At 47.9% G+C, this 67547-nt stretch overlaps 3 protein-coding genes across 9 annotated transcripts; 1 reads left to right on the forward strand and 2 right to left on the reverse strand.

Annotated features, from left to right (window-relative positions):
* Positions 1-3009: 3009 nt before the first annotated feature.
* Positions 3010-4044, reverse strand: LOC117045049 (zinc finger protein 501-like; the record flags this gene model as incomplete). Its single annotated transcript, XM_033145835.1, has 1 exon — positions 3010-4044. A coding segment is annotated over one exon (1035 nt), but the record flags the coding sequence as incomplete, so codon positions are not given.
* Positions 4045-4065: 21 nt separating this feature from the next.
* On the reverse strand, positions 4066-9229 carry LOC117045050 (putative KRAB domain-containing protein ZNF788; the record flags this gene model as incomplete). Its single annotated transcript, XM_033145836.1, has 3 exons — positions 9158-9229; positions 6998-7124; positions 4066-4172 (listed from the first exon to the last, which is right to left on the reverse strand). Coding segments are annotated over exons 1-3 (306 nt in total), but the record flags the coding sequence as incomplete, so codon positions are not given.
* Positions 9230-12502: 3273 nt separating this feature from the next.
* On the forward strand, positions 12503-56592 carry EMSY (EMSY transcriptional repressor, BRCA2 interacting). Of its 7 annotated transcripts, none has more exons than XR_004426409.1 (23): positions 12503-12629; positions 20151-20259; positions 20940-21039; positions 22851-22925; positions 27085-27266; positions 28339-28491; positions 29581-29840; positions 30743-31037; positions 32236-32547; positions 33104-33253; positions 34157-34330; positions 35726-35761; positions 36341-36477; positions 37091-37264; positions 38008-38206; positions 40422-40586; positions 41365-41520; positions 43036-43095; positions 45081-45227; positions 45956-46110; positions 47543-48130; positions 50128-50226; positions 50725-50857. XR_004426409.1 is itself a non-coding variant. In XM_033145986.1 (23 exons), the coding sequence occupies exons 2-23, from the start codon at positions 20190-20192 to the stop codon at positions 55088-55090; spliced, it is 4287 nt and encodes a 1428-aa protein (XP_033001877.1). In that variant the 5' UTR covers positions 12503-12629; positions 20151-20189; the 3' UTR covers positions 55091-56592. The 7 variants fall into 7 exon arrangements, 6 of the variants coding, with proteins under 6 accessions (XP_033001877.1, XP_033001878.1, XP_033001880.1 ...); XM_033145986.1 differs by lacking the exon at positions 50128-50226 and adding an exon at positions 54899-56592 and having other exon boundaries at positions 50725-51231; XM_033145987.1 differs by lacking the exon at positions 50128-50226 and adding an exon at positions 54899-56592 and having other exon boundaries at positions 27085-27260; positions 50725-51231.
* Positions 56593-67547: the final 10955 nt, after the last annotated feature.

A 67547-nucleotide genomic window follows, 5' to 3' on the forward strand; every position in this document is an offset into this window, starting at 1 on the left:
AAAAGCTGATATTGCAACACTGGTGGTATTTCTGGTCCTGAATGATCTACATTGGCTCCCATTACATTTCCGAGCACAATTCAAAGTGTTGGTGTTGACCTTTAAAGCCCTAAACGGCCTTGGTCCTGTATACCTGAAGGAGCGTCTCCACCCCCATCATTCTGTCCGGACACTGAGGTCCAGCTCCAAGGGCCTTCTGGTGGTTCCCTCCCTGCGAGAAGTGCAGCTACAGGCAACCAGGCAGAGGGCCTTCTCGGTGGTGGCGCCTGCCCTGTGGAACGCCCTCCCTTCAGTTGTCAAAGAGATAAACAGGCAGCCCTGTTTAGGGAAGTTTTTTAATGTTTGACGTTTTAATGTATTTTTAATCTTTGTTGGAAGCCGCCCAGAGTGGCAGGGGAAACCCAGCCAGATGGGCGGTGTACAAATAATAAATTATTATTATTATTATTATTATTATTATTATTATTATTATTATTACCATTAAGAGGCTAAATGAGGGCTGAATTTAAACCAGGGAAGAGGAACAGCATTCTCTCCTTGTGCTGTAGCTAAGTTAGAAGTTTTCTTTTCTTCCCTGTTCACGCAATCCAATTGGAAAATTGCAGATAATTTCAACATGCTGTTGGGAGCAATGCATACAGAGAAAAAACGGGGTGACTGGGGGGGTGAACGGATCCTTCACTGTTTTTCTAAGAAAGGAAAACAGGTTTGCCTGACGGCTTGATGACAGTCGTGAACCAAAGACTCGCCCCGTGGCAGGAATGAGAAGTCGCTGAGCTCCAGGATTCTGACAGGCGCTTCCTTATTGTATTGCTTTTTGCTCCAGGCTCCATTAGTGCCGAGGTCCCTGCAGCATTTGCAGGGAACCCCGATCTGGAAATTTCCGTGGGGAAAAAATTGGCCTGAGTCAAGCCCAACAACGAGAAGCTGTCAGTGATATGGGCTTTCCCCCTATTGCTTTAAATGAGTATTGTGCACTGCTCTCTAATCTGTGGCTTCCATGGCTAATGTCTGGTCAGTTGTGCCTGATGTCAGTACTTTGGACTGGGAGAGGGAGAAAGGAGCACATCTGGAACATAATCATGGGGGGGGGGAGCCTAGCATTATCAGGAAGAAGCCCCTGGCTGCACCCAGTGTGGACAGCAAATCTGATAAAATAGCTTTCCCCATTCTGTTGCCCAGCAGATGCCTTAGGTGCCTTTAAAAAAAAACTTTGCTGAAGCTGGGCAGTGGAAATACTGTTGTTGTTGTTGTTGTTGTTTAGTCGTGTCCAACTCAGTGGATTTGTAACGGGCTGACTGACCGAACCCAAAGGGTGCTCATGAATGGCTCCTCTTCATCCTGGAGAGAAGTGACTAGTGGGGTGCCACAGGATTCTGTTTTGGGCCCAGTCTTATTCAACATCTTCATCAATGACTTGGATGATGGGCTCGAGGGCATCCTGATCAAGTTTGCAGATGACACCAAATTGGGAGGGGTGGCTAATACCCCAGAGGACAGGATCACACTTCAAAATGACCTTAACAGACTAGAGAACTGGGCCAAAGTAAACAAGATGAATTTTAACAGGGAGAAATGTAAAGTACTACACTTGGGTAAAAATAAAAATTGAAAGGCACAAATAAAGGATGGGTGACACCTGGCTTGAGAGCAGTACATGTGAAAAGGATCTAGGAGTCTTGGTAGACCCCAAACTTGACATGAGCCAACAGTGTGATGCAGCAGTTTAAAAAGCCAATGCAATTCTGGCCTGCATCAATAGGAGTATAGCATCTAGATCAGGGAAGTAATAGTACCACTGTCTTCTGCTCTGGTCAGACCTCACCTGGAATACTGTGTCCAGTTCTGGGCACCACAGTTCAAGAAGGATACTGACAAGCTGGAACGTGTCCAGAAGAGGGCAACCAAAATGGTCCAAGGCCTGGAAACAATGCCTTATGAGGAACAGCTTAGGGAGCTGGGTATGTTTAGCCTGGAGAAGAGAAGGTTAAGGGCCATGTTCAAATATATAAAAGGATGTCATATAGAGGAGGGTGAAAGGTTGTTTTCTGCTGCTCCAGAGAAGCAGACACAGAGCAATGGATTCAAACTACAAGATAGAAGATACCAGCTAAACATTAGGAGGAACTTCCTGACACTTATCCACACTTCCTGACACTTTCCACACTTATCAGCCTATCACCCATTCCCACCACCCTTCTGAGTAATACCCCTCCCCACTCCCCCACTATATTTAAGGATCTGGTGACTTCTGTTTCAGTGTATCTGAAGAAGTGTGCATGCACACGAAAGCTCATACCAGCAACTAACTCAGTTGGTCTCTAAGGTGCTACTAGAAAGAATTTTCGATTTTGTTTTTCCTGACAAATGACAGTTCTCAATCTTCGCAGGCAATGTAGAAGTTCAGTTTAAAGTCCAAAGTGGGTGGCAAACAAGCCTTTTGCGAAGAGGTACTATGTTGCCTGCCAAAGTCTCCTTACAGTTACAAAGTCAGGCTTTGCAGGGCTTCAAAGAAGCCATGTCGGAAGCGAAAGTAACAAGTATTTAGTCTATTGTGATGCCACAATGTCTGCCCGCTGTCTGAACCGGTCTCCGTATCCTGAGGGAGTGCGGGGCTTTTTAACACTCCTAACCAGTTATAATCCACAGGGTATTTGTCCAAAAATTCCCCCCCTTCGTCTCTGACCTTCTGGGGGGGGGTCTTTGTTTCAAACTTGAAAATTTAGCAAGTTAAAAGCAATCTTTTTCAGCTGCAGTGTAACTTCCTTTACCTTGGCTCTGCCACATTCGGGGGGGGGGGTGGACCTCCTGTTTAAATCCCCTCCGTGTTCTAATTCTTCTAAATTTTGAATTAAAAGTACTCACGAAGTCAAATTGACAGTCCAAATTGCAAGAAGAAATGAAGCGCTCTTTATTGCCAGCAGTCGCAGCTTCGCACAGCCAGGCTAGAGCTCGATCCACAGCGCCCGCGCATTCAACTCCGCTCGCTCCAGCAGCCCTTACTAGGGCTTACTGGAGAGTAGAGGAGGCGCAATGGGCACCCACCGGATCCCCACGTCTCCCGGTCACTCTACCTGGAGTTTTGCTGGGGGATCGTAGTGCGGTTACGGCTCCCCCTGCCTTGACAGCGCCGGAGAATCTCGGACAGAGAATTCTCCCGACTGGGCAGAATGGCGCTCTACCGAAAGTCCCCTCCCCTGTATGAATTCTTTGATGGGAAGTGAGATTGGAACTCTGACTGAAGCTCTTCCCACATTCCACACACTGATATGGTTTCTCCCCTCTATGAATTCTTTGATGGGAAGTGAGATTGGTGCTCTGACTGAAGCTCTTTCCGCATTCGAAGCACTGATAGGGTTTCTTCCCTGTATGGATTCTTTTATGGGAAGTGAGATTGGCACTCTGACTGAAGCTCTTTCCACATTCCACGCACTGAAAGGGTTTCTCCCCTGTATGAATTCTTTGATGGGAAGTGAGATGGGCATTCTGACTGAAGCTCTTTCCACATTCGAAGCATTGGTAGGGTTTCTCCCCTGTATGAATTCTTTGATGGGAAGTGAGTTTGGAGCTATCAGTGAAACTCTTTCCACATTCCACACACTGAAAGGGTTTCTCCCCTGTATGAATTCTTTGATGGGAAGTGAGAGAGTAGCTCTGACAGAAGCTCTTTCCACATTCCACACATTGATAGGGTTTCTCCCCTGTGTGAATTCTTTGATGGGAAGTAAGATTGTTCTTCTTCCTAAAGCTCTTTCCACATTCCACACACTGATAGGGTTTCTCCCCTGTATGAATTCTTTGATGGGAAGTGAGACTATCCTTCCTACTGAAGCTCTTTCCACATTCCACACACTGATATGGTTTCTCCCCTCTATGAAATCTTTGATGGGAAGTAAGATGGGAGCTCTGACTGAAGCTCTTTCCACATTCGAAGCACTGATAGGGTTTCTCCCCTGTATGAATTTTTTGATGGGAAGTGAAACTGTTCTTACTGAAGCTCTTTCCACATTCCATGCACTGATAGAGTTTCTTTCCAATGAGATTTTGTTGATGGGAAGTGGAATGGGAGCTCTGACTGTAGCTTCCTCCACACTCCAAATTTTTACACGGCTTCTCCTCTCTGGGAATTTTAATGTTGTCACCCTTGTTCTCAATTTCCAATTCATCACAATCTGCAAGGGAAACAAAAAGGGATTAGAGCTTCAGGAACAAATGGAGAAGAACTAAAGGGAGATGGGTGTGTGTTCATTACCTGTGTTGTTTGTCATTAACCAACATATTTATTACATTCTGATGAGTTGTTGAATGTTGCTTTGTTTGATATATAGTAGTTGTGTCAGGAAACTGTCCCCGACTCAGCGCAGAGTGGTGCAGGATGTTACAGAGAGTCCCAGTCCCACCTTGCCAGCAGTACCTCCTCTAGCAGCGGGAGGAGTGGTGAGGCATCCAGCGAGGAGGGGGAGGTCTCTCAGGGGGAAAGGAGTCGAGGCTCTGGGGATGCACGAGATCCAACGCTCACAGTTCTGCGGGCGATACAGGGGGTGCTCAACTTCAATTGCCTCAAAGGCATGGTGGGGTGAAACAAAAGGATGGGAGGCGGGGTTTTCGTATCCCTAAGCTCTTTTGTTGGGGTCAGAACCGGAAGGGACCATTCCCGGATTCTGACACCATTTGATACAGACATGAACTTTTCTGCTCTGCACTGGAAATAGTTTGCACAATAAAAGCTTTAAAAGAAACAGTGGAATCCTGACGGTTTACTCATGAGCAACTAATCAAGGACCTTACAGCAATCCGGGAATCACTGCAGTTGCTCGTGAGGAGGCTCCCAACGTCCAGGGAAATGCCACTATGAGCAAACCAGGTTCGGAGCAGGAAGCCTCCGGCGGGGAGCCAGTGGGTGGCAATAAGCGGCAGGGAGCATCGCAGGAGCTGGCTGCTCTAGCCAGAAGGGCTGAGGACCTTGAGGCATACGCTGCGAGGCTCGCGAGGTTGGAAGAGCGCAGGATGATAGACCAAGAGGCTAGAACGGTGCGCATCGGGAGGCTGCCAACGCGGGTGAGCAAATTTGGCAGGAACCCTCAAGAATACCTGGGGTTCAAAACTGAGATAAAATACACTTTGGACTTGCAAAAAAAAAACAAGTTTGCCAATGACCAGGAGAGTCTTTGTTGTATCCCATCTGGAGGTGGGAGCCAGGGAATGGGTTCGTCTGTTAATTGCAGCGGGAAACGATGCACTCAAGGACCTAGTGAAGTTTTTTGAAGCGATGGATGCGATGTTTACGAATGAAGTGCAGGGGGATGTGAAGCAGCTGGAGCTGCTGAACCTCAAACAGGTCTCTCTGACCATCCGCTCGTATTGGTCCCGATTCGCGATGTTTATTCACAAGCTAGGTTGGGATCTGCTGTCTGAACCCGTGCAGGCTCTGTTTAAGAACGGTTTGAATTCAGAAATGAAAGATGAACTCTTGCATGGTCCGAGGCAGAGGCTGATGGACGAATTGACGAAATCTGCACTAGCGATAGGCGTTTGTCAGGAGGCGCGCATTTTGGAAAGGAGAGAGTTCAGAGGGGAGCATTTCCAAGGCAACCGCATTCCAGTGAAGTCTTCTGGCATGACGCCTGGACTTCCTCCCCCCGAACCAATGGAAATTGATGGAGTGTGCGCAGGGGACGTTTCAAATGTCGCGGCTCCCAAGAAAGTGGAGGGGAAGGTCTGGAAGACAGCCAGGAAATGTTTCCTATGCAATCAGGCGGGCCATTTTGCCAAGGTTTGTCCCCAACGCAGAGGTTGGCAGGGAATGACAGGCACAGCAGTGCAAGAGGTGGCTGAAGAAAGCAAAATGCAGGGAAACGAAGGAACCTGGCTGCAGAAAAAGGGGGCAAGCAGTCAGGCGGAGCAGAAGTAGAGGTGCCCCAACCAGAGGCTCCCAAAGCTGGGATAGTCATTAGGGTTGTGCTGGAGCTTCCCAATGGATATCCAGTGGAGGTGCAGGCGCTATTGGACTCAGGCGCCAGCGCAAACCTTTTCAGTAGGGACTTTGCTTTAGAGCATCAATTGCATTTGCTTCCTTTGGACTTTCCTCTGCAGGTTACCACCATCGATGGTTGCAAGCTGCTGGGAGGGGAGATCACGCATCAAACTCCCCCCATGCGCATGACTGTGTTGGGACATTCTGAGACGATAGCTTTTGATGTGACTACGCTGGCTGGACCCCCATCATCTTGGGAATTAGTTGGTTGATCCAGTGGTCGCCTGGCATCAACGGTTGCTCACCTTCAGCTCTGCTCACTGCATGGAGCACTGTTTGAGCGTAGGAAGAGACAAGTGACGGAGTGCAACTGCTGCGGTGGCCAACTTGTGGGAAGGGGGCAGCATACTGGCAGAGTACGCTGATTTCGCGGAAGTTTTCAGCGAAAGGGAGGCCGATCACTTGCCTCTGCACAGGCCTTACGACTGTCAGATCAATTTGGTGCCGGAGGCCAAGTTGCTGGCAGGGAAGTTGTACTCCATGTCAAATCAAGAGATGCAAGATTTGAAGGAGTTCATTGTCAAGAATCTGCAGAGAGGGTTCATACGAGAGTCTTAAGGCTGTGGGGGGCAGCCCGGTGTTCTTTGTTGACAAAAAGAACACGAAACAGCACCCCGCTTGGTGGTGGACTTCAGAATTGTCAATTCCTTGCCCTGCATCGACGATCTGTTAGCAAGGGTGCGCAAGGGGAATTTTTTTTACGAAACTGGACTTGAGAGGGGTGTACAACCTAATTAGGGTCCGGGAGGGGGACAAATGGAAGACGACCATGTTCACACCCCTGGGGGCCTTCGAGTATCTTGTTCAAAGAAAAAACTGTAATTTACTGTTTATTGTGGGGGTGTTAGGTTCCCAGGTGTTATAGGGGGCGCTGTTGAGCTCTGTGAAAATATATGAGGTTGGTCATATAGAGGTTTTTTTTTAATTTCCAGGCAGATATGACAACCCCACAGGGAGCCTTACCAAGAGAGGCCACGATCCCACAATTCTCCTCCATGACGTCCTTATGCAGAGCTCTCTGGTCAGGATCCAGCAAGGCCCACTCCTTGTCCGTGAAACGAACAGCGACATCTTCAAAGCACACTGGACCCTAAAAGAAAAAGGCAAATGTCCTCCTCTGAGATAGCATCAATATGATCTGCTACACAATGCTCTCTTGTTTCCTTCCTATAAATTGCGTTATTGTTTCAATAGGATTGAGTTTCCTGCTTGGCAGGGGGTTGGACTGGATGGCCCTTGTGGTCTCTTCCAACTCTATGATTCTATGATTTTAATTCTGGATGCTTATTTTATTCTGCCTTTTAATTATGGGTATTCATCTCTGTGCAAATAGGTGGTACTCCATCTTGTGTTTTTCAAGTCATTCTGCCTATGCAAGCATTCCAGTTTGCCTGATGGAAGGATCCACTTTCTCCTCTCCTCGTGAGCTGCTCTGGGAAGGTTCCCCCCAATGCCCTAGAGCCAAATTCAAGGCGTTCATGGAGGCATGGAGAGGGGAAGGAATGGGGGGCAGGCCGCATTTTGCAGCAGACGGGGCTGGTTAGGTGAATCCAGGCCACTATTATTCTCATTTGTGCACTGCTTAGAAACCAATTTTAGAATTCACTGATGAATCTAGAAATAAAATACAGTGGTGCCCCGCTAGACGAATGCCTTGCTAGACGAAAAACTCGCTAGACGAATGGCATTCGCTAGCAGAAGGCTGCCCTGCAAGACGAAAAAGTCACTGGGGCTGCCTCGCAAGACGAATTTTTTTTTTTAGCGAAAACTAGCGTTTTGCATTGGTGCTTCGCAAGACGAAAAAAATCGCTCTACGAAGACACTCGCAGAACAAATTATTTTCGTCTAGCGAGGTACCACTGTAAGCCTATTTTGGATGGCCATCTGTCTTGGATGATCTAGCAGAGATTCCTGCAATGCAGGGGTGTCTCCTGGCTCTGAGAGACAAGCAGGGAGGGTGGTTTCTGGCAAAAGGAGAGGGAGCTACCGGAGGCTCCTCCTTATCCTTTTTTTATTTTTTTAAATAATCTTTATTTTTTTTAAAAAAAATAAAATACATTCATCATCTTAACAAAATAGCATGAAACAAAAAAGATTACAAAAATGTATTACAAAAGAAAAAAGGAAAAGGAAAAAACATCACATATATTAAACTTTTTCCAAAGCTTGAAACACAATCAATATTAAAAATGACTTCCAATTAATCTCACTGTATTTTACACATTAAACGTATTATGTCGCAGTTATACTTTTCTTAGTTATTTTCTTTTTATCTCTTTCGTTTTTTAAAAAAATCATCTTGTACCCAGTTCAGTCCAGTTCTGCCATGAGAAATCTCCCTACACCCTTGTTCACCAAGTATTCCTTAAAACATCTCCATTCTTTATGGACTGTTTGTTTTGTTTGTCCTCTTACCCTTCCAGTAGTCTTCGCTAGTTGTAAATACTCCACCATTAAGGTCTGCCAATCTGCTATATTAGGTAACATTTTGTTTTTCTAATTTCTGGCTATCAATACCCTGGCTGCTGTTATCCCATACATGAGTAATACCCTTTTTGATTTTCTTATCTCTGCTGGCACGATGCTTAATAAGAATATTTCTGGGTTTTTTTTTTAATGTACATTTCTTAAGTTCTTCGTACAGTGGTTCCCCGGGTTACGTACTTAATCCGTTCCGGGTTACAGTACATAACCCGAAAAGGACGTAACCCGAACAATTCGTTCTGCACATGTGCAGACCCAAAACCCCACAAAAAACACTCTGCACATGCGCAAATCGCGCGCACATCAGGCTGTGCTTCCGGGTTAGCGGAGTTCGTAACCCGAAAAGTGCGCAACCCGGAGCGTACGTAACCCGAGGTACGACTGTATATGTTATTCCAAAATACAAAATTTCTGGACAAGCCCTGTTAGCCCTTCAGCTTCTGACACTTCCTCTTCCCAGGCTTCTCACTCTTCCCGCTCTGACCACCCATCCTTCTTCTACCTCCACTCCTTCGGCTCTGAGTCATCTTTCCTTCTTGTTTCCCTGGATGTATCCTCCCACCATTCCTCTGTGCCCAACCAGTCCATGACATTGCTCCAGCCCTTGGCCTCTGTCCTCACAAGGCAGCTTCCCCTGACCTGATCTGGTTCCACAGCCACTGCTTCCCTTCTGCCCCAATGAAAAAACGGATCAGGAGGTCTTGCTGGCATCATTCTGTCACCTGCAAGAGAAAAAAGGTAAACAGGACACCAGGAGTGCCTGCTTCTCTCACAGGTGAAACAGGGCATCTCTAACTACAGATGGGCCTTTGAGAAAGCCTTACCTGCTGAGAGCATTTGGACGTTTGTGCCCAATTCATATGTTTGTTGTAGAGAAATACATCTCCCCTCCTCTGGACCCTTGTTCCCAACTGTCTCCCCCCAAAACAAGATGAAAAGAACCCTCAGATGAGTTGGAAAACCAACAGAATGAGACCAAATGGAGAAAACCCACCTTTCTCCTTACCCAGTGGCCTCTCTCTGGTGTCCAACAGAGGCCTTTCTGCCTCATAGGAATCCAGGTCCATTTCTGCAAAATGATCCTTTCCCTGAAAAAGAAACAAGGATTTGAAACAGAGAATGGGGAGAAATATTAGAAAGAGAATGACAGACTTGAAGGGTGTGAGAACTCATTCCATGGATGCTTTCCCAGAAAATGGATGGGCCATTATGGGATGTTCTCTGTCCTGTTTGGAGCCCCTTGGCAGTATCCAGAGGAAAGTCTCTCTCACCTGCTTTCTTTGTTCCTGCTTTCTCTCCTCTGCCTGACTCAGAAGGAAACCTTCGGCCAGGGCCACCGCCTGGGAACTGGTCTCCGCTCCACATTCCCTCACCCAGCTCTCCATCTCCGGGGGAAGGACAGCCAGGAACTGCTCCAAGATCACCAGGTCCAGCATCTCAGCTTTCGTGTGCCTTTCCGGCATCAGCCACTGGTGGCAAAAGTGGTAGAGTCGACTGCAAATCTCTCGGGGTCCTTTGGCCTCCTGGCAGCAGAACTGCCTCAACTGCTGGCTCTGCACCTCTGAGCGGAGGGTGTCCTCCTCACCCAGGATCATCTGCACTGGGTTTTCCCAGAATCCCCCACTGCTGCCAGTTTGGTTGGCATGGCCTCTTCCTGCTCCAGGGCCAGCTGAGTCTCCCTCATCCATCTGTGCTCTCAGGAAGCCTCTAAGAGATCGGAAGGAACCCTTTAGTCTTCTGCTGAGTTCTGTCTGTCAGAATGAGAAGCTCCAGGAAATCCTACAAAGCAAACACATTGTTCTGCTACAAAATTTGTAAGACAGGGTGGCAAAATGGTTCCCTGAGCAAGCATGGATGAGTCTTGCTGGGAACCAGGGCTGGACTGCACCGCATGTCAGACCATGAGCTATCTTTTTGAAAAGGAGGAGGAGGAAGAGGAGAAGAAATAAGTCTCTAGACTTCTAGCAATGCAAAATGTGGAGGCAACTGAAGGGATTTCTGTGAGATTAGTCAACCTGGTTTCTGCTGCCTTCCAGTCAATGCATGAAGTCATAACCGAGTGACAAGGGAATCATTTGTATCTTGTGAAAAAATGGATGCTTGGCTCTAGTGGGGGTCCTCACCCGGGGGTCCTCAGGAGTTGCTCCCCACCCCCACCCCCTTTTCTTGCACTTGGACTCTCTGCCGCCCTCAAGACAGACTCCTGGGTTAGGATCCCTTTTTCTTTGCTCTGAGGGCCAGGTCAACCCCCTAAGGGCCATGTGGGCGGGGCCAAAGACATCTCCCTTGAAATTTAGGTGAAAAAATTATAATAATTATTATTCTATTCGATAGCTTAACACACACACAGCCATTGATGCCAAGATTCCTGGAGGCTCAGTGAGTAGCAGCACCCATTTCCAGCTGGTTTTCCAGCAACAATCCCTTTGGGACAGAGAGGATGTGGTCCTGGGATGCCCTGCTCTGGGTGCGAGGGGATTGCTGCAGTGGCCTCCGTGTGGAGCAGCCCTTGGAGACGACTGGGAAACTGGTCTGCAATGCAGCAGCCAGAATATGGGCTGGGATCCCTCTCTTTATTCCTGGCCTTTCTCTCCCCCCCCTTTCCTTCCTTCCTCCACGTGGTTTTATTTGGGGGGGGTGGCTAATCCACCTCCTCGTCCAGCTTTGGAAAAACTTTTGCACATGTTCCCTCTGTTGTGCAATGGCGCTGAGTTCAAGTCCTAGGGACTCCTTTGTTTAAAGAAGGGAGATTTCGTGGGAGTCATTTTTTTCCTCAAAGGCAAAATGAGTTTGGGATCCTCTGATCTCCAGGAAGGAGAGCGTTGCAGACCTCGCCCCTCCCTGGCATGACCCTCTCCTCCCCCTGCATGAGCAGATCAGGCCCCCCAGGCTGGCATCCTCCCCTGCTGCAGCCCTGGGACCCCCCCCCCCCGCCTCCCCACTGCACCCTCTGGGGGGAGAGAGAGAGAGAGGAGACTCACCAGATCCCAGGAGGGGGACAGCCATGCAGCCCTTGCAGGAGAGGACTGGGGAGGGAGGGGCCTTGGCTCTGGAGGACCTGGCCCCCTCTTGCTTCCTGGCCTCTCTAGGAAGGCAGCTCAGTTCCCTTTAACCCTTGCAAAGCCGAGTCCGAGTACAGGGGAGTCCCATATGCCCAAAGATTTTGTCCCTGTGCCTTGGGAGTGGTTGAGTCAACTGAACATATTCTTCTGAGCTGCCCATTTTATGTAGACCTTAGACAAAAATTTATAGCTCCACTGCTATCCCAACCTAGTCCTGTAGACAGAGAAAAACAGGTTTTGTTTTTGCTGAATAACTTTACTGGACCAACAGCATCCTTGGTGGCCAAATTCCTTTTTTTGGCCCTTAAGTGCCATAAGGTTAAAATTGACAGCATTGACATGGGTCTAAATGTATAACCTACTTTTATTGTTGGCTTAAGTGTCATGTTCCTTTAGATGCTTAGTCGTTTTAAACTTTGTATGGATAAATCCTTGTTTTCTGACTGACGGTCGAACAAAATTTTGATGATGATGATTTATTAAATTGATCAGGTGAGTGTTCTCCTTTCTAAAGAGGCAGGTGCAATCTCCACGGTTGCTAACAGCATAACGTTGAAAGGCTAGTGAAATATGGGGAGACCTAGAGCATCTGCTTGGCATGCAGAATGTCCCGGGGCCAAGAGTTTAGCAATGGCCGAGACCCCCATTGGCAGAGGGGCTGGACTAGATGCCCCTCGGGGGTCCCCTTCCACCTCCACGAATCTAGGGTTGCCGGACCCCTCCTCCTCGGCCGCCCCTCAGCCAGAGAGCTGCGCTCGGGAGCCGGAAGCGCTTTGTTGATTTCCAATCCGCCGGCGTTCGAAGAAGCGAAGGCTGGAGAGCGAGCGAAAAACTACACCCCCCAGAATGCCTCGGGCGCCGGCCTCCTTTCTCCCCCCTCCCTTCTGCGCGTGCTTCCCGCGCCTGCGCGCGGCGCCCTTTTCTGCCCGCCATCTTGGCTCCCTTCAGCTGGCGCCGACGCCAAACAAACCCGCCGCCTCAGAAGCCGAAGGTGCCCGCCGAGCCCGGGCGGCGCGGGATCCATGGTCTCCCCGGGGGAGGATCGGCAGGTGGGTCTCCCGGGGAGGAGGAGTTGGGAAGTGAGAGGGTGGGGAGGAGAGCGAGGAAGAAGAGGAGGAGGAAGAGCAAGACCCTCCTCCTCCTCCTCCTTTGAAAGGGGGGGGAAGGGCAGGCCTGTCGCAGGGAGTTCCTCAGTTCTCTCCTTTCGTGCTTGCCTCTCCTCACGTTTGTGGATTTTATCGGCATAAACTCAGGAGATAAGCTATTTTTCGCTTACAACATCTTCTCGCCTTCCCCCCCCCCTTTTTTTCTTTTTTGGAGGGGTGGTGGGAGACAAAAATAGTAATAATTCGTCGCCCTTTCCGTTTCCTCCAACCCCAGTGGGATAGGCAGCTCCCTGAATCTCACAGAGATTTGATTTCCCTCCTCCTGTCTTTTGTGTGAAATAAATGGTCGCCTTCCTCCTCCTATTCTAGTCCATCCCCAGCTTGAATGGGAGCTGATTTGCCTCAGTTCCAGGACTGGCTGTGGCAGCTCCTCTGCAAGCCTCTCTTCATCCTCCTTCGTCTCTTTTTTGTGTGTGAGGGGTATAGAAATAATGGCTTCCTTCCTTCCTTCCTTCCTTCCTTCCTTCCACCCTTCCACCTCTTTGCATCTACATCTCCCGCTGTTTCCAGGTGGATGGGCCAGCTTCCTACACCGAAGGAGTTCATTACCCTCAATTATAGGATCGCTCCTTTTCCGCCTGCCCCTCTTCAACCCCCCCCCAACACCATCAAATATTTGGGAAGAAGAGAAAATAGAGATACAAACACCATCGCCCCTCTTTCCATCTCTTCTATCTACTACCCCCATCCCCATTGATTGGCTGCTTTCTAATTTTATTTTATTTCCTTTCCCCTCCCCCTTGAATTTTTTAGAGTGTGGGTGTGCTAATGGGGCTCAGAAGAGAATATATGTGGGTATCTGTAATTTCCTCATTCCTGCCTCCCACCCTCTGCTTTCGGAGGAGAGTCAAAAAAGACAGAGAACTGTAATTTTCCCTATCTGCCCCCCCTGTCTTTCAGCTGTTCGATTTGACTGATAATTCTCCACCTCTCAAGTCTCACCCCACCCCATCGCCTTCCTTTCCATATCATGTAATATTTGTGTATATTGTAGTTTGGCGTAGCCTCTTATCTGCTTCCACTGCTGATTGGTTGGTGCCTGGTTCTCCTTTATGTGCATTTGGGCTCTTACTACCTTTGCTCTCTCTTCCTCCCAGCTTCCTTTTCCTCTTCCTTGATTTTGGTTTACTGTATTTCTCCTCCTTCCCCATGTGTCTCCCTTCTCCACCAAAAAAAAAGGGGGGAGTAATTTGGGTCTGTGACTGTTTCATTTCTCCCTGACTTTCTCCTCTTCACCCCCCCCCCCCGTCTGATAATTTTTTCATGCATTTCTTTCTCCCCAGCCCTTTCCCTTCCCGTATATATCTATATTCACACACACCTTTGTGTGGGGTGCAATAAGGAAATAACTGCCCACCCCCTCTGTTTAGCGCTCCTTGGTTGGTGCTACTTTGCATGCATGCCTCCCTCTTCCCCAATTCATCTCTGTGGTTTTTATCTTGTTGTTTTTAAGGGCAGGAAAGAAAGAGCGTTTTTGTGTCCCATCTCCCTCCTCCTTGCGCGCCATTTGATTGATTAGCTTAGCTGCTTTTTCTGTTTCTGCCTCTGATTCTCTTCCCTTTCCTCCACGGGGTTCTTGCCAAGTGGACCCATTTCTTTCTTTCCCACTGGGGATTCCTCTGTGGCACCCCCTCCTCCCTGCCTCCCTTTTCCGGCCTTCTCTGGGGTCTGCTTTTCTCCTCCCCTTAATCCTCATCATCCACCATTGCAAACAGTAGTGGATAGTTAGTCTGTTGTTGCCTGCGGGGAGGGCAGGCGAGAATGAAATATGCCCCTTCAGCCTTGTCTTTCCCACTTTGACAGCTTCCTTCTCAGTGTGGCAGCCCATTTTGAACCCTTTTCCTCACCAAGCCTGCAGCCTTGAGTTTGCCTACTTGTGAGGAAGTTGTGTTGCTCTTGGTTGATTTGACTCTTAAGTGAAATAGGATCTGGTTCTGCAAGAATCAGCAGCGTGCACACACAAAATCAGTGCTTCATTTTCCATCTTGGGCGTCAGTTTTTATGTCCATCAAGTTTTTAAGGCCCCAGCGGCCAGTTCCTACATAGCATGATGGACCCATCAGGCCAGGGATGGAAAACTTGTGGTCCTCCTCCAGATGTTATTTGCCTGCAGCTTCCATCTTTCCTGACCCTTGACCTTCCATGCCGGGCCTGATGGAAGTTGTAGTTCAGCAACATCAGTCTGATGGCACATTTCCTGTCTGCCCTAAGGCTGCATGTACAGTTTGTGTGTTCCTCTTCCTCTTCTCATCAAAGTTTTTTTGTTTTGTCAGAACATGTATAAATTTGGGGTGGGGAAGAGTGGCAAACTCTTCTGAGATCCTTCAATTAAAAGCATTAATTAGGCTGCAATCCTGACCACACTTACCAGAGAGTAAGTCCAGTTGAACTCAGATGGGCTTAATGTTTAATATGCACAGAATTGCACTGTTAGTTAACTAATTGGTATACAAAATAGGAAATTCTTTCCAGTAGCACCTTAGAGACCAACTGAGTTTGTTCTTGGTATGAGCTTTCGTGTGCATGCACACTTCTTCAGTATCTGAAGAAGTGTCCATGCACACGAAAGCTCATACCAAGAACAAACTCAGTTGGTCTCTAAGGTGCTACTGGAAAGAATTTCCTATTTTGTTTCGACTATGGCAGACCAACACGGCTACCCACCTGTAACTGGAATTGGTATACAGAGAGGGTAAACTTGAATCTGTGAGGCTTGGAATTAAGGACACACAATTACCATCCTTTTCCATGTATAAGACCAGATTTTTTTACTTATAAATTATGTGAAAAACTGTAGGTCGTCTTATACACGGGGCCGTCTCCCCACTATTTTCTTAAATTGGAGTCCCTCCAATTGTTCATGGTGTCTTATACATGGAAAAATACGGTAATTTTTGACTCTCGCTTTGGCTCTGGTTTATTACTTTTTAAAAAATGGAAAGAAGAAACTGCAAATACGAAAGCTGACCTTTTCTCTGCACAAGTAGCGTCTTGTTCATTAAGTCATCTCTTCCTTCCACGTGTCATAAAGAAGGCTTTGATAACAGGCAAATGTATTCAAGTTTAATTGCTCAACTAGTTAAGATGTAGCTGATCTGTTTTAAAATCAAAATCCTTAGGTCTGTTGACAAACCAGTTTAGCGTCACATGCTTTCCTGGCTGTAACTGTTTTTGGGCTGCCAAATCCAGAACATTTATCCGTGACCTGAGGGCCTTGCTGCCAGTGTGTGGGTGTGGGTGTGGATATGCTGTTTAGATAGCTCCAGGGGGGCTATTAAGGCTGAACTAACCATTAATTCATTGCTCTGTGGTGGAGGGCCCCAGCCAGGTTTGCAGTGGCTTAATGAGGACTGTGATTGTATAATGTTAGTATCAAAAGGTAGGGTGTATGGGGTTTTAGGGGAGGGGGAGTAGCTCTGGTGGGGGACGTGTTGTGCTTCTCAGGGGTACCTTGTCCACCTTTGGTCCCCACCCTGCACTCAGCCTCCACCTGTGGCTCTTAGAAGCTGTTAGCATGTGACATCGGCCACATCATGGGAAATAGATTTGACCGACCAGCTAAACCAGGTGAGGGTAGCTGATAGGTGTCAAACCCTCGGTACGTTGGGGACTTCCCCTGCATGTGAAGACAAGCTCTGGCGGATTGAGCAATAGTGGGTCCAGTTGTCAAGAAGGCAGTTTCTACATGTGCTGTAGAGCAGGGGTAGTCAACCTATGTATACCTACTGCCCACTAATGCATCTTTCTTGATGGTAAAATTCCCTTACCGCCCACCAGTGCCCGATGGAAGGAGGATTCAGCTTGTGCCGTAGAACCCCCTACCGCCCACCTAGAATCTTGAAACGCCCACTAGTGGGCGGTAGGGACCAGGTTGACAAACCTTGCTGTAGAGGGAAGTGAGGGGCAGATGGGACTTGTCTTCCTGGGAAGGGAGCCCATCTTGGAGAAGGAAGGAAAACTCTGATCCTAAACCTCCTCTGTCTTGAGGGATATCTTCGGGAGAAGAAAAGGCTAAGGAGTAGAAACCCTACAAAAATCGGGAGTGGAGTCCCTAGGACGGTTGGATGGTACCTTGTACTCCTTCTGGCAACCCCTGCAGCCAAGCTGGTGCCAAACAAATGGCTTGCCTTTCCTTTGGACCACATCAGCGAGGCCGAGAGGGATGCCCTGTCATTTGGGCAGCTCAGGACCTCCATACACACTGCCCATGCTTGCGCCCCACTGCCTGATTTCCAGCTGTGTTTCTTTTGCATTGTATTTCGCCTCTATTGATGCATTCTATTTTTGTATCTTGTGCGCTGCCTCGAGACTGCTGTCTTAATAAAATTAATGAACAAATCCTTCCCTACCATGAGAGACTTGGCACTGGCTCCCTCAGAGTTTTGTTGGGCAAAAATCCTGGTGGAGTCGTGTGTCCTGCAGACAGAGTCATGTTAGAAGGGAACGTGTCCAGAGTAGGAGACTAGGATGCTGCGGTATCTGGAAGTCCGAGGGGGAGTGGTTGAAAGAGCTGTGCATGGTTTTCATCTAGAGAGCAAAAGTTTTAAGGGGAGACTTGGTCAAGTTGTCCTACCTGGAGGAGCATCATGCAGAGGTTGGAGCAAACTTGTTGCTCCAGACCAGACCAAATGGGTGGAAGATAGCAGGGAATCTGATTTTGACTAAGCATCAGGGGGAACCTCCTAATGGTATGAGCTATTCAGCTGTGGAAGGGTCATCTTCAGGAGGAGATGGCATCTTTTTCACTTGTGGTTTTGAACCAGACAGAAGGTTGATGACAATCTGTCAGGGATGCCGCAGTTGCAGACTTCTGCTGTGAGCCAGGGCTTTGGGCTAGATGGCCTCAGATGGCCTCAGATGACCTTTCCAGCTCTTACCATTCAGCATCGGTCCTATTGCTGGCATTTCCTTCCTGCATTCCAGTGGCTAGTTTTGTGGGGTCGTCGCCCCCCCCCCCCCCCGTCTCTGGGGTCCATGAAAGATGAGTGCACATGGGATGGGTCCCCTTGCTTCCCCAACCCTTTGCAAGTCTGGTGCCATGTAAAACAGGGGTTTTAGGTTGACCCAGCAGGGTTCTTTTCAGCCCAGTCTCCTTTTTCCAGCCACTCCGGAGCAACCATTTCAAAAACAGCAATAGTCTCACCACCTCCATTTTCTCTCTGTGTGTTATATATGCCTTTAATTTCCTCTTAAGAAATGTTATAACTCCCTAGTGCTCTCCCCCCCCTCCACCCCCCACCCCGAGTTATGAGATAAAAAGCAGGCAAATGCTGTTAAATCTCCTGCATCTCATTTGCACCACTGTTTTATTTGCTTAACATTGTTGGCTGTAAATAATTGATTGTATGGGGATTTGATTTCTTAATTGGTTTAGAATGGAGTCTCTTGGTGTTTTCAGAGCAGCCCAGTTTTTCACTTCCGATAAACGAATGCAGCGGCTGTTCCTGCTCCAATCTGACCCCTCTGACTTCCTGCCTCCGATTGAGCAGAAATAAGCACCATGATGGTACATGAACAAGAAGCAATGGTACATATACTTTCTGTGTGGGAATTAAAGAAAATTAGGGACTCGTGACCCTGCACAACAAAGCAGGACTGCAACTGCGATGGAAGTTTGAGGCCCACTGGTTTGCCATTCCGGCTTTACAATCTAATCTAATCTAATCTAATTAATCTAACCAACCCAATGAAAAGCTCTAAAGTAAAAAGACAAACTATCCCACTCTCTTGCTCTAGGTAAATCCATTTTTTTGTTTAGTCTGTTTTAATTTGCTGCATTCATTTTTAATGCTTCGTATTTATTTATTTTAAACAGTACGCTTTTTGTTTTTACTGCTCTGCTAGCTGCCTTGGGAAGATAAACATAGGTTGAAGGCGCAGCATTTAAACTGCACAAACAGATAAATCTCAGTACAAAGGATGGATCACAGTTTCGGTTTGTGGGTGTAGCAGCAATTTGTGTCCTGAGCTTTTGACTTGATTTCCTCTTCCTCCTCTCATGTGCCTCAGTCCCCTTCCTGGCTTGTGACTTGGTGTAGCATAGAAGCTCATAGACGCTCATAGACTGAGCCATGAATGAGCTAGTCCCAGTTCAGATCTTGCCTCTATCATGAATTCACCTGGTGGCCTTAGTCAAGCCAATTTCTCTCTGTCACTATCTCTCTGCATCATTGCCTCTTTGTCTGGGCCAAAGCAAACAAGATACATTTTAACAGGGAAAAATGTAAAGTACTACACTTGGGCAAAAAAAATGAAAGGCACAAATACCGGATGGGTGACACCTGGCTTGAGAGCAGTACATGTGAAAAGGATCTAGGAGTCTTGGTAGACCATAAACTTGACATTGAGTCAACAGTGTGATGCAGCAGCTAAAAAAGACAATGCAATTCTCGGCTGCATCAATAGGAGTATAGCATCTAGATCAAGGGAAGTAATAGTACCACTGTTTTCCGCTCTGGTCAGACCTCACCTGGAATACTGTGTCCAGCACCACAGTTCAAGAAGGATACTGACAAGCTGGAACGTGTCCAGAGGAGGGCAACCAAAATGGTCAAAGGCCTGGAAACGATGCCTTATGAGGAACGGCTTAGGGAGCTGGGTATGTTTAGCCTGAAGAAGAGAAGGTTAAGGGGTGATATGATAGCCATGTTCAAATATATCAAAGGATGTCATATAGAGGAGGGAGAAAGGTTGTTTTCTGCTGCTGCAGAGAAGCGGACACGGGGCAATGGATTCAAACTACAAGAAAGAAGATTCCACCTAAATATTAGGAAGAACTTCCTGACAGTAAGAGCTGTTTGACAGTGGAATTTGCTGCCAAGGAGTGTGGTGGAGTCTCCTTCTTTGGAGGTCTTTATGTGGAGGCTTGACAGCCATCTGTCAGGAATGCTTTGATGGTGTCTTCTGCTTGGCAGGGGGTTGGACTGGATGGCCCTTGTGGTCTCTTCCAACTCTATGATTCTGTCTTCCTATCTGCAATTTGGAGGATAATGAAAGTGACTTACTTTATGTCTATGCCCATTCCTGGATAGAGAGAATCTGGCCACAGTTGTCCATATATTGGTAACTGAGCTAGGTGGACCAATGGTCTGTCCCAGTATAAGGCCAACGTCCTGTGTTCTCTAGCTCAAGTTTTTATGTAACATACCCCTTTTGAGGTGGTTCCACAGTTCCAGAGAGTCTTCACAGTCCAGATTTCTGCAGCCCACTTCCTTCTGCTCCCAGCATGCCCTTGGAGAAAGCGAGGCAGAGAGACTCTTTACCTTTGTACACCAGGGTCTTTGTTAACCATTGTTAAATACTTCAAACTTTGGTCCCCCCACCAAGTGGCACAGGTGCCTGGTATTGCTTTGGTGGGTCAGTGTTTGGAAGCCTTCTCTTCCCTTGATTTGTGTCCATTTACAGGGAGGCTGAGCTCCGTGGGAGCAAACCGACTGGGGAACGATGCCTGTGGTGTGGCCGACCCTGCTGGACCTTAGCAGGGATGAATGCAAAAGGATCCTTCGCAAACTCGGTATGCCTATGGGGTTCTTTGCGGGGGGGGGGGGCGGTTTGCCTTCTTTACACTGACCTGGCACTGGCTACACACATCTGAATGAAATCTGGGTCCCCAAGATGGACTGTAGGAATGAAGGGATCTTCTAGGGTAATGCTAGAGGACCCCCCAAAATGTGCTTCATCTTAATCGGTCAGTAGTAAGTCTCTGTATCATTCCTCATCAGGGACCTTTCCCTGTGCTAGCTGATACTATGTTAATCAGCAAAGCATTGAGGGTTGTTGTCCCCTCTTTGGTTATTATGTTGTGTTAGTGGCAGTAAGCATGTGGTGAAAATTTTCCCACTACTGTATTTTTCCTTCATTAGAGGTTTCCAATCACAAGCTGGACAGCCACTTATCAGGGATGCTGGAGATCACGGGTAGTGAACCTATGGCCCTGCAGATGTCGGGGGACTCCTTCATCCCTGGCCAGCATGACCAGTGGTTAGAGGCAATGGGAATCATAGGCTGGTAACACCTTGAGGGCCATAGGCTCCCCACTGATGTTGCAGAGGCAGATTTTTCCGCACGTGGTTAGTCTAGAGGGCTTTTGAGGTCCCTTACAACGCTATGGTTCCGTGATATTTTTATTGATCTCTCATCCCCACGCCCCCCCAATGTATTGTTCACTTTTAATCTTTCTCCTTTCTTTTATAGAATTGGAGGCATATGCCGGTGTCATCAGTGCCTTGCGTGCTCAGGGGGATCTCACGAAGGAAAAGAAAGACATCCTTGGAGAACTCTCCAAAGTGCTTAGGTAGATGGGACATACTCATTTGTGCCCTGCCCATTCAACCCCACAAGGAGTGGCTTGCAGTACAGCAAAGTGTGACAAACCTTAAATGCTTGAAACCCATTAATTCATGCAAGTTTAAAAGCTGCGACAAACAGCACCAAAAAATAAGCACATACAGGTGAAACTCGAAAAATTAGAATATCGTGGAAAGGTTCATTTCTTTCAGTAATTCAACTTAAAAGGTGAAACTAATATATGCGATAGACTCATGACAAGCAAAGCGAGATATGTCAGGCCTTTATTTGTTATAATTGTGATGATTATGGCGTACAGCTGATGAGAACCCCAAATTAACAATTTCAACTTTGGGCTTTTCATCAGCTGTATGCCGTAATAATCACAATTATAACAAGCAAAGGCTTGACATATCTCGCTTTGCATGTCATGAGTCTATCTCATATATTAAACTCCAGTAGCTAATGAAAACAATTGCTTACATAAATGGACTTTTCCACGATATTCAAATTTTTCGAGTTTCACCTGTATATCTAACAGCCAACGGTATGGCAGAATAGGTCAGTTTGCACTGGATTGCTGTTCTTTTCAATAGAAAGTGGCTGATGGGCCTCCTGCAGCAGAGAGTTCCGCAGAACAAGCCCCATCACTAAAAAGGCCCTGCTTTTCTTTTCTTTCCTGTTTATTGATACAGTGCCTGACTTTGCCAGATGCCATATGAAAGCTTCTCTTTTTATTAAGTTTAGAACCTCCCCTTTAAGTAATATATAGCGTGGCATGAACAATGGTCAATTAAAATAACATCAGAAAATAACACAGCACAGGAAAAGAACAAAAACAGCAGCCAGTGCAGCACAAAACCAATTCAGGGCAAACCGCTTTTTAGAAGATGTTAAGTGCAGCTGTCTGCTCCCAGCGGGTACTGCCTTTGTTGCTGACCTTGAGAAAATTAAACATGACCATCAGTTACAATATAAAGAAAGACGGTGTCCGTTAAGGATGGTGAATCCCTGGCAAACCATGGTGTCTATTTATTTCCCAAACACAGTCAGCAGTATCCAGTGGTTCTGTCAGTGCAAGGATTTATGCTTCTGAAGCGAAAATTTCTCGCCCTCTCCTGTCCCCACGTGTATCCTGTGCCCTTTCCAGATCTGCTCCAGAGAGTTGTCGGAAACCCAAGAACAGATTTGGGGGTGCATGGGGGAGGGAGGGAGGGAGCAGGAATTTCTGCTGCCCAAGCAGAAATCCTTACATTGACGGAATGCGGTATTTTTTCACTACGTTGGATACAGTCCACTGTCCGGCTGTTGATGCGTCCCAAAGGCAATGGCTGGTTGTTGATGGCGATGGAAACTTGCAGAAGTCCATTTGAGAAGAAAGGGGCCACATGGTACTCAAGAAGACTAGATGGGGAATAAGAACTTGGATCTCGATAAAAGTCCGCAAAATGCATAGACTCAAGTGTATTTTAAGAACTCCAGTTGAGCAATTTCAGGGAAGCTCTTTTGCTGAAGAAGAATGACTTCCAAGTTGGCCACAGAGTGCCCTGGGCTATTGAATGTTAGGTTTGCTCCGCTCGTTATTTTTGTGCAGAGACAAGCTTGTTTGTCTGACGAAACAGAAGGCCATTGGGAGACGATATATATCGCATTGAAGTCTGGGCAGCTGAACCAGTCTCTGCTGGCACGGCTAATTAAATCCCATTATAGCATTGCTCTTGACAGCTATCCATTTCACTTTGATTTTTAAGGCCTTCGAAGCCTTGTCTTGCTTCTGGCCTGTACCCTTGTGTCTAACACTTTGGCCTCTTTCAACAGCATTTCAACAGAAAGGCATCGAGCTGAAGTACGAAGGGCGGTCAATGATGAGCGATTGACGACGATTGCTCACAAGTAAGGAGGGGGACATATTATAATCCCTTTAAGTGTTTTTTAAAAAAATTTAGAAATGCAAACAATTAAGTGATATACAAATGCCTGAAATGAACAAATAGAATACCACCTTTGGTTTTCAGAAGTTAAACCTATAGCCGTGCATGAATGGGTAATATCACAAAAATAACACTGCATATTTGGAAAGAATGAGTTGGTACGCCATTGCTTTGTTTGTTTTCATAAGCCACATTTTCATATAAAATATCACAAGGTGTAACAGTATTACAATAAAATAAGGCAGGCACACCTGTGAGAGCTAGTTGACAAGGAATCTTAGGTTTTAAAGGCCCATCTGAATAACAGTTTTTAGAAGGTGTCTGAAAATGAGCAGGGATGGTTCCTGCTGAACCTCTGTTGGCAAGGAGTTTCGCAGGCCCAGGGCTCGGCCCCTGGTAAAGGCCAGCTGAACCTCAAGAGCAGGTTTTAGGAGGGGTGAGAACATATAGCTGTGTCCTTCCAGAATAAGGTTGGAGTGATAGGCAGTGACTTTTTTTAGAGGAGAAATGATTGAGAACTGTCATTAGCATTACCCTTGCTTGGCTCTACCTCTGGTTAACTCTAATGGGTCAGTTTTTCTGCAAGAACACTGCTTCTGGTTCTTTCAAACCTACTCTCAGTTCAGTAATAAAAAGGGACATCTCTGGATGTACCTTTTCAGTGCCTTTTGGCCCGTGGTACAGTGGTACCCCGCAAAACGAATGCCTCGCACAACGAAAAACTCGCAAGACGAAAGGGTTTTGCGATTTTTTGGTTGACCCGCAAGACGAATTTCTCTATGGTCGTGCTTCGCAAGACGAGGCATTCGTCTTGCGCGGTACCACTGTAAGAAGAACCCTCCCGCTTGCGCTGGCCCTCCCTGCTTGCCGCTCACTAACGATCGCCCTCCCCGCGCTCCCCGATCGAACTCCCTACATGCGGCTTCCTCCTGCTCGCCCTCCGCGCGCTGCCCCATCGCAGTCCCGACACCTGGCTTCCTCCTGCTCGCCTTCCCCGCGCTCCCCATCGCCCTCCCCACGCCTGGATCCTCCTGCTCGCCCTCCGCGCGCTGCCCCATCGCAGTCCCGACACCTGGCTTCCTCCTGCTCGCCCTCCGCGCGCTGCCCCATCGCAGTCCCGACACCTGGCTTCCTCCTGCTTGCCTTCCCCGCGCTCCCCATCGCCCTCCCCACGCCTGGATCCTCCTGCTCGCCCTCCACGCGCTGCCCCATCGCAGTCCCGACACCTGGCTTCCTCCTGCTCGCCCTCCGCGCGCTGCCCCATCGCACTCCCGACACCTGGCTTCCTCCTGCTCGCCTTCCCCACGCTCCCCATCGCCCTCCCCACGCATGGATCCTCCTGCTCGCCCTCCGCGCGCTGCCCCATCGCAGTCCCGACACCTGGCTTCCTCCTGCTCGCCTTCCCCGCGCTCCCCATCGCCCTCCCCACGCATGGATCCTCCTGCTCGCCCTCCACGCGCTGCCCCATCGCAGTCCCGACACCTGGCTTCCTCCTGCTCGCCTTCCGCGCGCTGCCCCATCGCAGTCCCGACACCTGGCTTCCTCCTGCTTGCCTTCCCCGCGCTCCCCATTGCCCTCCTCACGCCTGGATCCTCCTGCTCGCCCTCCGCGCGCTGCCCCATCGCAGTCCGGACACCTGGCTTCCTCCTGCTCGCCTTCCCCGCGCTCCCCATCGCCCTCCCCACGCCTGGATCCTCCTGCTCGCCCTCCACGCGCTGCCCCATCGCAGTCCCGACACCTGGCTTCCTCCTGCTCGCCCTCCACGCGCTGCCCCATCGCAGTCCCGACACCTGGCTTCCTCCTGCTCGCCTTCCCCGCGCTCCCCATCGCCCTCCCCACGCATGGATCCTCCTGCTCGCCCTCCGCGCGCTGCCCCATCGCAGTCCCGACACCTGGCTTCCTCCTGCTCGCCTTCCCCGCGCTCCCCATCGCCCTCCCCACGCATGGATCCTCCTGCTCACCCTCCGCGCGCTGCCCCATCGCAGTCCCGACACCTGGCTTCCTCCTGCTCGCCTTCCCCGCGCTCCCCATCGCCCTCCCCACGCCTGGATCCTCCTGCTCGCCCTCCGCGCGCTGCCCCATCGCAGTCCCGACACCTGGCTTCCTCCTGCTTGCCTTCCCCGTGCTCCCCATCGCCCTCCCCACGCATGGATCCTCCTGCTCGCCCTCCGCGCGCTGCCCCATCGCAGTCCCGACACCTGGCTTCCTCCTGCTCGCCTTCCCCGCGCTCCCCATCGCCCTCCCCACGCATGGATCCTCCTGCTCGCCCTCCGCGCGCTGCCCCATCGCAGTCCCGACATCTGGCTTCCTCCTGCTCGCCTTCCCCACGCCTGGATCCTCCTGCTCGCCCTCTGCGCGCTGCCCCATCGCAGTCCCGACACCTGGCTTCCTCCTGCTTGCCTTCCCCGTGCTCCCCATCGCCCTCCCCACGCATGGATCCTCCTGCTCGCCCTCCACGCGCTGCCCCATCGCAGTCCCGACACCTGGCTTCCTCCTGCTCGCCTTCCCCGCGCTCCCCATCGCCCTCCCCACGCATGGATCCTCCTGCTCGCCCTCCGCGCGCTGCCCCATCGCAGTCCCGACACCTGGCTTCCTCCTGCTCGCCTTCCCCGCGCTCCCCATCGCCCTCCCCACGCATGGATCCTCCTGCTCGCCCTCCGCGCGCTGCCCCATCGCAGTCCCGACATCTGGCTTCCTCCTGCTCGCCTTCCCCACGCCTGGATCCTCCTGCTCGCCCTCTGCGCGCTGCCCCATCGCAGTCCCGACACCTGGCTTCCTCCTGCTTGCCTTCCCCGTGCTCCCCATCGCCCTCCCCACGCATGGATCCTCCTGCTCGCCCTCCACGCGCTGCCCCATCGCAGTCCCGACACCTGGCTTCCTCCTGCTCGCCTTCCCCGCGCTCCCCATCGCCCTCCCCACGCCTGGATCCTCCTGCTCGCCCTCCGCGCGCTGCCCCATCGCAGTCCCGACACCTGGCTTCCTCCTGCTCGCCTTCCCCGCGCTCCCCATCGCCCTCCCCACGCATGGATCCTCCTGCTCGCCCTCCGCGCGCTGCCCCATCGCAGTCCCGACACCTGGCTTCCTCCTGCTCGCCTTCCCCGCGCTCCCCATCGCCCTCCCCACGCATGGATCCTCCTGCTCGCCCTCCGCGCGCTGCCCCATCGCAGTCCCGACACCTGGCTTCCTCCTGCTCGCCTTCCCCGCGCTCCCCATCGCCCTCCCCACGCATGGATCCTCCTGCTCGCCCTCCGCGCGCTGCCCCATCGCAGTCCCGACACCTGGCTTCCTCCTGCTCGCCTTCCCCGCGCTCCCCATCGCCCTCCCCACACCCGGCTTCCTCCCGCCACCGCCGCTCACTACAGTACTGTAAGTAACCGCTCTCCCCACTCGCTTTCCCCACACCCGGCCCCGACTGGTTTTTTCCCATAGGAACGCATTAATTAAGTTTCAATGCATTCCTATGGGAAACCGTGCTTCGCAAGACGAAATTTCCGCAAGACGAAAAGACTTGTGGAACGAATTAATTTCGTCTTGCGAGGCACCACTGTAATTGACACTTGCAATCCGCTAAACAGTACAATGTTAAACTGTGGTGTAGTCGCTGAAGTACTTGAACTAGGACCCAGGACATTTGGACTTGGATCAATTCCCTCTCGGAATATCTCAAAAATAAAAAAAGCACTCAGCACCTGTGACCTGATCCTTTTAACCGGAAAAGCAAGGGACCTTCCACATGCAAAACAGGTGCTCTGCAGCCAAGCTACGGACCCTTCCCATCCAATGAAATGACCATATTCTGAATAAGCCCATTGGTCTCTTTCACCCAGTAAAGTATACTTTGACCTCACACCAAGGTTTCGGTCAGACGCCTTGCTAACGGAGATCCATTTTGAGCAGAAGGTTCTAGGATTGAATCTGAGAGTGTCAACAAAGTGTGTGCTCTACCCAGTAGCTAAATGTTTTCCATTTCTGGGTGAATTTACAGTCCACCCCACCTGGTAGTGGATTCGGGGAGGTCACAATACCTGTCTGGAGACAGATTTCCTGGTTTGGAAGACCTATTTAGGAATGGGAGAATGACTCGGAACGGACAGTTTACAGACCTGCGTGTTTCTCCTTAGCATGTCTGGGCCCAACAGCTCTTCTGAGTGGTCTATTGAAGGCCGCCGGCTCGTCCCACTGATGCCCCGCCTGGTTCCCCAAACCGCTTTCACTGTCACGGCAAACGCTGTTGCCAACGCTGCGCTCCAGCACAATGCAGCTCTCCCTTCCCCAGCAGAGACAGGAAGCAAAGAAGGTGAGGGTAGGTGGCCTTCCTCTCTTTCGGATATTGGGAATGGGAGGAGGACGCTCTTAATGCTTCGAAAGGGACACCATGCTTAGGCCTTCAACCGCGGATGGGGAACCTCTCTTCCTCAAGCTTCCTCAACATTAGGAAGAACTTCCTGACAGTGAGAGCTGTTCGGCAGTGGAATTTGCTGCCAAGGAGTGTGGTGGAGTCTCCTTCTTTGGAGGTCTTTAAGCGGAGGCTTGACAGCCACCTGTCAGGAATGCTTTGATGGTGTTTCCTGCTTGGCAGGGGGTTGGACTGGATGGCCCTTGTGGTCTCTTCCAACTCTAGGATTCTATGATTCTAAGCTGTGGCTGGGATACAGATGCCAGCAACCCTGATGATGGCATCTGAGAACATAAAGAGAAGCCTGCTGAATCAAACTAATGGCCGATCTCATTCGACTTCCTGTTCTCACAAATGCCTGTGGGAGATCCACAAGTTTCCAGCAGCTGGGCATTCAGAAGCATTGCTGCCTCCAGCTATGGAGGCAGAGCATAGCCCTCATGGCCAGCAGCCATCAATAGCCCTCTCCTCCAGAAATTTGTCTAATCCTCTTTAAAAGCCATCCAAGTTCGTAACCATCACTGCGTCCCGTGGAGCTGATGGGAGCTGGACTCTTGATCCTTAAACCGTTGCCACCTATATCAGAGCCCCTCTTACCACATGGATAGAAGGCCCCAGCCTCGACCCAACTGCACTGGCTGCCGGTTAGTTTCCGGGCCCAGTTCAAAGTGGTAGTTTTGACCTGTATTGCCTTAAACGGCTCAGGACTGCCTCTCCCCATATGATCCAACCTGGACCCTGCGATCATCATCTCAGGCCCTTTATCGTGCGCTTCCTCCACAAGACGTCTGACGGGTGGCAGTATCCTTGAGCCAGTCACCGCCTCTCAGCCGGACATACCTCACAGGGTTATTGTGGAGACCGAGTGTGTATGCCACCTCTAGCCCCTTGAAGCGTAGGCTGGAGATGAATGGAAGTAAAATAGATGAAAACGCTTTGGTTTATGCATCTTCCTGTTCTTCTCTCTCACCCTCTCCAGTGGTGGTTTGCTATTCCTACACAAGCACCACCTCAACCCCGACGTCCACCCCGGTCCCGAGCGGCAGCGTCGCAACCGTGAAATCCCCCAGACCCGCCAGCCCAGCTTCCAACGTCGTCGTCTTGCCAAGTGGGAGCGCCGTTTACGTCAAGAGTAAGTGACACCAAGGAAAAGGAGGGCCAGGCTCCTCCAGAAGGCAGCCAAGGTTTTGAGCATGGCCTGAGGGTTCTTTGATTTTGAACGCCATGCGCCAGGCCCTTCCCCGCCACTGCTCACAGTGTACTGCAAACCTTGGTGGCCGCCCTTTGGGCTTGGCAGAAATGAATGGATGGATGTAATAATGTGTCTGAAACAGCCAGCAGTTTGAGCAAGCTGGTAGAAAGGAGGCTGCATCATTTCTTTCTCATGGGTAAATTCAGAGATGCTGATTGGTAAGCACTGGTCAGTCTCCTGGTCAGGGGTGCAGCTAGCACTGGACCTTGGAACCAAAGTCCAGGGCCCTGCAGCTCGGGCAGGGGGTCCTCCAAATTGTGGGAATGTTTAGGAGTGTGGATGAGTATATATTATTTATATATCTCAATCCCAGCTTGTGTGAACAAGCTCCAAACTTAGCAGAGTTTACATTCCCTTTTAAAACACAGCAGAAAACGTTTGCATAGGCTTGCTTAAGCCAGCTATATTCCTGGTATATTTCCCTTGTTCCCTCTTAAAAGTAAAGATACAAAACAGCACTGATTATTAGATAAAATAGAGTTTACTTACAGACATCCAAGAGTCACAGTACAGGCTTCAAGGAGGCATATAAACTTAGATAAACATATTTACATGTGGTGAAGCTGATTCCTTAAGGAAAGAAGCTTCACTTGTGCTTCTCTCAGCTGCAGGCTGAGAGAGCATCCTGCTTGTTCAAAGGACGAGGCAAAAAGGAGAGTGATCTTTGGGATGTGGTTCCCAGGTAAGACCACACCTACTTCTGGTTCCTGTAACTCAGTCCAGGTAAACAGGAAGTTAAGCCTGGAGGACTGAGTTACCTTCATGTCCTCTCTAGGAGTGTTGTGTTTGGCTGCTCTGTGTTTACATCCCACACAAATGACCACCTAGAGAGTAGCAGTTGATGAGGTCAGTGGTCAACAGGTTGTGTCTTGGCATGTGGGCCAGCTTGGGCTGGGAAGGTTTGAGCAGCGCTCTGGGTGCATCATGGTAGGGGAGGCTACCAGACTGAGGTGCCGCTCTCATTGGCAGGCGTAAGCTGCTCAGATGATGACGAGAAACCCCGCAAACGGCGCCGCACCAACTCCTCCAGCTCCTCCCCAGTCCTCCTGAAGGAGGTCCCGAAGGCCACCACGCCGGTCACCAAGACCATCACGGTGCCTGTCAGCGGCAGCCCCAAGATGAGCAGCATCATGCAGAGCATTGCCAACTCCTTGCCGCCCCACATGTCCCCTGTGAAGATCACCTTCACGAAGCCGTCAACACAGACGACCAACACGACAACCCAGAAGGTGGGTAGGGATGTGCGGTATGTGCGGCTGAGAACGAGAAGTTTCCTTAGTCTACAGTCAGGCTGGACCACAGTCCCTGTGCAATCCCTGCCACTGTGAAATTGAGGAGCATATTTGTGATTTCTGGCAGGTGACGCTTCAGAGCTACCTGCTGTCGCCATTTTGGCTTCCCCAGTCTGGGAAAGAATAGCGGGGGCCAGCCAATCAGAACTGTGAGGGGCTCCAGTAAGTTTGCCACTTGCGTTGCAGTACGCCCACAAATGTGAGGAGACTGTTTCACCCCGAAACCGGGGTAGAGGCTTAGCCCAGTCCTAGTCTACAGACTGGATACTGTTTTTGACCCCACCCTGCAACATCAGTTCTGTTTAATTGTCTTATCATTTTTTTCTCCCTGAGTTCCTCTGTTACGTGCTGATGTCTTCTCCCCCATCAGTAAAACCCCATCCACCAGATTTCAAAAGATAATGCTGCCTGTAGACCAACACACGTCTGGCCCCACAGGCAGCCAACTCCCCTAACAGCCTGTCTCATAGGGTGGCTGTGCAGGGGAATGAGATAGCCCTGTCTGCGGGTGCAACCTCAGGAGCTGCTCCCAAGAAAATGGCAATCTATAAATAAGTTTTAGTAAACCTCAAGCCTCATCCACGTTTGGCTGCTGCGGCATCAGTTTGGAAGTTGTCATTCAATCACATATTGATAGTGAATGCAATAATATCGAGTCAGTTTGGGCTACATTATTTATTGTCCAAAAGCCAATTGAGAGTGATGGCAGCGGTTGCAGCATTACCCTTACTCTGAATGGACAAATGCTCCTTTTGGGAGCAGACCCCTTAAAACAACAGCGAGGGGCTGTCGGCACAAGGGGTGATGATCGAAACCTTTTTGTGTGTGCTCTTTTCCAGGTGATCATAGTGACCACGTCTCCCAGCTCCACCTTTGTCCCCAACATCCTCTCCAAGTCTCACAACTATGCGGCCGTCACCAAGCTCGTCCCGACGTCGGTCATTGCCTCAACCACCCAGAAGCAGCCGGTGGTCATCACCGCTTCCCAGTCCTCTTTGGTTAGCAGCTCCACCAGCACCTCTACCAGCGCCTCCGCCGGGGGCTGCTCCACTCTTTCCTCCGCTCCCAGCACGGTCGCTGTGACCACCGTGGTCTCCTCGACACCCTCCGTAGTTATGTCCACAGTTGCACAGGGTGAGATGTTGACTTTGCATGGGGAAGGTTTTGAGATTGAGACACCCACTGCCTCAGGTGAAAAGACAGGTGCAGCTGAAAACTGCGTGCTACATCTCATTAGGGTCATCCGGGCTTCCTTTGTGTGCTGCACTGTGCTTATTAATTGAAGCCTTTTGGATTGTTGGAAAGGCTTCAAACCAACTTAGCACACAAATGGAGTCCAGCAAGTTTCTGCTGCGCACGTACCTGGTGTATGTTCTCACTTGCTTCTCCTGTGCCATCCGCAGAGTATCTTCTTGCGCAATGGTGTGTGTGCATGCCAGCCATTACAGACGACAGAGTCCAGCTTCTTTTCCTAATCTAGAAGCTTTATTTACAAGGCATAAATTACATTCCTGGAGAGACGCAAGACATTTTTGCCTTCTCCCTTCTCCGGTCAAAAACGAAAGGGGAAAGATACAGAAACAACAAGTATCACATTACACAGAGCCTTCCGGCGACGCTTTTCCTCTTGTGGGTGGGACGACCTGGTTGAGCTTGTTAACCATGAAAGCTCCAAACCTCTACATTAATGTTGGCAATGGGGCAGTTAGAGACAACCCCACTCTCAGTGCTGCAAATGTCCTGGGACAGCACACTGCTTCATTTTCCACTCTGCGCACGTCCCATAACTTCCTGCTGTTGCAGCAATGGTCAAGTGCCATGCTAGATACTGTATTCTTTCCAGTTGCATTTTTATTACTTCTTTTGTTTCTTCCATATTCTAATCTGCAGTATATTTTTTTAAAAAACCACACGAGTAAGAAATAGAGGAAGTGGTGAAAACACAACTATAGGTGATGATGGGTTTACATACATCTAGTCGACATGCAACCACCTCCATGCGCATCGCTGCAACCTGGAAGTGGCCGGGAAAGGGGAGAAATGGGCTTATGCATGCTCTACCATCGCGTTCGGTGACCTGGAACGCAAATTGGGGGTTGCCTGCATAAATCCAATATGGGTGCTTGGTGCAGTGGCTGAGACGTCTTCAGCCACAAATCCACATGCATGCTACAGGCCACGCGAGTGAAGCTCAGTGGCTGCAGTTTGGGGTCACGTTTTCGGATCACGTGAACTCAGGGTGGGGGTGGGCATTGGCTGTGACTCAGAGGTTGGTAATGGTCCAAAACAAAGGACACAGCACCAAAATGCCTGCCTGCCTCCTCTCTTCCAGGAGTCTGCACGTCGGCCATTAAAGTCGCATCGGCCCGGTTGCCTTCGCCCAAGACCCTGGTAGGGGCGCCAACCCAGATCCTGACACCGTTTCCCAAACAGCAACAGCAGCAGCAGCAGCAGCCGTCTCCCAAACAGCAGCTTCAGCAAGCCCAGCCGCAGCAGCAGCAGCTAACCCAGGCTTCCCCCGTGGCCGCACAGCAGCAGCAACAACAACAACAACAACCCTCCCAGCAGCAGCCAGGCCTGCACCCCCAGCAGTCTCCCCTTCCTCCAGGCATCAAGCCCACCATCCAGATCAAGCAGGAATCAGGTACCGATAAACGGGTTGCTCCGGGTGGGAACTCACTACTGCCATGCCAGGGATTGGCAGGACGCCAACGAGTGTTCATCGGGGGAAGTGGGGCTGGAGTCTGACTCGGGAGAGCGGGGCAGTGGTTTGCGGAGACCTGTTATCGGCCAGGAGGCAAGAATCCGAGGCAGGCGAAGCTTCAGAGCTGGAAGGTGGAGCACAGGATGGAACAAGAGGAGGAAGAGGCAAGTGAAGGGCCGAGTGGCAAGGAAGCAGCAGTGGGGTGATCAGTTCTATCAGTGGCCCCCCGGGTGGCAGAGGAGGAGAGACAAAGGCAGAAGGAGGGGGCAGGAGGTAGAGGTGCAGGCAGAAGAAAAAGACTAGGATTAATTTGGAACGGAGCTTCATCCAAGCATATATCGTTGAATTTGCAGAAGTTAAATGCTCTTGTGATGTGGATGCACTGTGTTGGGGGGAATGATTTGTTCTGTCTTTCTGTAGCTATTTGGCCTTCCTTTTTAATGTCTGCTTGTTACGTCGCCCCCCCCCCACTCGTGATGCCTCTTTTCTTTCCTAGGGGTCAAAATAATCACCCAGCAAGTGCAGCCCAGCAAAATCCTCCCCAAGCCAGTCACAGCAACTTTACCCAGCAGTAGCAATTCCCCTATTATGGTGGTGAGCAGCAATGGGACCATCATGACAACCAAACTGGTCACAGCCCCTGCTGGTGAGTGATTCTTTCCTCTATGCTCCGTAGAGGGCGGAAAGCATTTTAAACTTGGGGAAATAAGCTTAAATGGTTATGTACCTAGGGCACAGTGAAGACGATCATACAATACAGATTGTTTGACATATTTGAATCGTTTTTTAGCCTACTTACATGAGAATACAAGTAAGTTTGTGTACTAAAAAAAGAGGTTCCTCCATTCTCCTCTTTGTTATGACGTGGGGTCCACACTTTGCCAAATTAACATATCAGAGACAGGGATTCCTGCCTAGTCTTCTCCCTGACCTGCTGGTTGAGAACAGCCAAGACACCTCTCCGCTTTTGCAGAATTTGCAAGGGGTGACGATGGTGATGATGAATTGAATTTATATACCGCCCTATACCCGCAGCTCTCAGGGCGGTTCACAGAATAAATGTGAGCATATGATGTGCACAGTTTTAGCCTTCTCCCTGACATGCTGATTTTCTGTGTGCAGGGATTTTGCATTTGCACAGAGGGACATTGAAGTGCTGCGATCCCATGTCTGCCTCGCCGAGACCCTAGGCTTGCCACCTGTCCAGGGTTTGTGTGTGCTTATGTGCATGCGCACAGTTTTGGCAGTGTTCACCTCCCATTGGTGTCTATTCACTTAGAACATTTGTACCCTTGCTCTTCATCCGAAAAGGCTCCTGGAGCGGCTTGGATACAGTCAAAACAAGGCCGTCGCTCCCCAAAGGCTTGCAGTCTAAAAACCACAACGCACAAGGGGAAAGGGACAGGGCGGGAGGAGAAGAATCGAAACTCAGGCACCACTTTCTGAACAGTGGCTGTGCTCTGCTTCTCAGCTCGCAATGTCGGTTCTTCCCGCTAATGCCTCTGCTGTCTTCCCTCCCCTCCCCTTCCCCCCCCCCACTTTGAACCAGGGACTCAGGCGACTTACACTCGTCCGACGGTCAGCCCGTCCATTGGGACACGCATGACTGGCACGCCGGGTGGCGCCACTTACGTCAAAACCACCAGCGGCAGCATCATCACGGTCGTCCCCAAATCGCTTGCCACGCTGGGAGGCAAGATCATCAGCAGCAATATCGTCTCTGGTAGGTAGGCCCGTGTCTCGAAAAACGCAGTGACCAGATGGGTCAGTTGGAGTCAGAGGAGCTTCGGCTGGGTTGTCTGTGTGTTGCTGCTGTATGTTTGAACAGTGGGCTCCAGCAGTAGGCTGCAAGAAGGAATTATAATTATAATTATGGATGAATTATATTTATATGCTGCCCTATGCCCGCATGTCTCAGGGCAGTTCACAAGGTAAAATTACCAATATAAAAACACAAAATACACAGTCAAAATATAAACAGCTGAATAAACCATACACACTCCAACACATAAAATTTATATATATAGAGAGAGAGAGAGTGTGTGTGTGTGTGTGTGTGTCCCAGGGTGGAAAGATAGAGGAATTCCAGGGAAAGTATCTGTTAGGAAATGGGACTTGTCACTGGTCAGAAACTAGACTTAAATCCTAGAATGGGGTTATTATTACAGTGGTGCCCCACTAGACGAAAAACTCGCTAGACGAACGGCATTCGTTAGCGGAAGGCTGCCCCGCAAGATGAAAATGTCTATGGGGCTGCCTCGCAAGACGAAAAAAAAAATGGGGGGCGCGAAAACCTCCGCGCTGCATTGCCGCTTCGCTAGACGAAAAATTCACTCTACGAAGACACTCGTAGAACGAATTGTTTTCGTCTAGCGGGGCACCACTGTACTCAAATTTGATGAGGGAAGTCACAATGTTACAAATAAGGACTTATTAAAAATTTTACAGTCAGCATGCTTGATGATAGCTAGAAGGTGGAAAGATTTAGGAGACAACTTGCTATAGTACCAGCAAACTTGAACATTGCATTGAGGGGGAAACTGACGCAATAGGTGAAGTACAAGGAACAGTTTAAGAATGACGAAGAAAAGCTGCAAGCCACGTTTATTAAATACATAGCAGAAAAGGAATGTAACTGCCCACCCCTGCCAGCAAGTGACCTGCTCTGAAATATGATTGTTTACAGTGTCACCTTTGTTTACAAAGAAGGAGAATTCTGCTCATAAGTAAAGAAGAGCAAATGTATCACAGAACAACAGAGATTTAACCAATGCTCTTGACGATATGTTACTCATACATTTATGATGATATACGCTGTCTTGTTTTTGTCGCAAAACGAAATAAATTTAAAAAAAATAAAAACGGAGGAAGCCTTTCCCTGCTTCCTGTGCAACGCAGCAATAAGTCTTTGCAGTAACGGCAGTCGCTGGCGCACGCATGGAAATTCCATTTTTCTTCGTAGTCGAAAAGACAAATGAATGCTTATCTGTAACAGTGGCATATTTTTAGTCTGCTTGTATTTTAATTCAAACCCCCCCTCCCCCTGGAAGTTGGCAATGTTCTGAGCAAGTACCACTGCGTGTAGACCAAGCTGTTGTGTTTTCGCTTTTTTTGAAAGGTAACTCCTTGATGAAGACCTATTTCCAACAAAAAGGTATCCAAAACTTGCAATGCTGTAGAAACCTTTGCATGATTCCCCACCCCCACCGCAGCCCCTTCCATGAGTGTCACGGCACCCCCCCACCACCACCATTTGAGTTTGCTGGTGTTTTACCGATGACAGCTGCAAAGCCACTTGAGACAACATGGTCTCCTTTTTTAACTGAGATCTGCTCTGGCAGGTAAAAAAAACTGCTTTGCTGGTCAGTTTTTCCAGTTGGACCTGACCTGATATGAGGTTGTCGCCCTGGCCTAGCAAACTGTCCCCTTCTCAGGGTCCCTATGCCCTCTGATGCATGCTCTGGAAGTTCCTGTAGCTACAGCTCCCCAGTGACTGCTGGCCAGCTTGGCTCCCTCCATTGCATTGAATGGGGAAGTGGTTATGGGTCCCCCTGCCTGGAATAGAGAGGGGGGCGTCATCGGTGTTATCTTGTACTTGGTACCCCCTAAATGGTGCTGGGATGAGGCCATTTTAAATTGTAATGACATGGGGGAACCACAGTATTAATGGGGCAAGCATTGCTGCTTCTAACCGAACCTCCTTTCTGTTTCCCTTCCCACTCGGGCAACCAAGGAACTACGACCAAAATCACAACCATCCCCGTGACGTCCAAGCCCAACGTGATAGTTGTGCAGAAGACGACGGGGAAAGGAACCACCATCCAAGGGCTTCCGGGCAAAAACGTGGTCACGACGTTGCTAAATGCGGGGGTAAGAGAGAGGAAATGTGATTATCAATATTTCATCATCGTCATCAATACCCGCTCCCCTGCGGGAGTCATCTTTGGGAGAAGAAAAGGCAAAAGAGTAGACCAGGCATGTCCAGCTCCCGAGAGACTGCGATCTACTCCCAGTATATAAAAAACTGGCAGTGGTCTACCCATTGTCATTGGAGGGAGGAGGAGTGTGCGTGGGGTGGGTGGTTTGCCCAGAATTGCTGAGCTTTTTGTAGGAGGGAAGTGCCCAGAGTTGTTGAGTTTGTACACAGTTTGGATCCCGCGATCTACCAGAATCAGCCAGGGATCTATCAAGTGGATGATGTTCTACTGGTTGGACATCCCTGGAGTAGACCCTCCTGCAGCCAAGCTGGTGCCAAATGTATTACTCAGATGGTCCAGCCTAAGTTTTGTGTATAGTTTGCTCTCCACTAAGCATGCAGTTACAGGGCTTTTAACCCTTTGCATTGCATGGGGGGAAATTGCTTGGTCCTATGCAGGTGGAGCGTGAGAGGAGAGCAAGTGAGTTAAGTCACGTGATGCGTGTGATTTTTTTAATATTTTCTGGCCCAGCCTCACCGAGGTAAACCTGCAAGTTTTGTCCTCAGGGAGAGAAAACGATCCAAGCGGTGCCAGCTGGAGCGAAGCCAGCCATCATCACTGCCACCAGGCCCATTACCAAAATGATTGTCACGCAGCCAAAAGGGATTGGGTCTGCCGTCCAGCCAGCTACCAAAATCATCCCGACCAAAATTGTTTATGGGCAGCAGGGTAAAACGCAGGTATGCTTAAGAACTTTGGGCAGGGGGAGGGAGGGGGCAAACGTGTTTCACCACCAGCATAAAAATAGCTTTTTAGCTCTCTGCCTTGCTTTGGCAAGCAAGGCCTTCTCCGCGCACTGGATCTGGGGTGTGGCCACTAGATCTCGTGAGAGCGTCCCTGGGCTTCTGGAGCCAGCGTATGGAGAGAGTCTTGCTTCCCCTAAAAAGTGGAGAGCTAAACAGCTGTTTTTCGCCCAGTTTTCCTGCCGCAAAAGGAACTTTCAAGCTCTCTGCCTTGCTTTCAGGATACCAACCAGCATCTTTCAGCTGCGTATGTTTGAAATCATATTGTGTGCAACAAGTAGTCCATGCGTTTTGCAACCTCCAGTTTTCCAGGACACAATTGCCTTTTGAAGTTGGAGGCCTTGACTTGATTGTGGGTCCAGGATTGTAGTTCATCTGTGCATTGACTGTATTTATATTCTTCCACTTTGATTGCTGAGTGCACAATCGGGAGAGATAAAGGGTGATGGAGAGCGCTTCCCCCCATCCCACAAAAAAAGCCTTTTTAAAAGAAAAGTCTGAAAAAATGAAAGGCGAATCTTTATTGGAATTAAACATATTCCTCTGTTTCTGTGGGAAGAACTAGATCTGGGTCTTGTCCCACCCGGTGCTGGAATGTGGGCCCCAAGAACTTTGCATGGGGGTAATGTGGCCCCTGGTGCACACCTGCTGTAAATTGTCCCCCCCCCCTTTCTTTTCAGGTCCTTATCAAGCCAAAGCCAGTGACCTTCCAGGCAACGGTTGTGAGTGAGCAGACAAGGCAACTGGTTACTGAAACACTTCAGCAGGCTTCCCGGGTGGTGGAGGCGGGGAACGCTTTGCTGCCAGAGGTGAAAGAGGAGCCCCAGGCATACACAGACAGCAGCTCCTCTTCAACAGAATCCTCGCAGGGTTCCCAAGGTTAAACCTGCATAGATCTACTAATGTCATGCGTCTTGGGTTGGTTTTTATATTTTCCCGGAGGCTGCGTGATGGTTTTGGGGACTTCCGAGCTGAGACGAAACTGGGGATAGCTCAGTTGGTAGAGCGTGAGACTCTTAATCTCAGGGTCATGGGTTCATGCCCCACATTGGGCAAAAGGTTCCAGCATGGCAAGGGGTTGGACTAAATGATCCTAGTGGTTCCTTTGCGACTCAAACGATTCTTCTTCTTTTTCAATTTTAAAAACAACTTTATTAATTTTAATTTCATACAAGACATAAGAAGAATAAAAACCATACAAACATTCAATCACAAAAATACATTCTCCCATCTTTTTACCCCCCTACCCCCACTCCCCCTCACCTATGTATGATCTCCCTAGTTCTTCCTTTACTTTCCTATCTTTCTCTGTGTTATTTATTCCAATACTGCTATTCTGTTTTGTTTATTTCATCTTGCTAACCCCCACCCGTTTCAATCCATATTTATCAAAATGTCAAATCCTGAGCACTGCAATATCATATAATTCTTCACTCCTTGCCATTCTTTTATTACTTCTTGATTTGAACGGCCTCTTATATTTGCTGTTAATTTTGCCAATTCTACCAGCTCACACATTTTACTTCTCCACTCAGTTAATGTTGGGGTTTTCTCCCCTTTCCAGTTTTTCGCTATTAATAATCTGACCGCCGTTGTCGCATATAAGAATATATTTGTATTATTTTTTGGGAGCTCATCCGTAATTTGAGTCGCCCGGTTACGGATTACGGTTATGGGTGACTCAAAACGATTCTGTGGTTCAGATTTCGGGAGCAGATTGGCCTTGGGTGGCCTCCTGAGCTCGGCTTCTGAGCTTCTCTGCTTCCCTGACTGTTCTGCGTGCTCATAAGATGTCCTTTGATCATGTTGTTAGTGTGCATCTGTCCATGGAGTTAGAAGAATCATAAAATTCTGTGGCTTAGATAGATCCCGTTGGTGGCCAGCCCCTTAGTCCCAGTTACCACGTTTCCTTAATTATAGCATGCAAGTATAATGGCCTTAAAAGGACATACAGCTCCGTGCACACCCACGACAGAGCCTGCGCACCTGCTAATGCAATGGTACTGGTTTCCTCCTATTTCCGTCTTCGTCTGTGTTCATTTTTGTAAGAAAACATGGCCTCCTAGATCGATGGCCAACAGGGAGCAGCAAAGTGCAAATTGGAGGAGGTGGGAGGAACAGCAAATTTGACATTCCTGAAGTTACATGAAATTCGTTTTGAAGAGTTGGCATCCAGCAAGCTGCAAGATGGGCCTGCGGCTTAGCTAGGGGAAAGATCAAAAGCAATTAATTAGAGATGCCCCCCTTCTCTAAGTGGGTAGAGATGCACATGAAAGCTCATACCAAGAACAAACTTAGTTGGTCTCTAAGGTGCTACTGGAAGGAATTTTTTTTATTATTTTTGTTTTAGATAGAGATAAGTTTTTCATTGGGACCCAGGTGGCGCTATGGGTTAAACCGCAGAGTCTAGGGCTTGCTGATCAGAAGGTCAGCAGTTCGAATCCCTGCCACGGGGTGAGCTCCCGTTGCTCGGTCTCAGCTCCTGCCCACCTAGCAGTTCGAAAGCAGGTCAAAGTGCAAGTAGATAAATAGGGACCACTCCGGCAGGAAGGTAAACGGCGTTTCCGTGCGCTGCTCTGGTTCGCCAGAAGCGGCTTAGTCATGCTGGTCACATGACCTGGAAGCTGTCTGCAGACAAACGCCGGCTCCCTCGGCCTATAGAGCGAGATGAGCGCCGCAACCCCAGAGTCGTCCGCGACTGGACCTGATGGTCAGGGGTCTCTTTACCTTTACCTTAAGTTTTTCATCCAATGAAGTTGAACATTGGGAGATTCAGGGCAGATAAAATAATGGAACACACAGTGATGGCCACCACCTTGGGTGGATTTAAAAGAGGATTAGACAAATTCATGGGAGGAGAGGGCTGTCGATGGTTACGAGCCACAATAAGTATGCTCTGTCTCCACTGTTGGAGCCAGCAATGCTTCCGAATACCAGTTGCTGGAAACTGCAGGAGCGGAGGCGGCACGCACGCTCGAATCCTGCTTGCAGGTTTCCCACAGGCATCTGTTTGGCCGTTGTGAGAACCGGATGCTGGACCACTGGCCTGATCCAGCAGGCTCTCCTTACGATCGGATGTTCCTTTTTGTCTCAGATTCCCAGCCCGTGGTTCACGTCATTGCCTCCCGAAGCCAGGATTGGTCAGAGCACGAGATTGCTGTGGACTCCAGCCCTACCATAATCTACCAGGATGTCTCCAGTGAATCTCAGTCGGCCACTTCGACAATCAAAGCGTTGTTGGAGCTCCAGCAAACAACAGGTGGGCACTCTTGATCCCGTAGCATCCGTGGCTCCCTTGCGTCAACCAACTTGCGTTTTTATTTCAGTGGCAGAAAAGGTCTTGGTCCTGTCTATGTGTGCCGCGCACCCCCTTTCCCTAGAGAGCCGGTGTGGCGTGGTGGTTAGATTGTCTGACTAGATTCTGAGGGACCAGGGTTCAAATCCCCACTCGGCCATGCAGCTCACTGAGTAACCTTGGCCCAGTCGCTACCTCTCAGCCTAACCTACCCCACAGAGTTGTTGTGGGGATTAAATGAGGAGAGCGAGAACCATGTACAGGCAACTCCCCATTTACGCGGGGGTTATGTTCCGAGGCACCGCATGTTTTAAGTGAAATTGTATTCGGAACACAGTTGAAAAAGCCTGCAAGCAACACATTCGCTCCCTCCAAACCTCCTTGCTTAAGCTCCAACTCTCCACAGACCTCAAGGGTCGGTGCAAAGGCTCCTGGGACTGCCTTTGCAAAGGCTTGTGGGATTGCTAGACACTGTTTTTGCACAAATTTTGCCATTTTTGTGCTCTTTTAGGCCTGTTTTGACCCTTTCATGCCACTTACGGGTTTGCAGTGATGCATGAGAATGGGGAGTTGCCTGTACGTCTCCTTGAATTACAAAGTGGCAAAGAAATGCAATAAATAAATGAATAAATTTTTTGGCATGCGTCACTGGGGGCTTATGTGCTTAACTTAGTCTTGAGTTCGAAACAAAAAACAACAACAGTGTTCTCTGTTCTTTCCCCCCTTCTTTATGCTGGAGCAGTGAAGGAGAAATTGGAATCCAAGCCAAGGCAGCCAACGATTGATCTGAGCCAAATGGCAGTTCCCATCCAGATGACCCAGGAGAAGCGGCATTCTCCAGAGAGCCCCTCTATCGCCGTGGTGGAGTCAGAACTGGTTGCAGAATACATCACCACTGGTGAGTCACGTAGGAGACCTGGGAGAGGGAGTGGGGAAGGTCCTGGTGGGACTTCAATATATTGCACGCAAGATGTGGAAAACTTCACAGACTTTTGGGACCTCCTAGCAACCAGTTTATTGAGCATCCACCCTGATTTAGAAGATGTGCTATTCCTTGCTTTGCATTCCCGTCACTTTCCTTACCGCAAAAAAAAACCAATCTCTTGGGGAAGCGGGTTTGATGCAGTAGAGCTCTGAATGAATGAACAGGGCAGAGAGAGTAGATTGTCACTGAAGAGTACATGATTAGCATGGGACCTGCTGCCGCAGGTTGTGGTCATGGCACTTGGTTTGGAGGACTTTGGAGGGGGGATTAGAGAAATCCTTGGAGGAAGAGAAGTCACATCAGTTGCTAGTAGCCATGATAGTTAAATGGAACTTCCATGTTTAGAGACAACCTACCTGGGGACAAACAGTGGAAAGAGGACTGTTGCTTTAATGCCCTGGTTATCCACTTTGGGGCAGAGTATGAAGGTCTTCCCAGGCCTTGTGGTCTGATCAGCAGGGCTGCTGTTAAATTCTTACTTTTGAGCGCTGACAGATCTTGGAAAGAAGTAAGTGCCAACTCTGGGGAGTGGCTAGAGAGAATAAGAGTTGGGGCGTAATTTGTACTACGGCTCCATCTTGGAGCCTGCAGCTGAACCACGTTCAGGAATTAGTGGAGCTTCTGAGTAAATGCAGAGTGCCTCTCTCACTACCCACACTTGGTCCCCTCCAAGAAAAAGGGGGACAACAAACTCCCACCTCCAGGTTTTGGAAGTACTGTGAAGGCCTCTCCATTTCCCATCCCTTCTTCATGCCTAGCAGGTCCTGTTTTTGCCTGGCGTTACGGATTGTATTTGGGAAGGAGGCAGTCTCCAAGGTGTGCATCTGGGAAGATTGTAGGTGGCTGCTTTTCTTAGCTGCTGTATGTCTTCCCTGTCGCCCACTCTCCCTCTCTCGCACACCCAGGCCCAAATAATGGAGCCTGTGGAATAGCTTGCCGCAGACTCTTGTCAAACAGAACCGTAGAATTGTAGAGTTGGGTGGGAGCCAAAGGGTCATTGGGCCCAACCCCCTGCAATGCAGAGCAGTTGATGTCTGCCTTCCTGATGCTTGAAAATTTCCTTGGTGTGCCTGCCAAATCGCACTCTGTGGCTGTATAGCTTACCCTTCCTCTCTGCTTCATGGCTTGACTCCTGCTGAACGTGCGCTGAAGCTGGCATTGGATGCTAGATTAGATGTAGGTTAGTCTTCGTTCTGATCTAGCCGGCGCTCTGGTTGCATTTGAGGAACATTTTGCAACACGCTGGTTGGAGCACTTGCTCTGCATGCAGAAGGTCCCAGGTTCAAGCCCCACCGTAGGGCTGGGGGAGACGCCTGTCCTGGACAGATCACCATAAATAGTTGGTTTTGCTTTAGAGCAAGCGCTGGCTGGAGATGAGCAGAGCAAATTGCCTCTTCTCGTATCTCTAACATTTTTGTCTATCTGCAGACTCAGGAAGACAGCACTGTATTCCTTCACATTCGGAAGAATACCTCCAAAGCCACATAGGTTAGATGTTTTATTTCTAAAAGGCATTTTAAAAATTTATAGACTGTTCTGGAGGTCCTTGGGGTGACCTGATAGAGCATGGAAGTGCTGATGTGCACCAGCATTTTATCTGGATCGATACATTAAGTTTCCAATTTATTTTATTTTTTACATTGGAAAGCTTTGCTCTCAAGTGCTTATAGATTAGCAGTTTGAAGTCTCCAGTTGATTGTATTGGCTGTTGGTTCTGACAGCTGCTACTGTCAACCATGAGCCCTTTTGTTTTAGCCCGAGAACTAGAAAGCTGCCGTGACTACTTGTTCCTCTGCGCCATTGCAAGAAGTGAAGAAAAGCCTGGCAGGGAGTGGGCATGCACGTGACTGGTGGCTCTAGGGTCTGGAAGGAGGCTTTCTGTGGGTGACTGTAGCAGTTGTCAGAATTGATAGCTTCAGTAGTCATGTGGAGGCTTCTGAACACAAAGAGGCTTGTTCACAAGGCCCCTATGTAAACTATGTAACTGGGGAAGAGGCGTGGAGATTGATTGGATCTTAGCCTGGGCAAATTGTAGAGTTGGAAGGGACCACAGGGGTCATCTAGTCCAACCCCCCCAAGGCAGGAATATTTCACTCAATTTGGGGCTCGAACCCACAACCCTGAGATTTAAGAGTCTCATGCTCTAATGACTGAGCTATTCTAGCTTCTATTCCTAGGCAACTTGCTGGATTTTAAAGAGCCTGTTGATTTCCCACACTTCCTTTGAAGATTTAGGACTGCCTGCAATTCCCCCCCCCCTTTCTCTCTCACTGGATTGTGCCAACAAATTACACATTGGTTGTTGTTTTTTTTTTTTAAAAAAAAAAGCATAGCATTGCTGGGCTTTTGCCTACTCTCAATGATTAACCAGGATTCCTTTGAGTTTCCTGGTGTACAGAATTTTCTGCGAGGGCAGAGTTATTTAAAGCAATTACTCAAGAGGGAGTTTAACTTGTGCCATTGCTGGGATACAGAAGATGATAGAAAAGACCCAAAACATGGCACCTTTAACCAGGACGAGTCCACAGGGTTCCTGGTAGGCATCTGGTTGGCCACTGTGAGAACGGGATGCTCAGCTAGTTGGACCTTTGGCCTGACCCAGCTGTCAGGCGCTTCTTAACACTGTGTTACCAACTTAAGTGTATTTGCACAGGGTGTTAAGAATGTGGTTTTGTTCCTGACCCTTACTAGTGTGTAGGCTTTTTTTGTTAATATATTTATTAACTTTTATAAAAAAACCAACAACAATCCACAAAAACAAACAAATACAAAACAATACAACCATAAAAAACTAACCTACAATAAAAACAAACAAAAACTTATTACTATCACTAACTGCTATCCTTTACATTGTATATTGACTTCCTCTCATATCTCCTTCCTGCGTTCCTTGTCAATCATCTTCAGTAATTTCTTTACATCTTAAAAAAAATCTTATTTTACAATAAAAAATACCTAATCAATATTCTTATCTAATATCTTAACTCATCCTTTCACAATTCCTAAACACTTAACCAAACTCTAAATCTACAGTCTAACTTTTCTTCCAAATTATATCTAATTTTCAATCATACAATAATTTTTTAAGTAGAATTTAAATTTCTTCCACTCTTCTTCCACTGCGTCGTCCCCCTGGTCACGAAGTTTCCCGGTCATCTCAGCGAGCTCCATATAGTCCATCATTTTCATCTGCCATTCTTCAATCGTTGGCTAGTGTGTAGGTTTCTGAAAGGCGCCTTGCATGTGCACTTGACCTGCAAAGGACGGGAAAACGGGACATTCTGATGGGGACTTGGGTTTTCCTGAGCCTTCAAAAGCCTCCACCTGTTTTGGGGGTAGCTGTGGAAAAGCAGCTTGCAGCATTTCTGTCAAGCGCCACTGTGACTCAAAAGACTCAGCAGGAGGAGACTTGGAATCCCAGGGTAGGGAGCAGATTTGGCCCCATCCCACCCACCCTTTGCTTTTCTCCGTAGGAATGAACAAATGGCCAAGAACAATTGGCCATAAGAACATAAGAAGAGCCTGCTGGATCAGGCCAATGACCCAAGTAGTGCCGCACCCTGCTCTCACAGTGGCCAACCAGATGCTCGTTATGGGAAACGCACAAGCAGGATTCAAACGCAAGTGCCCCCCCTCTCCCCTTCTGTGGTTTCCAGCAACTGGCATTCAGAAGCCTCGCTGCCTCCCAACCGTGGAGGCAGAGCAATGACCATCATGGCTAGTAGCTGTCGACAACCCTCTTCTCCATTTATAGTGGGTGAAGTTAAAGCTCCGCAGGTGGGGTCGACAATGCATCAAGGACGACCTCCGCTCTTTCCCCCCTGAAACTTGCTGACGGAGACCCGGTGTGTGTGTGTGTGTCTGTGCACGTAGGAGAAAGGTGCAGGCTGGGATCCTTGCAGTGTACAACCCCACTCCGTGCTGTACTCTTTGGCATTCTTGAGCAAGTTTTGGAACGTGGTGGCCGCTTAGAAGTGGTGCTCTCTGTTCCTTCCTGCCCCACCTGCTCCTCCCAGATACACACTGTCACTTTAGGTGACATTCCCCACCTGCCTGTAGCTGTAAATCAGCCTTCACCAGCCCTAGGGCTGTGTGGAGTTGTAGTTCAAGGCACTTAGAGGCAAAGGCTGATCCACGCCCCTTTGACCCCAGCATGTAAGACTAGCACTGCTGTCTGAACACACTTACTTTAAATCTCAACTTTTCCATGGCTTCATGAGAATTCCAGCGGAGCAGGCAGCTTTGTGACGCACCCTGAGAGGCTACCATTGACCTCTTTCTTTCTTTCTCTCTCTCTTTCTTTCTTTCTTTCTTTCTTCCTGTCCTTCCTTCCCTTTCTCACTTCCAGTTAGCCACCGGTCCCAGCCTCACCAGCAGTCCTCCCAGCCCCAGCGAACTCTGCTGCAGCACGTGGCCCAGTCCCAGACAGCAACGCAAACGTCGGTAGTGGTGAAATCCATCCCAGCCTCCTCCACGGGCGCCATCACCCACATCATGCAGCAGGTCAGTAACCATCTCTCCAACGCAGCCTTTTTGCGCTCCAGGGAGGTTCTGCTGATTGGGCCTCTGGTATCTGGCTGTGTTTCCCCTCTTGAGGTGGTGGTGCTAGAGATTTGGAAACTCCCCGGAGAAGCTAATACAGTGGTACCTTGGTTCTCAAACGCCTTGGTACTCAAACTACTTGGAATCCAAACACTGCAAACCCAGAAGTAAGTGTACCGGTTTGCAAACTTTTTCTTTTTTTGAGTGCCACACTTCTGTTTTGAGTGTTACGCTGAGGTCTGTCTGTTTTTGCTATTTATTTTGCGTTTTTGTGGCTCTTTTTGTTTTGTTTTTGTGACTGTGTGGAACTCAGTTCAGCTACTGATCGATTGTGTGACTGCAGTACATTGTTTATTGCTTTCATTTTATGGATCAATGGTCTTGTTATATTGTAAATTTCATGTTTAATTGCAGTTTTATGGGTTGTTTTTAAAAGTCTGGAACGGGTTAATCCGTTTTGCATTACTTTCTATGGGAAAGCGCGCCTTGGTTTTGGAACGCTTTGGCTATGGAACGGACTTTGGAACGGATTAAGTTTGAGAACGAATTAAGTTTGAGAACGGAGGTACCACTGTAATAATAATAATACCCCGTACATACACATTTAAAAGACCACAGATTGTTCAATCAGCCAAAACTTTAGGAGAATAGGAATGTTTTTGCCTGGCACATAGGGATATGCTCTCCCTGGGGAGAGCATTCCACAAACGGGGAGCCAGCTCAGAAAAGATCCATTCTCGTGTTGCCACCCTCCGGACCTCTCGTGGAGGAGGCACGTGAAGAAGAAGAAGAAGAAGAAGAAGAAGAAGAAGAAGAAGAAGAAGAATTCTAACACTCGGATGATGATTGCAGGGTCCAGGCTGTTTCATATGGGGAGTGGTATCCCATATGAACACATTAAAGGAGAACACTTCAATCTCCCAGGACATTCTATAAAAGTAGCTGTCTTAATACAAAGAAATTTCAGAAATAGACTGGAAAGAGAAGTGGCTGAATTGCAACTAATCACCAAACTTAGAACCATGGAGAAACCTGGTCTGAACAAAGACATTGGATTCTTATCTCATTATACTTAACAAAGCTATCTTTAGCCATCTCACCCCTTCCCTTTCCCTGCAAGACTAATTGCAGCCGTTAAGAGTCGTCAACAGGTTTTCCACACCTATCAGCCTATCACCCATTCCCACCACCCTTCTGAGTAATAGCCCTCCCCACTCCCCCACTATATTTAAGGATCTGGTGACTTCTGTTTCAGTGTATCTGAAGAAGTGTGCATGCACACGAAAGCTCATACCAAGAACAAACTCAGTTGGTCTCTAAGGTTGCTACTGGAAAGGATTTTCTGCATTGAATGCTGACCTCTTTTTGCTCCCTCTCCTCTGTGTGCATCAAGGCCCTGAGCAGCCACACGGCCTTCACCAAGCACAGCGAGCAACTGGGGACAGAGGAAGGGGAGGTAGAGGAGATGGACACCTTGGACCCCCAGACGGGCCTCTTCTACCGCTCGGCGCTGGTGCAGGCGCAGAAGCAGCAGAAGCTGAGCCAGCCGCCCCAGCTGGAGCAGACGCAGCTGCAGGTCAAGACCCTCCAGTGCTTCCAGGCCAAGCAGAAGCAGACCATCCACCTCCAGGCAGAGCAGCTGCCCCACAAGCTGCCCCAGATGCCCCAGCTCTCCATCCGGCACCAGAAGCTCGCCCCGCTGCCGCAGGAGCTGGCTCAGCCCAAGCTGGACGCCCCGCAGGCGGCGGCGCCACCTGCTCCTCCTCCTCCTCCCCACCACCCCATAGCCCGCGAGAGGCAGCTGCCCACCTTGGTGGCCCAGCCCCAGCAGACAGTGGTCCAGGTCCTGGCCGTCAAGACCACCCAGCAGCTGCCTAAGCTGCAGCAGGCGCCCACCGCCCAAAAGATCTACGTCCAGCCCCAGCCGCCCCAGGGACAGATGCAGCTCCCCGCCCCTCCCGAGAACCAGCCGGCGAGCCAGGTAAAGGACTCTGGGTGCTGGGGGTGCTGCGAGGGGTTGAGGAGAGGGAGGAATTCCCCTTGCCTTGAGGGCCCCGTAGAAGCTGCCATGTTGAACGGACCAAATAATGTAGGGCAAAATGTTTCTTATTAACATCAAATAATATGCAGCGAAATTTCTTTATAATGTCAAATAATAGGCAGCAAAGACAGCATTCCGGATAAGTACACTGTTTCGGTGTAATCTTCTTCAGTTCGTAACTATAAAGAATAACAAAACAGAATGTATACATCTAATCAATCATTTAAAGGATCATATAAAGGATATTAATAAGAAACATTTTTGCCCTACATTATTTGGTCCACGTGTTGCCTTTTTTCATATCCTGCTTGTAGTTTGCAACACAGGGCTATCTTCTTTGTATGTGAGGAAGTTAAGGCTTTGGCAAGGACAGAGCTCAGAGGGCAGAGAATCAGTGGCAAATATGTAGGGGCTTTGAGGCTTTCCGTGCTTGTGCTCGTGTTCCCAAGTGCCCTTCCCTCTGCTCTTACAATTGTTATTACAATACAGTCATATCTTTCGCAGGGATTTGGGTCCAGGGGTTCCAGCTAAACCCCAAAACCACCTGAACTCAGACTCTTAGAGCCGTCTCATGTCTGGCAGGTGGGGGGGGGGGAGAGAGAGAGAGAGAGAGTGCATGCCCAGCACTGCCAGAGCCCACACCTTTCAAGCAGGTCTTGCCCCCCCCCAAGCAAAGCAGAGAGGCTAAAAGCTCTCTTTCTGCCACGCAAACCCAGGGCAAAAAGAGCTTTTAAGCTCTCCACCTTGCTTCAGATATCCGCCATCTTCAAATAGCTAAAGCGCTGTCTCATGGAAGAGGGAAGAAGCTTGTTTTCTCCTGCTCTGGACGACAGGACTCGGACCAATGGCTTCGTGTTACGAGAAAGGAGATTCCGACTAAACATCAGAAAGAACTGCTCTAACAGTTAGAGCTGTTAGACAGTGAAACGTTCTCTCTCTGGGAGCTTGTGGAATCTCCTTCCTGGGAGGTTTTTAAGCAAAGGTTAGATGGTCATCTGCCATGGATGCTTTAGCTGTGATTCCTGCATTGCAGGGGGTTGGACTAGATGACCCTCGGGTTCCCTTCCAACTCTACGATTCTATGCTTGGGGGGCAAGGCCTACTCAGCGTGCCCACTCTGGAATGCAGAGATCTTGCAGGATCTTGGATGTGCTCCAAGAGGGTTTTGTCGTCCCTCCACCCCAATAGCAAGGCGGAGAGCTTCGCGTCTCTTTCTGTGCCAGGGAAGCCCAAGCGGACCCGGAACCAAAGGAACTTTTAAATGCTCCACCTTGCTTGGATTTAAGTTGCACGGTCTCAACCAGCCCGCCTTCAGTGGTAGAAATTGTGCAGGTTAAATGCACATTAACTTGTGATCGTTCTGTATGTATGATGACTTCTCTCCTCCAAGGAGGCACAAGGTGGTGTTCTTGGTTCTCCTTGTCCCCATTTTATCCTCGCCACGGCCCTGTGAGGTAGGATAGGAAGAACATAGAAAGCTGTCTCATATGCAGTCAGACCGTGGGTCTCCCTAGCTCAGCATTATCTACCCTGACTGACAGAGGCTCTCCGTGGTTTCAGAGGTCTCTCTCAGACCTACCTGGCAATGCTGCTGGGGATTGAAATTGGGAGCTTTGGCATGCAAAGCAGCTGATCTGAGCTGTGACCCTTAGGCTGAGAGAGTGTCTGGCTCCAAGGTCACCCATTTAGCTTCATAGTTTTGCAGTGATTAAGCTCACGTTTAACCTAAGCTGTGCCAGGAGTTTATTTTTTGAAAGTTAGAGATGGGTGCAAGGAAAGAGCAACCCCTCTCTGTGCTAGGAAGAGAAGCCCCGTCAGGCTTGTGATTTCTGTTAGTTTCAGACGCTTTCTAAATACAGATCTTTTGCAACTGCCATTGCATGGACCGATTTCCTGATTTTATTTCATTTTCACTTTTGTTTTGTTCTTCTTTTTAGGTATAAAGTTATTGATTTCTGTCCCCGTAATACCTTTTTTTGTTAATTTCTGTGGAACGTAAAGACGAAGGCCTCGGCGGCACTCTAAGGACCTCCATTGTACGTCTTCCTTTGTCGTTTTACATCACCCTCAGCTTAGTAAAAACTGCTTTCTCTGAGAAGAGCAAGCCTCATTTTCCTCGGGGAAGGGCAAAAAAACCACGAAGGGGAACCAAGGAAAAATTAATTAGCAGGCAAAAACGTATCGATTGCCGTAGACACTTAGGGGCAAAAAGTCACTCCTCTCTTTTTGAAATTGGCTCTCTGAGCCTTTGGAGGTTGGGCAGGGGTGGAATTGAACAGGGCAGTGCTTTGGGGGGTGTAAATCCCAAAGGAATACGGGACTGCTGGTTGTAGATGCCTAAGCAAGGCACTTCGCAGTCTGGAAGCTTCTCCTGCCTCTTAACTTAATATCCCCCTTATGTTGCTATGGATTATTCTGTCTTACAACACTTTGACTTTCAAAATCACGCCCCCATTGCTGGTGTTTGTTATTGTTATTTAGGTTTAAGTAGTGCCATCCTTCCAGCCAACCTGCCTGTAACGTTTAATTTCCAGGTGCACCAGCCCATCATAACCCAAGGATCCTCTGTTACAAAGATAACCTTTGAAGGCCACCAGCCGCCCACCGTCTCCAAGGTGACCAGCATCAGCGCGGTGCCCAAGCTGGCGCCGCCCCTTCCGAACCTCTTTCCCGCCCAGGTGTCCGCAAAGACGGCGGTGGCGGACATTTTGAAAATGTCCATGATGGAAGCCCAGATCGACACGAGCGTGGACCGCGTGGCGGCGGACCCGCCAAGCAGCAAGGCCTCCCCTGCTGCTGGCGGGCCACCCGGCGAAGCGGAATCCGTGCCCGCCTCGGTGCTGAGAGTGGCCACGGTCGGGATGGCAGCGTCGGTCCTCCAGCAGCCCAAGCGCCTGGACTCTGCCTCGAGCCCCCCTGCCGTCAAGCTGCCCTTGCCAGAGAGGAAGCAGGGCACCCCGGCTGCCGGCAACCACTTCATTCGCATCCAGAACATCGCCCCAAAGAAAGTAGAGGAGATTCCTACGGAGATCTTGATCCAGGTAAACTGTGGGAGACACCCTGGGAGGGGGCCATAAAGATTGTTGGTGGTCAGCAGAAACTTACGCTTGCCCTTGGTTCCTCCCCTTAGTCTTCCCAACCCCTTCCTGCCCAGCTGGGACGCAGGAGGCGCTATGGTCTAAACCACTGAGTCTCTTGGGCTTGCCGATCAGAAGGTTGCCGGTTCGAATCCCCACAACGGGGTGAGGTCCCATTGCTCTGTCCCAGCTCCTGCCAACCTAGCAGTTTGAAAACGTGCCAGTGCAAGTAGATAAATAGGTACCACTGCGGTGGGAAGGTGAACGGCGTTTTTGTGCACTCTGTTTTCCGTCACGGTGTTCTGTTGCGCCAGAAGCGGTTTAGTCATGCTGGTCACAGTACCCAGAAAGCTGTCTGTGGACAAACGGCGGCTGCCCCGGCCTGAAAGCGAGATGAGCGCTGCAACTCCCTAGTCACCTTTGACTAGGGGTCCTTTACAGTTTTCCATGGAGACCGCATAAAACAACACAGTGGGGACGCAGGTGGCGCTGTGGTCTAAACCACTGAGTCTCTTGGGCTTGACAATCAGAAGGTTGGCGGTTCGAATCCCCGCAACAGGGTGAGCTCCCATTGCTCTGTCCCAGCTCCTGCCAACCTAGCAGTTCGAAAGCACACCAGTGCAAGTAGATAAATAGGTACCACTGCGACGGGAAGGTGAACGGCGTTTCTGTGCACTCTGGTTTCTGTCACAGTGTTCTGCTGCACCAGAAGCAGTTTAGTCATGCTGGCTACATGACCCGGAAATCTGTCTGTGGACAAAGACCAGCTCCCTCGGCCTGAAAGCGAGGTGAACTCCACAACCCCATAGTCACCTTTGACTGGACTTAACCGTCCAGGGGTCCCTTGACCTTCGTTTTTTACCCTGCCCAGCTGCACTCTGAAGAGAAAAAGGGGTGGGGCTCATGCTTACTGCACTGACCTTCAAAGGTCATTGGAGAACAACACGAGTTCTTAAGTTTGGTTCTTCAGACTTGCCCAGGCTTGGGCACAGGGCAGGGGACTTTGCTTGTTGCTGTGCTGAGCTGCAAACCCACCCAGTTGAAGTACGGTCATACCTTGGATCCTGAACGCCCTGGAACTCGGACGTTTTGGCTCCCAAACGCCGTAAAACTGGAAGTGATTGTTCTGGTTTGCGAACGTTCGATTGGAATCCGAACGTCCGACGGGGCTTCTGTGGCTTCTCATTCGCTGCAGGAGCTTCTTACAGCCGATCAGGAGCCGCGATTTGGTTTTGGAAGTTGAACATACTTCTGGAACGGATTCTGTTCGACTTCCAAGGTACAACAGTATTAGAAGAGCCTGATTGCTCAATCAGATGTGAGATACATTTAAACCACAGGATCATACTTCCATAGTCCATATATACTGCACCAAGGGGGGAAATGTGTTTAGATTGATGAATTGGAACTAGTAAGTAACAAAAACAGGAATGTAGCTTCCTGGCATATAATAAGTGGTGTAAGATTGATACATCAGCCTGTAGTTAATGTTTTATTATTTATTAAATTTGTATGCTGTCCTATACTATATCCACAGGTCGCAGGGTGGTTACAGCATAAAATCACAATATAAAAACAAAATACATAATAAAAATGAAAACAAAAACTACCCAATAACAAAACCCCTCCACCACATCCTGGGCTGTTTAGTCTCTCTCTCTCTCTCTCTCTCTCTATATATATATATATATATATATATAAATATATATTGCTGGAGAATAACATAATAGGGGATTTTTCTCTAGAGCGCAGATACAAAGTTCAGAGCAGTAAGTAGTGTGAAGATCTGATGACAACCAAAGATGCATTTTTGTTCCATTGTAGAGGTGCATCACTTGGAACATGAGTTCTGTAAAAGCCCTGTGGATCTATGGGAAGTCTGGATAGAAATGTGTCCTGGAATGGTTCTCTTCTCAGCTGTGACTGCCCTGCCCTTGCTGCCATCACAATAAAAAATAAAAAAATCAGTGTCTAAGAGCATGATGACCAATAGACAGCTATACCTCCTGGCAGTGTTGTACCCACCACTTCAACTTCCTAAAGTGTTCAGACCACTCGGGGCTTTCAAGATCTAGACTTGGATTGAGCCCTGAAGCAAATTGGAGGCAATTCTCTCCATACTCACATGCTGTGCTGGTGGGAACTATAGCTCAAAACAAGGTTACAGGAAACTGCCCTTTCTCCTTTTATTTTGCAGTATGATTGCATCGCACGCAGGGTTTTGGTTCCAAGGGTTCTGCCTAGCCACAAAAACACGTGTAACTCCAACCCTTGGAACCACCTCCATGCGATCATCCTGGGGCTTCCAGGGCCAGAGAAACCTGGCACAAAAAAATGCTATGGTTTAAGATAAAAGTATATGAAAATGATACATCGATGGTATCTAACACCGAGTAAACTGGCAAAAGTGTATAAATCTAAATCAAATAAGTGTTGGAAATGTAAAGAGAAAGAAGGTTCTTTTTATCATATGTGGTAGTCTTGTAGTAAGGTTAAGGCGTGCTGGGAAATGATATACAATGAATTGGTATCTGAAGAAGTGTGCATGCACACGAAAGCTCATACCAAGAACAAACTCAGTTGGTCTCTAAGGTGCTACTGGAAAGAATTTTCTATTTTGTTTCGACTATGGCAGACCAGCACGGCTACCCACCTGTAAATGAATTGAAGAGGATGTTTAAAATAATGTTTGTAAAAACAACAACAACCCAGAAGCCTTTCTCTTGGGAATTATAGGGATAAAGGTACAGGGAAAGGTATCCCTGACCGTTAGGTCCAGTCGCAGACGACTCTGGGGTTGTGCGCTCATCTCGCTCTATAGGCTGAGGGAGCCGCCGTTTGTCTGCAGACAGCTTCTGGGTCATGTGGCCAGCATGCCGCTTCTGGTGAACCAGAGCAGCGTACGGAAACGCCGTTTACCTTCCCGCCAGAGTGGTACCTATTTATCTACTTGCACTTTGATGTGCTTTCGAACTGCTAGGTGGGCAGGAGCTGGGCTGAACAATGGGAGCTCACCCTGTTGTGGGGATTCGAACCGCCGACCTTCCAATTGGCAAACCCTAGGGTCAGTGGTTTAGACCACAGCGCCACCCGTGTCCCAATTATAGGGATAGAGCTACATAAATTGTATCGAAACTTATTCATGTGTGCGACTACAGCGGCAAGAATGCTACTTGCCCAAAAATGGAAAGAAAAAGAAGTCCCAGCAATGGAAGAATGGATACAAAAATGGATAGCAAACTTTTTTATAAAAGAATGGAAATGGTTTATTGAATATTTGCAGATAAATTGTAAACATATAAGAACACTGGCAAGATTATTGTAATAACCTGCAGCTACATAAGAGTATATATTTAAAGATAAATAAATGAGTAAGTTAATTTGGATGTGCGGAAGATTAAAGATAAATTTAAGGAGCCGCAGAAAGAGGGGGAAGGAAGTCATGTTTTAGAATGTCAAAATGATTGTAAAATGAATTAAATGTGTACAGTATATCTGAGAAGTATAAATTTATTAAAAAGAAAAAGAGAAGCCTAGCACAAAAGTGCCTTTAAGCTCTCTCCGCCTTGCTTTCCTTTAGCTTTGCTATGCTTAATGAACAGTTTTCCTTCTCCTCCTCCTCCTTTTCCAGACGATCCCTCAGTATTCCGTGGCCTGCCATTCCACCTCCAACGTGGTTGTGGAGCCCAGCGGCCTCCTCGAGCTCAACAACTTCACCAGCCAGCGCCTCGACGAGGAGGAGACCGCGATGGAGCAGGACCTCGACAGCGGCAACGAGGACGGGACTGAGCCCAGCCCCATGCAGAGCTCCGAACTCTCGTAGCGTGCCTGGGATGCCAGCGTGCACTTTTAAAAGGTTGGAGGTCCCGGGAAGGCAAAGCAAAGACTCAGCTGCTGGTGTCGAAGACTCCCTTTGTAGTATTCTCCAGAAGCACTTTCCCCCCTCGGAGGCATTGGGGTGTGTGTCTTGCCAAGGATCGGCACGCTGGCGGGGGACAGCAGTGGTCGCGAAACGATTTCGGAGGGAGATGGTTTTGCCGCTCCGGTTTAGCCGTATACGACAGTGGGAATGTATTTTTTTTTTTTCCAAGCAAAGAAGACAAACACGCTGCGGTTTTTATTTCTTAAAGGTGTCACCGAAGTTTTTGTTGCTGCGACGTTCTGGACCGGCTGCTAAAAACGTCTTTTGCAGCAGCAGTCTCTGTTTGTAGTTGAATGAAACTCCCATCACAAGATGTTTGTAATTTTATTTTTATTTTATTTTTTAAAAAAACGTAGCATACCTAGGTCCTTTGGTGCTGGGAAAGCAACTAAGAAATTTTGTCTGGTGTGTGTTGTGGCTTCCCTGCACTGATGTGCCATTTAAAAAAAAAATATTTTCAAATAAGCTTAAGAAGATTGGCCGCTTCTAAACACAAAGCAGTATTGTCCAGGGACACTCAGGATCACAGGGAAAACACGCTGCGAGGAGATCCTCTTAATGGATCGGACACCAAGAAATCATATTTCTTCCACGCATAGATGAAATCGTCCCACATTTACAGTTATTTTTATTTATTCAAAATAGGAAAACCTGAATAGAGAATTCCAGCTTGACACTCCTTGGTCCTGTTAAACAGAACCAGCAACCTCAATACATTTTTATTTTATTTTTTTGGTAAAGCGAAACGGTTTGATCTTTAAGCTGCAGGGTGGGAGAAATACATCTCAAAAACAGAACAAAGGGCATTGATAATCCAAGAGAGGAACTGTGTTGTGGGTTGTGACATTCAGACATTTCTTTTATTCTTACGTGCTTTTTTTCTTTTTAAAAAAGAGGAAATTTAATTATGACTGTTAAGAGACTTTACAAAGAAAAAAAAACCACCTTAAAATTACTGACCTTCTGTTTCTTGAGATGATCCTTTTCCAAGCCTTACCATTTTTGTTTGCACAACGAATAATACATTTTTTTAAAAAGGTGTGTGTTGCGTGGACTGAATCAACCGTAGTAAAAAGTAAGAAACAGTCTGTACAACTTAGTAATGAAGACGTTGCTTTTTTAAAAAAAAGAAAGAAAAAGAAAAGAAAGAACTGTATATAGGAACTGGTTTTTTAACGTGATATTTTTTTTTGTATAGATTTCATTATAAATAAGCATTTTTGATGTATCCTGTATATACATATCAGTTGAACTGCCCTGTTTGTTTTTTTTGGTGCTGAAATACTACTTCAAGTAGATATCCTCTGAAGGCTCTAATACAACTTGTGTCAAATATTTTCTAAATGGTGATTTTAGTGTTTTGTAATTAAATGGCCGCTTGAGAGAACACTCCGGGAAGTGAAGTATGAGAACCGAAAGCGCTCTGTTGTCCACTTAAGCATCTTGTATCTGTGTGTATTGCTTGGCTCTCCCCCCCAGGTGGCACTGTTGACCATTCCTTCTCAGCATCTCTATAAAAAGTCAACCACTCTCTCCCCTGTTGCGATAATCGTCCTTATTGCTGTAGGACAGGTGAAGAACACAGAGGGAGAGGGCTGTTGATGTCTACTGGGCACCAGTGCTGTCAAGTATCCCGTTTTCCCCGGGAATCTCCCTTATTTCAAGCAGTTTCCCGCTGCTATCCCTTATTTTTCATATCCCTTTAATTTCCCATTTTTTCAAAGGAAGCAGCTCCTCTCCCTCCCCCTGCTGGCCAGGGACTGGGAAGACCTCGCCTCTTTGCAGCCTCAAAGCAAGTGGGAGCCATTTCCCACACTTACAGGCATCGTAGCCCACGGGCAGCGTTCCCAAAATACAGTAAGTCTAGTGCGCGCATTCACACCAGTGCCGCCCACTTTTGCTTCTGGCTCCGCCCACCACTGTCATGTGACTGTCCCCGGGATAGGTGAGGCTGCTGATCCCTTATTTTCAAATCCAAAACTTGACAGCTATGTTGGGCACGATGGCTGCGTTCTGCAGGAGGGGAGAGGGCTCTTGTGCTCGAATCGTGCTTGCGACTTTCCCCCCCAGTCATCTGGTTGTGAGAACAGGATGCTGGACCAGATGGGCCATTCTCCTGATCCTGCAGGGGTCTTCTCATGTTCTTATGAAAGAGAGATTGGCCAGTGCTCCTTATGAGTCTGGGTGTGCTCCTTTCAATAAGAAACCGTGGCTTCTCCTTCAGATGCTGTTGAGGCCTCCCCTAGAACCCACAAAGGCTCTGAACACCCACACATGCACATACGCTCACTGTCCCCTTGGTCATGAGTGCAGCTACCTTTATTCTCCCCCTGAAAGTACATAGAGATGAAAGAGGAAGTTGGAAGAGTGTGACCCTCCTTCCCACTTCCTCTTTCAGCTCTATTGCACTTTTCGAGGCTCCTATCGGTTCTGCCGGATACAACTTCTGCGGAGATCCCTCGGAAAAGCGGAGCCCGTGCTTCTACACGCCATGGTCTCCTGGGGGAGGGTGGCCGACCGGGCAGGGTTGGGACGGACGGACTCTGAAACCCCAAATTGGCCCGTGAGCCTGAAAAGGATGGCAACCCAATGTAAAGAACTAGAGGACAGATCGGGCTGGAGAGGGAGGGGTGAGATAAGAGCAAAGTGAAAGCTTTGCGAAATGTACGGGCAGGGAAAGGTTATTGGCGAAAGGGAAAAGAGAGATGTGATGGACCTTTTCAAATAGCAGGAGGCTAGTTCAGTCTAAAGTGTATAGATGAAAGTCGAAAAATTAGAATATCGTGGAAAAGTCCATTTATGTAAGCAATTGTTTTCATTAGCTACTGGAGTTTAATATATGAGATAGACTCATGACATGCAAAATGAGGTATGTCAAGCCTTTGCTTGTTATAATTGTGATGATTATGGTGTACAGCTGATGAAATTGTTAATTTGGGGTTCTCATCAGCTGTACACCATAATCATCACAATTATAACAAATAAAGGCTTGACATATCTCGCTTTGCATGTCATGAGTCTATCTCATATATTAGTTTCACCTTTTAAGTTGAATTACTGAAAGAAATGAACCTTGCCACGATATTCTAATTTTTCGAGTTTCACCTGTAGATCAGTTGACCTCCTGATCCTTTCTTCCAAGTCGGTCTCCAACCCCCTTTCTCCTCAGTATCCCGCCGTTACTCCTCAGTGCTTAGCCAGTCCCCTAATAGCAAATTTTCTGTATTCTGCTAATACATTATTATTATTATTATTATTATTATTATTATTATTATAATATTTTGGTGCTGTGTTTGTTGTGGCCACCTTATCCTAAAATCACACGATCATGTCTTGACATTCTGGCGCAGGTACTTTTTGCTGAGACTGAACTCTTTCATTGTCCTACAGGCTGTGCCAAAGACACTCGGCTCCAGTTTTCCTACCTCCGTTCAAATCAGTATCTTCTCTCAAACCACCCACGCTGTTCAACGCAGGGCCCCCTCGCGATGAGTGGGTTGGGTGGACTTTTTTCTTCTGTCTCTCCCCTGGTTGCAGCCTTTCTCAGGAAACAGGAATAAGCGTAGCCAAAAGCAAAACAAAAAACCCCTCTGCACTAAACCCAAGTTGTGTAGGCAGGCTTGGAAAGAAGAGGCGTCTTCTTAAGGAAGAACAGCCGCCTTATCTGCTGGCTGCAAAACAGCGTCTTATTTTATTTTTTAAAGGCTGGCTCCGAAACCACTTAGCACTTTGCCTCGCGTGCAGTGCTATGAAAAGTTTATTTGCACCCTGTGTGGACGCAGCTCTAGCACAGCCACAAGCTGTAATTGTTTTTTAAAAAATTATTGGTTTTTCCGTTATACATCCTCTAACAATATTTCTCTAATAGTTTTCCTTATTGTTCGCCTGCTTATTGTTTCCCCAAAACATCCCCAATGCATATAATCTTATTTTTTATTATATACAATTGTGATCGTTTACTCAAACCCTGCCAATGAGTCCAGTTCTTTATGTTGTCTCATCATACATATTGTAAATGGTTCCCATTCTTTTTTAAAATCTTCGTTGTCTTTTTCATGTAGTTTATCTCTTAGTTTTGCCGGTTCTGCATATTCCATACGTTTCCCTTGCCATTGTTCTTTTGTTGGTATTTCTTCTGTCTTCCAAGCTTCTGCTAATGTAATTCTTGCCACTGTTGTTGCGTACATAATAATTTCCATTTTCCCTTTTTTATACATTGACCTAAAATTCATACGGGGATGGTTCTGGTTTCTTTTAACAAAAGTTTTTTTAAAACATTTTTTTCAATGCATTATATATCATTTCCCAATAATTTCTAACCTTTTTGCAATCACAAGCTGTAATTGTTTTGTGCTGCTGAGTGTTCAGTAGGTTTGCAGGAGTCTCCCAACTTTTCTCAGGCCCGGGAGCTGCAGCACATTAGGAAACGTAAAACCGCTGAGGGCACGACAAAATAACCATTTTGCAGAAGAGAAACCGGTAAATATCACAAAAAGGCAGTGGAGTCTGGCCCATAGCAGCTAGTGGGGTGCAGCCCTGTCAAATTAAGTCTCTCTTAGCTAGTGCCTACTTAACTTTCAACCAATCTAGGGGGTAGCGCTGGCTATCCACACTTCCATACCCTCCGACACGACATGACCCAAATCTGGGAAGCCGTCTTCCGGATCTGAAATGCCATGTGAGTCACGTGACCTGTTTGAGATCATGGACCCGGAAGTAATCACGTTTTTTTCAGGACGAGATGTCGGCCCGAAATCGTACTAGAGCAAGGCGCCCAGGAATGGTCGCCGTTCTCTCGCAGGGAAAAATGGGCTGTCCCAACTTTTCCGAGCAGTTGGCGGGTTTGCACTTCTGCTTTTCTCATGCCTGGAAAGCATGGGCTTGAGTGGTTTTTTGCTTTTCCCACACCTTCTAAGCTCAAGTCTGAGCAGTTTGCTCTCTGTGCCCAGGAAAACCCGCTCTCTAGTGATAAATCTGAGCAAATGTCAACCTGGAGGAAAAAAAACCCATTGACGTTTGCGACGATTCAGCAGCAAAGATCAGTTTTCTCTGGGGGGAAGCAGCGGGGCAAGGGCAAGTCTGGATGAGCTCTCAGCGTTGCCCTTGCAGAACTCTGCAGGGGGGCAAAGCTAGATTTAGTTTTCTCTGCCTGCCATTGGTTCTGGCTGCATGCACCTAGCGTGGTTGAACGGCTCTGGGAATTGTAGCTCTTTGAGGAGAATAGGAGCCCTCCTAACAACTCCTAGCATCCTTAACGAACTATAGCTCCCATAATTCTCAGGGGGGGGGGGGAGCCATGGCTGTTTAAAGTGGCTTTAAAGGTGTGATGTGAATGTGGCCATAGAAATATAGGCAGACGAGGCAGACCATTGATCCATCTACCTTAGTATTGTCTACACCGATTGGCAACGACTGTCGAGGATTTTAGGCATTCCCAAGGGGTGAGACCTTCTGCATGCAAATCGTTTACCACTGATCTATAGTCTTCCACATTGTGGCTGTGGTTTGGAGCAAATGTATTTTGCCAATTGCATTTTGCAATTCCATGCACATGCACTTAGATGCTCGTGTTTAAATAGCCATCCTATTCGGTATCATTTCGCTGCTGCCTGGGTCCTGAAAACTTTGTCTTGCCTTACTTATATTTTCAGAGCCCTCCTCTGTTGGTTTGTTTTGCCCTAGAACAACCCCACTGGCTGTGTTTTCCCCCTACGGCGGGTAAAAAGGAAGGAAGGAAAGCTTCGCGTTAGATTCTGGCTGTCAGGCCGCCGTTACAGGGCCAGCAGGAAAGGTGGTAAAGCCTTACTTGCGGGGAAATTTCTGCCAAATGGAACCGCCAGTCCCTTTGGGGGAAATCCAACAATTATTTCCCCGCCATGGAGAGCTTTCAGTCGCGTGGTTGCTAATTGAGAAACCGCATCCCCTTCGCAGCGTCTAATTATAGCAGGCACTGAGATTTCCTCCCTGGGCCTTACGACGTTGTCACACTTTCGGGGTCCATATCTGGCTGGCAGCATGGGACCGCTTCCACTTTCTCCATGCCTTCCTTGGAACACCTCGCCTCCACTGAAGTAGCCCCGTAAGCTTGCCTGGCTTTCATTTCTGCTCTTCCTCTCATCCTCTTCACTGACTGTGCAGCGGGCTGTCACAAGTTGGACATCTTTTGACACACCCGGGTGGGGGATTCTGTTTGTTTAACGTTAGAAGCGAGCCTGCCTCATTCTCGTTTCCCCAAATGATGCAGAACTTTAAATCTTCCTCCTCTTCCTATTTTCCTATATTTCAAAAAGTAAAAGCCAGGACACCCCAAAAGTTATTTTAACTTTTTTTTAAGGAAGACCCTAAAATTGTTGAGCTTTTTTAAGGAACCACCCCCCCCCCCCAAAAAATGGTTGAGTTTTTTTAAAGGAAAACTTGAGAGCTGTTTAGTGTTTTTGTGTGTGTGTGTGTGTGTTTTTTACAAAAACGGCAGAATCCAGGACAGAGCGCCACCTTTCGGAATCCCCCCCCTCCACATCAATTCCACCTTTGAAATCCTGGAAATGTATGGTGACCCTACTTTATTTCTACTCTGCCCCAGAATCCGGACTCGAGGAGGCTTGCAAAAATTGAAGCAAATTTGGGTAGAACACAGAATACAGACATCCTTCAAATTTTGCAGTACGGTTCTGCAACCCGTGTACAAACAGGCATATTCTAGGGTGAGGCGTGCTTTTTAAAAGGCGTATGTTGGTGTTTCCGTGCGCTGCTCTGGTTTGTCATGCTTGCCACATGACCTGGAAGCTGTACGCCGGCTCCCTCGGCCAGTAAAGCGAGATGAGTGCTGCAACCCCAGAGTCGGACACGATTGGACCTAATGGCCAGGGGTCCCTTTCCCTTTCCCTTTTTATGTTGGTGAAAGTAGCATGTGAAAATAGTTTAGGCAAAATTGTTTGCAAAAATGTATATGTTAGGAGAAATTCACACTTAACCTCTGATGGACTTCTACGAGGGCTTTAAAATGTTTTTTTAAAAAAAAACACACACAAAATGACGTGGAAATGTGGAGAACTGAACTTTGTGGTTGCAAAAAAATGAGAAACTGGGAAATCAAAGTTGAGAGGTTCATCCATCCCAATTGTCATGTTAGACCCATGACATTCAGAATTGCACCCCAGGGAGGTTGCTTCAGAGCTGCGGTTTGACTTCACCCCTGGAGACATGCTCCATTGTCTCTCAAGACGGATGGATGCCAACGACATACAACCCATGCTCATGTTTGCAGCTTTGATCCATTTATACCTGGAAAACTCCTCCTCCCCCCCCCCCCATGACTTTGGAATATATATTGAAGGTTGATTGTATCACTTTGGGGTGAGTCTGTTGTCAAAACAGCACATCGTTTCTTATTTGTGAAAATTGCACATCTGGGAGAATTTTTGCATTGGTTGTTCCATTTGGAAAAAGTGATTGTTAAGTCATTCTTTTTCATTTAGCTTTAAAATAACCATCTCTGGGGAAATGGAAGCTTTTTGACCCACTTAATGGGGGAGGGGCTCTTGGAGAAACCTTAGCAGGTATATGTCCAAGCTTAGCTAAAAATTGCCTCCTTTTTTTTTTTTTGCAAAGACTGCAGTGCACAGAGATTAGGAGTGGAGCAGGGGGGGAGATGCTTCACCCTGGTTAACAAACAGGAGAATCACATGCCTGGAACAAATGGTTTGCATTTATATGGGGTCTAAACAATCTTTTAGGCTTGGTCGCTTTTATGGGCTTTTCAGCTCGAAGGCTTGGATGAGACTTTAAAAGCGAAGACAACCAATTAACCTCATGACAACAACAAACTAAAGGAGTGTGGTTATCAACAAGCATATAGGCTTGCCAGTGATGATTATTCTACACTTTTATGTGTCTACATCCCCACTTTAGCCCAGAGACAGACATCTGCTTTGCATGCAGAGGGTCCTGAGTTCCAGTCCTGCCTTCTCTGAGTTCCCAGTCGAAGCACTGGGAAAGACCCTGGAGAGCTGCTGTCATTCAGTGTACTGTAGACCAGGGGCAGGCAGATTTCAGGCTTGCAGGATGCACTGTGACTGCATTCCCACGACAGTTTATTCCATTTCCCTGATGGTTAATTTCCATATTTTGTTTGAGCTCATTTTCGCGTTTATTGGTTCCAGAAACAATCAGTTTGCAAACAATCCATTTTTCTTGCAGCGTAAAGTGACTAAATTTGGGGTGCTGTACCAGCACATAGTACTTTCTTGCCATTTTCGCGGGCTGCAGCTCAGTGGCACAGCCCCTGCTTTGCATGCAGAGGGTTGCAGGTTCAATTCCTGCATCTCCGGTTAGGCCCGGCAATGCCCCCTGCCTAAAACTATGGAAAGCTGCTGCTTAATGTACTGAGCTTAATGGACCAGTTGTCTGACCCATTAGACACCTTCCTAGGTTCTGGTAAATAGGTTGTTTTCAATATCAAACATGGTTCTTTTTACAGCAAACCATGGTTTCCTGTGACACCTGAAAAGAGCCTGGCTTATCTAGAACTTCCTGCCATGCTTCTCATTTGGGTTGAAGCTAGGGATCAGGTGAATGTCGATTTCGGTTCCTCTCTGTTTTGCATTTTCCCAATTTTAAGTTCATTTCTCCAGATTGAGAATGTCTTGTATTGCGTACATTTTTGTGTGCAAGTTTCCCCAACACAATTAATTTTTGCACATGCTTTTTGCTGGTATAGGTGTGTTTCAATGCATGCCTTTCCCTAGCCTGTGCATATCAGAACACATTACTAGGCTGGGGAACCGATCTGTGCAAAATTCAGAGGAGTGCAATTTTCAAGGGGTGGCTGTGTTTCAATTTTTGTCTCGTTCTGGAAAGTGCAAATGAAGCAGGTTCTCTGTTAAATGAAGACTTAACCGCATTTCTCCCCTGTCCCCTGCTTGAAGGATTATGTCCAAAATAGGTTGCAGAAATAGCTTCAGCAGCGTATCCACAGCCAATAAATAAACTTTTCTTCTTGTCTTCAAAGCAGACGACAAGCATTGCGATGGGAAGCCGAATTCCTGTTTTGATGTCCCATTTCCCAGGCTGACTGTGTTTATTTTGAGAGACGTTTGCTTTTCTCAGATCTTGCAATTCCAAAAGGGATGTGTGTGTTTACTTTTCTCTCTTAACGCACATGCAAGCCTATTGGGCTTCCATGCCTGGGATGTTAATTCCATTTTTTTGGTTCTAATGATTCATTTCATGGGCTTCATGCATGAAGGAAGACTCCAAAAAAGACAACTCCTGGTTCTTGCATTGCCTTCTCCATTTTAACTACGGTAACTGCTGCTGTGTTCACACTCCTAATTACTGTGCAGTCAATGGGTTTCCAGTGCTGGTTTTAAATTTTTGTTCGCATGATGTTCTCCAAGATGCATACAGAATCATAGAATCGTAGAGTTGGAAGGGACCCCAAGGGTCATCTAGTCCAACCCTCTGCAATGCTGGAATCTCAGCTAAAGCATCTGTGACAGATGGCCATCCAACCTCTGCTTAAAAACCTCCAAGAAAGAAGAGTCCACCACCTCCCAAGGGAGTCTGTTCCACTGCTGAACAGCTTTTACTGTCAGAAAGTTCTTCCAAATGTTTAGTTGGAATCTTTCTTGCAAATTGAAGCCATTTGTTTGAGTCCTCCCTTCCAGAGCAGGAGAAAACAAGCATATTTCCTCCTCCATGTGACAGCCCTTAAGATATTTGAAGATGGCTACAGGTGAAACTCGAAAAATTAGAATATCGTGGAAAGGTTCATTTCTTTCAGTAATTCAACTTAAAAGGTGAAACTAATATACGAGATAGACTCATGACATGCAAAGTGAGATATGTCAAGCCTTTATTTGTTATAATTGAGGTGATTATGGCGTACAGCTGGTGAGAACCCCAAATTAACAATTTCAACTTTGGGGTTTTCATCAGCTGTACGCCACAATCATCACTTGTTGTTGTTGTTCAGTCGTTCAGTCGTGTCCGACTCTTCGTGACCCCATGGACCAGAGCACGTCAGGCACGCCTATCCTTCACTGCCTCTCGCAGTTTGGCCAAACTCATGTTAGTAGCTTCAAGAACACTGTCCAACCATCTCATCCTCTGTCGTCCCCTTCTCCTTGTGCCCTCCATCTTTCCCAGCATCAGGGTCTTTTCTAGGGATTCTTCTCTTCTCATGAGGTGGCCAAAGTACTGGAGCCTCAACTTCAGGATCTGTCCTTCTAGTGAGTACTCAGGGCTGATTTCTTTGAGAATGGATAGGTTTGATCTTCTTGCAGTCCATGGGACTCTCAAGAGTCTCCTCCAACACCATAATTCAAAAGCATCAATTCTACGGCGATCAGCCTTCTTGATGGTCCAGCTCTCGATCATCACAATTATAACAAATAAAGGCTTGACATATCTCGCTTTGCATGTCATGAGTCTATCTCATATATTAAACTCCAGTAGCTAATGAAAACAATTGCTTACATAAATGGACTTTTCCACGATATTCTAATTTTTCGAGTTTCACCTGTATCATATCTCCTCTCAATCTCCTCTTTTCCAGCCTAAACATACCCAGCTCCTTCAAGTGCACCTCATAAGGCTTCGTTTCCAGATCCTTGATCATCTTGGTTGCCCTCCTCTGCACACCTTCCAGCTTGCCAACATCCATCTTAAATTGTGGTGCCCAGAATTGGACACAGTATTCCAGGTGTGGTCTGACCAAGGCGGAATAGAGTAGGACACAGGTGGTGCTGTGGTCTAAACCACAGAGCCTAGGGCTTGCCGACGATCAGAAGGTCAGTGGTTCGAATCCCCGCAAATTCCTACAAACTACCCTGGATTATCTTGTGAGGGACTTGTGTGAGGGAAAACTTAATAATTTGAAGTCTCAGGCAGGATTTGATCAAATAATAAAGATTTTATTAAACAAAGGAAGTTTATGACACAAGTGGGTAATACATAGGATACTTCAGATTATAATTTCACTTCAGTTCTTTCGCAGTTGCTACACAGCTGTTGCCGCTAAATACTTTGGTTCTTAAACAAGGTGGTACTTCCTGTCAGTAACACACCCCTTTGACGACCCTACTTCTGAGGTACTCCGAGTAACAGACCCAAGGGATCACCCAAGGGATGAATTTTAACGGAGAAATGTAAAGTACTTTTCACCCACAGAGATATTAACGATAAAAAAGATCAATACAGAAGAAGAAAAATGGATAACATATGAAGATCTTCTAATAGAACCAGAAAAAGGCTGGAAAATCAAACCTTATGATCAGGTGGCGGAAAGGTTGACAGGGTGGATTCAATATCACCAGGTGTATAATCTTTTTAATGAGGACAAAAGAAAATATAACTTTGACAAGAAAAAATCGAAATTCCAAGAAGAAATATTAGAAGGAAGGGAGAAATTATTATCTAAAATGTACAATTATTTATTAGAGTGGTTTACAAAAGATGAAGAAATTAAAGAAGTCATGATAAAATGGGCCATAGATGTAGGACACAATATTCAATTTGAAATGTGGGAAAAATTATGGTGTGAACATATGAAATTTTCTGCTTGTACAATATTGAAGGAGAACATCATGAAAATGATGTATCGTTGGTATCTTACGCCAGTAAGATTAGCAAAAATGTATAGAGGATATGATAAGAAATGCTGGAAATGCGAGCAGAAAGATGGCGAGTTCTACCATATGTGGTGGACATGTGATAAAATTAAGCAGTTTTGGGAAGCAATTTATAATGAATTAAAGAAAATACTTAAATACACATTCCCAAAAAAACCAGAAGCCTTCCTAATTGGCTTAGTCGGAGAAGAGATAAAAAAGAAAGACCAAAGGTTCTTTCTTTATGCCACCACAGCAGCAAGGATATTATTGGCGCAGAATTGGAAATTAAAAGATCTACCATCAGTTGATGATTGGAAAAGAAAGTTATTGGAATATTCAGAGTTGGCAAAACTAACTGGGAAAGTAAGAGAACAAAGAGATCAAAGGTTTCAAATGGAATGGGGTAAATTTCTAGATTATATGAAAGACTGTAAAAATCTGTAGCACTTTCGGGTTTTGGTGGAATTCTTGCAGCAGGACGAATTGTTAAGACAAAATGAAGAAAATAAGTTAGTAAAATAGATAGAAAATAAGAAAAAGCGAGGAAGTAGTGAAAAAATCAGAAAACTAGAGAAGAGAAGGAAGGAGGTCAAAAAACTCGACGGAGTTTTATGTAATACTGTAAAATATTATATGTCCAATATGTTTGTATTTTGTTTGCTGAAAAATAAAAATATATTGCAAAAAAAAAGAGAAATGTAAAGTACTACACTTGGGCAAAAAAAACAAACGAAAGGCACAAATAC

The sequence above is a fragment of the Lacerta agilis genome, chromosome 4, assembly GCF_009819535.1.
Source record: "Lacerta agilis isolate rLacAgi1 chromosome 4, rLacAgi1.pri, whole genome shotgun sequence".
In the NCBI taxonomy this organism is placed as follows: Eukaryota; Metazoa; Chordata; class Lepidosauria; order Squamata; family Lacertidae; genus Lacerta; species Lacerta agilis.

Coding starts and splice junctions, on each gene's coding strand:
- EMSY (XM_033145986.1), top strand. CDS start 20,190: ATGCCTGTGGTGTGGCCGACCCTGCTGGACCTTAGCAGGGATGAATGC. Junction 22,926..27,084: donor TTGACGACGATTGCTCACAA/GTAAGGAGGGGG, acceptor GTTTCTCCTTAG/CATGTCTGGGCCCAACAGCT. Junction 37,265..38,007: donor GGCAGCAGGGTAAAACGCAG/GTATGCTTAAGA, acceptor CTTTCTTTTCAG/GTCCTTATCAAGCCAAAGCC.